Source organism: Pituophis catenifer, unplaced genomic scaffold (genome assembly GCF_029215685.1).
Source record: "Pituophis catenifer annectens isolate HBS135680 unplaced genomic scaffold, rPitCat1.0.hap2 SCAF_7, whole genome shotgun sequence".
Classification (NCBI taxonomy): Eukaryota; Metazoa; Chordata; class Lepidosauria; order Squamata; family Colubridae; genus Pituophis; species Pituophis catenifer.
In genome coordinates this window covers 62,708,628-62,769,575 of record NW_027256887.1, presented here as the reverse complement: position 1 = coordinate 62,769,575, position 60,948 = coordinate 62,708,628, and the positions used below count along the sequence as shown (strand labels likewise).

Below are 60,948 nucleotides of genomic sequence, written 5' to 3'. Positions count from 1 at the left end.
CACCTGTCGTCTGAAAAAAATCATTGTCGTTGCAAAGAGATCCGTGTATGCGTCCCCCAATCTGACCATTCCTTCATTCTCTCATTTATTTCGTAACCGGTTCCCCCCCCGCCGCCCCCGTCGCAATGCCTTTCTAAAGCAGCCGATGGGGTCCTTAAAGGATGACGCCGAAATTAAACTCATTTTTTGTCGTAAAGCAACTGAGGAAGCGAACGGCATGTGCGTCCAGTATCCATCTCTGGCTATGGGAAACAAAGGAAAGGGGGGCTAGCCTCTTTTGGGCGATGCATGTAGTCTGTGCCGAAGAGGAAGCGTGTGTGACCACCCAGAAGCATTAAACAGTCGCCGTCAGAGACGAATTGCAGAGAGGAATAACATTCCTATTTCTTGGATCCTCCCAACGTTGCGCTATCAAGTAAGGGAGAAGCCTTCCTTCTCCGACTACATTTCCCACAAAGCATTGCTCTCACGTTGTACGGTGGCCTTTAGCCATACAAACCACTGATTCCTTTCGCTCGGTAAGAATTAATCAGCTGATTGCTGAGAGCTCTTCAAAGAAACTATTGCTATTGTCAACAGAGAACTGTCAACGCGCTTACATCCCATTGGGCTGTTTAATCGCTGGCCCTTATCGCAGTCCTTTAAAATTCTTTAGTAAATCATACACGGCTCATACAAAACTACTTTCCTGAGATCTTGGCTCGTAATAAACACTAAAGCAGCAGAATCCAACTTTATAATTTCAATAAATTAAACATTTCTTAACTTTCGGGGAAACATACTTTAGAATTTTGTGTAACATTTTTTTACTTTTTATATCATTTGTGAATCCTGTAAGTAACCTTCGATCGCACCGATTAGTTTTATACATCCTCCAGCCATTTACAGTCCTGGAATACGGGTAAATTGGAAATTTAATCTACTGGCGCAATCTGTTCCCCTATTACGTTCCTCGCAGTTTTTCGGTATGAGTCAAGGGAAAAGGCAGCCTTAAAAGAAAAATTTCACGAGTGTGTATCCCCCACACACACACCTCCCCCCCCCAATGTTCAAATTAAAAGTAGCCTGGATATTTAAAAAAAACAATATTTATTTTCAATAATGTGCATGATACTGAGATAGTGATAAAGGATAGAGATTAATGATCCTAGAGCCTAATCATTTGACAAAACAATAAGATTAGTAATCCCAATCTTTTTCCGCGATGTCGAAGTCAAAGCAATTAAATCGAGAGATACGGGCCGGGGGCTGGAGCCAAGGCCCTTCCCCACCCCTCTATAGCCATCAACTTATTTGGAAGTCGCCCAGCAACATCGGGAGTTAGAAAGAGTAGAAAAAGCTGCCTTGTGGTTTAACTCTATTTATCTGTCCTTAAACAACCCCCCCGTCCTCCCCCCATGCAACGGGGGTCTTTACTTTCTCCAAGTCGAAGAACGCCTGCTTCCCCCTTCTTTTTTGAAAGAACCTAAGGAAGCTTCCCAAGAGAAAAGACGCAGGCATCGCAAAGGTGCTGACGTTTTATTATTCGCATTCTACTGCTGCCATATAACTGCATCTCATGGTTTTATGCTTAAAACAAAACACAGACATATTGCTAACTCGGTTTTTGGAACTGAGAAGCGACGGGGTATTTTGGAAACGGGGAGAGGTGCGAATCTACCTGGACGTGTTTTTTGGGTGGTAGTCTCCATGTTGCTAGGATGCCAGTTCGATCTTATAATTCCCCCTTTTTTAAAAAGTATTCAGAGGCGCGCTTTTTTTTTTAACTTTTCCTCCCGAGTTTTTCCGATACCACAAACTGACACTTAGCAGCTCCGAGTCTTTCAGGTTGCAGCCACGACGCTTTTCATTAATTTCTTTATTAACAACAACAACAACAACACTCCTAAGAGGGGAGAAGGGGGAAAAAACAACCTCAGTTCTTCCAGCAAGATGGCGATTGCACGTACATGTAGTCTTCCAACAGTTAAGCCCTCCGCCAAGGCTGGCAAATTAGGGTTAATTCATTTAGGAAAATGGTTCTTCAAGCCCCTGTCGCCTTTTACCCCTTCGCTTCTCGGGAATTTATGTTGAGAAAGTGTTTTAAGTAAGAGGAGAGGCTCCACCTTGAAAAGCCCAAACAACAGCTCGTATAAATCTCCACTGTCTTTTAGTGGGGGACAAAACAAATCGGGGGGCCGGGGGCACGGAGGCAAGTTGAGCTGGGGAGTGATGAAGGTGTCTGAGATAAGTCGACAGTGGGGTACTTAGGCAATGGGGGTGTTGTGTCCCCCTCCCCTTTCCCTCTTATGTAGATACATACTTATTATTTTGATCCCATTGCAGGCAATGAAGTGCGTTTTGGGGTAACGGGGGGCGAGTGAAGAAAGACCCCACTCTGCCCCTCTTCGTCCGAAGTCAAAAGGAAGATCCAGATGCGTCCCCAAGCTAGGTGCCCCCCAACTCCAAGCAGGGGGCTGCCAGGTGGACCTTGGGGGAGGGGATGGCTGCAAACTTCCCATCTAACAAAAAGGAAAGTTTTCTCAGCGCTAGGACTTGGGGAGGGGGCGGCTGGAGGACGGGACCCACAGCATGGGGGGCGAGGGTCCCCCCAGAGACACCCCCAACCCGGGGGGAGCCGCTCCCCCCACCCTTCCTGGCCAGGTCTTAGCTGAGTCTCGGCTGGCTCGGGGCTCCCTGTGTTAGTTGGGGTCTGCTCCAGGGCTCCCCGCGCGGCTCTTGGGGCTCTTGGAGTGCCGGAACAGGGGTTTCCCATTGGCCCAGGGGTGCCTCTTGCTTGCCGCTTTCCCTCTTGGCTGGGCTCCCCTCGGCTGCTTCGCTAGGGGGGAGCAAAGGGGAAATGTCGAGGCGCCCCACTCGCACCCAGCGCCGTTTGGGGCGCCCTGAAGCGGCGGAGGACGGCTGCAGAGGGAGCCGGCCGCGGGGACCAAGAGCTGAAGGACCGGAGCAGCCGACGGCAGTGGTGCGGAATCCGAGACCCACGGGGAGAAGCAGGAAAAAGCCGCTTTAGGCGGCGGAAGAAACACAGATGTCGGCGGCGCGGCGCCATTCGGGGCCTGAACAGGCAGCCAGCAACCCTGTCCTCACCGCGGTCCGCGCCTGAGCGCTAAATACCCGGATGCGCCGGCTGCTGCCTAGAGAGCCAGACACAGAGCAAGAAGCGGAGGCAGGGCGCAGCAGAAGCTGTCAGAAGAGGTGGGGAATTGAGTCCCAGAGAGAGAGAAAAAAAGAAGGCAAGCAGGAGCTGGGCTTGGGCACAAAGCAGTCCCCAAGCCTGGGTGCGGATACCTGCTTTCTTGAAAAGACTGGTGAAGCAAAAAGGCCTTAGCCAGAGCTGCTTCTCAGGAAGGGGCATTTCTGAAGAAGACTGTCCTGACCACACCCTGCCACCAGCTGCCTGGAAAGACTGTCAGGAGGTGACATCCTCCTCGGACATTAAAAAAGAACTCCTGTTAGAGAAACTGTTGGCGAAAGTTCAGTACATCTCAGCAGGATCTTCTGTACCACGCAAGCTGCTGGGAAGAAGTCCCCACGTGTCTAAAGAAAGTTTAGGACCAGCCCCAAGACCGGTGGCTTGGACACCAGACCTGTCTTTCTGAAAGGAGACTGCGCAGCAGGATGACTGAAAACTCTACCACGGCACCTGCTGCCAAACCCAAGCGGGCCAAGGCAGTCAAGAAGTCCACGGACCACCCCAAGTACTCTGACATGATTGTGGCCGCCATCCAAGCTGAAAAGAGCCGGGCTGGTTCTTCACGCCAGTCTATCCAGAAATACATCAAGAGCCACTACAAGGTAGGGGAGAATGCAGATTCCCAAATCAAACTGTCCATCAAGCGGTTGGTCACAACAGGTGTCCTAAAGCAGACCAAGGGTGTCGGGGCTTCAGGTTCCTTCCGCCTGGCCAAGAGTGATGAACCCAAGAAGGCTCCAGTCAAGAAGGCCAAAAAGGAAGTCAAGAAGGCTACAACACCCAAGAAAGCCGCTAAGCCCAAGAAAGCTGCTGCCAAGTCACCGGCCAAAAAGCCTAAGCCTGCAGCAAAGAAAGCCAAAAAGAAGCCAGCACCTGCTCCAAAGAAAGCCAAGAAGCCAAAGACTGTCAAGGCCAAGCCGGTGAAGGCCTCCAAGCCTAAAAAAGCAAAAGCCTCCAAACCCAAAGCAAAGTCCAGTGCAAAGAAGTCAACCAAGAAAAAGTGAGGGGCAAGTTTGGGACTTCTTTCTTGGAACTTCTTCTTGACCTCTATTCTGTAAATAGATTTCTTCTTTATTCTCTACTCATTTCTATTGCAGCTTTATAAAGACTGAACAATTCTTGCCCTATACTTTAAAAAAAATATTCATATGGAAGCTACATTGGGGGTTTGGTTTTGTTTTTCTATTGTAATTTGAAAGATTTTTATGTCATTATTTTATTTCCCTTCTCTATTAAGGTATGCAATACATGTGTCTAAGCATGAGGGAAGATTAATGAGGGAAATCTTGGTGTTCTTATTTTTGGAGGAAGATTTGAGAAATATTTGATGGAGGGGATGTGTTATGGGTGGGCCTTCTTTAATTGGATCTCCTCAACTGAATATATCCACAACTGATCATTGTATCTGGCTATTAAGAAAAACAACTTTGTTTTATCATGATGAATAAGCTTCCAATTTAGCTAATATGGTGGATGATTGTTTCTAGACCTAGTGAAGGCTGGATTGGTTGAGGTTAATAAGCTTTCCACTGACTTCATTCTTTCAGAGGGGGACTGTGCTATTTACAGGGAAGATTGAAATGGGGTCAGTGAAAAATACTGCAAATATTTGAATTTCTCCCTCTTTAATATTTGTACATGTTGGCCACATTTCTGTTCCTCAAAAGAGAATAGAAATAATCAGGAGGGGGTGTGTACACAGACTCTGACCACCATCTGGTTCTGGCAATTTCAAGAGAAAGTGTTACAAAAGCGATCCATTACCTGCTATTGGAATTTGGATGCCTCCCAATTCTGCAGTGTCTGCCACCTAAAATTACAACTTTTATATAAGATTCCTCCCGACCTCACTTTTTAATGATGGTCTTTTGAAGGTAAGGGAGGAAGAACAAATGTTAGGGGATAATCGATAACACAAACGTAGCCAATATTGAATCTAGGAAGCTGTATACAATTATCGCTAAGGTTTGGAATGTTTTTCCCCAAGAGGGGAGTGGAAAACATAATTTTAAGTACTCCAGATTTTAAAAATTAAGTATGCTTATGTTTAAACAAAAGAAAATTCTTATAGGATTGATATCTGATTGTTCATTTTACTTTGTATGTGTAATTTTGTGCAAGGAAGATTTAGCTGTCTTTGTAATTTTAGGGTTTAAAATAAAATGTAAAACGAATTAACGTTTTAGTTATTCTTCATTTACATTATGTTGTGTACAAATCATTTTTATAACACTGCAGAATAAGTTATATATCTTCAACACTAGACAGATCAAGACCATTATTCTTGATCAAATATGTTAACTTGAAAAGGAGAAAAGAGACAGTTTTTTGGTAATGAAAACAAAGCAGTAAGGAAAAATATGTGCCCAAACCTAAGTTTCTCCATTCTGGTGTTCTCCAGATACTTCTTTCCCCTCTCCTGCATCAAACATATCTGGGAAGCATGAGTTTAAAAAAGCTTTATTATAATTCTATATAGACATAGCATTGGTGGGAAGTGAAGGAATTGGATATTTGAGAGGTTGAAAAGAAAAGAAGTTTTCATCACAGAAAAATCAATATAACTTGGCCACTAGATGTCAGCCCAACAAAACATAATCTCATTTTACTATGAAAATATGTTTTACAGTAAAAATATCCAATCTGCTATTTAGTTCTTTGTCTAAACCCTATGTGAACTATAGACAAAGTTGCATTTACATTACAAATGTGTGTGTCACGGTTATTTGCTACAATATTGAAAACTCTTACATAGTATCATAGATTGTAAACATTTGATATTAGAATCATCAGATGGTCTGGTTTGGAATTTGTAATAGAGATAGGAACAACGTGAATAGAATATTTGGAATTTATGGACTGCAAGAAAGTACTTTCAAGGAACAAATACATCTGTTCCTCCAAAATACCATGCAGATGTGGCTTTATAAAGTTAAACAATTAATTGACATTTGTCTGACATGTTTAAGATCAAAATTCCAAATGGAGAATTGTTGTTTGCTAAATCTTCACAATGGCTCCTGCATCTAGCCATAAGATTGAGATAAAATAAAGGGAAATAGAGAAGGGAAATTGAAAGGAGGCATGCATCTGGATCACTTTCCATATAGTGCGTGCAACACACATAGCTGAAAATATATGTTTGTCATTTGTCTTGTGATGCAGTTGGGAAAGGTGCATCCACAATCATTCTTTTAAGCCAGGATGCCTGCACTCATTCACCACACATTGCTGTAAATAGGTTTCTCTAAAGTCAGCCAAAGTCTCCAACTTGAACAAGTCTGTTACTGAAACACAAAGTAAACACAATAATTTGGGAAATAGGCCTTGTGCTTCAATATTATCTGGTTTTGAAAGTAGGCATGCAAACAAACAAAATCCTGGTGTTTCCAGTTTGAAAAAAACATGAAAAAAATCTGAAAAATAGAATAAGAACAACTAACATTCTTAACTGAAATATAAAAACTTGAGCAGGTTTGGGGTGTTTCCATCCTTGAAGAGGAAGAAATAAAGTAAAAAATAAAGTCCTGTAAACTAGTAATTGTAAACATAGATTATCAAAGAACAGTGAATATAAGAGCATATCCTCCTTCCAATTGTAGCACAATTTTGAAAAATCTCACTTTTCCCCAAATTTGAATTTTCACCCTCAAATCCAGCTAAATAAATTCACTTTAAACAATCCTAGTGAATGTTATTGTTAACATTAACAAGTTAATAAATGTATAATTTTAAATAAAACCTACACCATCTTTTTGGCTACTTTCCAGATTTTCTTCTCATATGCAAAGATTCTCCAAGCAGAATAAAAATATTCAACACATATAAGCAACATTAAATTATAACAGATCCAAAGGGTAGCATAAAACTATGTGTAAATATTACATGCAGGAGCAAAAAGATCTTGGCATGTTGATCAATTACTTCCAACCTTATTTGAGGATTGTGGGCGCTTTCCTGAGTTTCTTAACAACTGGGCTTTTCAGTTTCATTTTTTTTAATCTAACAGTGGGGAACCAGATGTTCATAGAACTTAAAATGTGTATTTTTCCTAATTTGTTCAAGTACATCTTTAGTATTCAAGGCAGGCAAGAGAATAATGTGCAGATTTTAAACAACATATAGGAGACCTACTTCACTGCCTGATTTATAATTTTGCTTTATTAATGCATTGCTATAGGCATTTATTTTGCATGATATGTTACTCCCCCTCTCTCATTTGTTCCTTACCTTTTCTGATCTCTGTAGGGGGCTTACAGTCAAGCCCAAAACACAAAGAAACAATTATGAAATAGAACAATGACAAACATAACAAAACAAAAATTAAATCTGGGTACAGAAACCTACAGCAGTTGAAAAGAATTTGGTCTCTATCAGGGAAGTTTGGATTTCACATACTATTGTAAATCTCAAATGCCACACAACTTTATACAGGAAAGGCAGTCTTTCAAATAATTAGATCCTAAACCACTAATTGTACAAATTGCAATCAGCATTTTGAGTAGTCCCAGCAACAAACCAGATATATACTAGACATTTCAACAATATGGGAGTGCTTCCTAAGGTAGTTCTGCCTGAGGCAAATACTTATTCCTAATCCATCTCATATTTCTTTTGCAGAAGGGTTTCAATGGACTCTTACTACAGTACTGGTAACAGGATAGCATTTTTCAGCATAAACGTCTATGGAGATTCTCAGTCATGCAGGTCATAGTTGTCCCAAAGGTGTATTTTCAAAAGGCAATTGGACTTTGTTTTTCTTTAAAGACGTTTCACTTCTTATCCAGCTTCTTGAAGTTTCTTGGATGAGAAGTGAAACATCTTCAAGAAAAAACAAAGCTCAGTTGCCTTTTGAAAAAGCACCTTTGGAACATTTTTCAGCATACAAACAAGATATTTAGATCAACAAGCTAGTTTAGGAAGTGTGGGTGAGCTATCCCTCTCTGAGATAAACTTTTTAAATTTGGAAATAGAGATTTCCTAGTCTGAAATCAGAGCAGGATAGACATATGGGAAGGGTCATTCTACAAGCCAAGAAGAGACGTTATTCTGCAGCAGACGTTCCCTCCAATTTCCAGCCATCTTATCTTACTCAACAGAACATCGCATTAAAATCCCTGGGTGTGGATCAGTCAATTCCAGATAATTTTTGGATCCCATGTGGGTTTGCATTAAAAGGAAAAGCACTGGCAATTTGAACTGATCCTATGTCCTGATTTCTATTGATAAGTTATATATGGTGAATTGATTGTAGCTATCAAACTGACTTCAAGGTAGTTACACAGGGGAAACTTGACAGTAATCTAACCATGAAACTAAGCAAAATATCTCTAAAGTTTCTATTTTGGAAAGTTTGCAATTGGCAGTGTAACTTTGATACCTATCTGGAGAGGTATTGAAACTCAGAGAAAAAGTTTAAGCACCTAAAACCCCAGTGCTTCTGAGTAGAAGAAAAAGGGATGACTAGTCTTAATATATACTATATACTATTTGATTTCCTTTGAGAAATAAATATTGTGAGCACAGGTAACAGGCAACCGGGTAGATTCATTATGCTATGTTCCATCTCCAGAAACATCCAGTAGCTTCAAGAGCCATTGCTTGTGTTCACTTAACAAGCCACATACAAGTAATCACATGTTGCTCTAGTCTGTTCTATTAACTCAGCAAAAATGAGCTTCTCTTTTTCACAGATTTCAGTTGCATTAACTTGGTGGAGGAGAGAAGAAAATACCCTGTATTGCACAACAATTCTTATTGTCCATATTAACATTTTCAAAAGTTTCCATTGTTTCTCTAGCCAGACATCTCCTTAAACCAGTATTTCTTAAAGTGTGGCCCTAGGACCCTCCAGAGATCTCCAAGACCCTCTCAGGAATGTATAAAATCAACGCCAGCCTATGTTGAAAAATAATACACTATTAAAATCAAATCAAATAATCATAAGAAGCAATAATGGCAGAAATTGCATCCACTTTAGTTTTTAATACAATAAATATCAATAAATATAACTAATACGAACAAAACTCTTTTGAGATCCTGCATAATTTTTAAAAGTGAAAAGGCATCCTAAGAGAAGCAACGTTTAAGAAACAAATGAAAAATAGCGGAGAAACCTGATCAGTTAATTCTAAGCAAGTTAATTTCAAATTAATTTAAGCAAGCTCTCAGGTTTCTTTACATTCTTTCCTGTTAGGCCTGCCTTACTTGTTCCAATAGCCCATCTGGCTATTTTTCATTCCGCTCCTTACCAATTTCAGTTCAATTTCTGCTCCGCTTTAGAGTGTCAGAATATCATTTTTTCCCCCTAACGTGTCCCTGTCTCTTTAAATAAATTCTGCTGCTTATTGGTGCGGCTGGAGGGAAGAAGCCTTTTCTTTTCGCCGATTGGCTGCTCTGATTGGCTGCTCAGTCCACGCCTCTTTTTAGAGTGAAGCGCTCGCCAGCCAGATCTTGCCTTCTCACTTTGTCTGTGTGGCGCTTTCCTTCGGAGCCATGTGGTGCAGCCAGTTCTTACGGCCCCCGTTTGTCCTGGGGCAACGTAGCCCTTCGCGGGCGCAGTCTGCTTTGGCCCAGCTCAAGCGCCTGCTGGAGGGTGAGCTGGAGGGTATCCGAGGGGCCGGAACCTGGAAGAACGAGAGGGTGATAACATCAAAGCAAGGCCCGCATATTAACGTGGAAGGCAGCCGAGGAGGTAAGCCGTTGGGAAGGAGAAACGAAAGGGAAACGAAGCTTTGGGAAGGGGGATACAGAAAACTTATTTGGCAATAGTTTCAGGGAATCATGTTCCTCTTTCTTATTGAACTGACATATTTGGTAAGCAGAAACCAGACTTATCATCTGATGTATGTTAATGGTGCTGGTAACAGTAACAGAGTTGGAAGGGACCTTGGAGGTCATCTAATCCAACCCCCTGCTCTCTCAGGAGACCTATACTATTTCTGATAAATGGCTGTCCAGTCCAGGGGTCTGCAACCTTAAACACTCAAAAGAGCCATTTGGACCCGTTTCCCACAGAAAAGAAAACACCGGGAGCCACAAAACCCTTCCTGTGCCTGACTATTTCTTGAGCGGCCACAAAACTAGCATATGCCGTTAAATGAAATGTTCTGTTTTATTCTGAAACTTTTCTTTTCTTGGATTTATCCATGGGTGGCCTACCAAGAATTGAAAAGCTTAATAATCGTGTGCCGACGGGTGTCACACATTGGCAGTTGTGACGCATATTTTGAGTGTCAGGGAGCTGCAGCAGAGGGGCGAAAGAGCCACATGCGGCAAAAGAGCCGCAGGTTGCTGACCCCTGGTCCAGTCTCTTTTTAAAAGCCTCCAGTGATGGGGCACTTACAACTTCCCAGGGTAATTTGTTCCACTGGTTAATTATTTTCAGTTAGGAATTTTCTCCTTAGTTTTAGGTTGGTTCTCTCTTAGGTTAGTTTCCATCAGTGGTGGGTTTCAAATTTTTTTACTGCCGGTTCTGTGGGTGTGGCTTGGTGGATGTGACATCACTTGGTGGGTGTGGCTTGGTGGGTGTGGCAGGGGAAGGATACTGTAAAATCTCCATTTCCACTCCACTCCAGGGAAAGGATACTGCAAAATCCCCATTTCCTCCTGATTAGCTGGGACTTGGGAGGCAGAGAATAGATGGGGTTGGGGCCAGTCAGAATTTTTACTACCAGTTCTCCGAAGTACTCAAAATTTCCGCTACTGGTTCTTCAGAACTGGTCAGAACCTGCTGCAACCCACCTCTGGTTTCCATCCATTTTTTTTTTATCCTGCCTTTAGGTGCTTTGGTAAATAAGTTGGGCCCTCTTCCTTGTGGAAGCTTCTAAGTATTGGAAGACTGCTATCCTGTCACCCCCTGGTCCTTCTTGGACAGTGGCTGCAGAGGAATCGGGAAGGACTCAGTTCCAGCCAGTCGCCCTGACTCTATATAGGGAGTTTGTTTTAGATTACTTTTCTCTTGCATGGGACAACTCCTACTGACTTTGCAGAAAGAGCCATGTCTTTTTCTTGGGAACTATGCATCCATGATCTTCCTAACTTAGAAAGGTTCAAACCCAATCTTTCTTATATGTCCCTTTGGGTGTCTAGTGGTCTTGAAAAATAATGCTTTGTTGAATAAAATTCATCTTAAGGTCAAGTAATACTGTTTTGACATTCTTTTAAAACCCGTTGATTTGCTAAAACAAAATCTTCTAACTTCTTATTGGAAGCGATCTGCAAATTACCCATATTTTTCAGTGCCATTTTTCAGTTGTAAATAAAAATTAGCTCTAGGAATAAAGCTTTTTCTAACAATATGAAAGTTAAGAATCTTCAGATGCAGCTCAATCATGCTCAAACCATACTACCAAATGAGAATATATTTTCATCAAATGTATGATGAGAAATTTCATATAGTCAGAATTGTTTTCACAAAACATCAAAAGCTGCTCTAAAATGTTAATTCCTATTTCTGCCCCAGGAATTCTAGAAAAATTATTTGTGCCCAAGTTTAAGGATTAGATTGTCCCATAGGCATAATTCCGCCTGCTTATTTCAAACCACATTTATTATTTTACTCCCTACTCCTTCCATTTAGAAGCAGCATTTTAACTCTTTAGTATTTCTTTTTGTTTGGTCATCTAAATAATTTGACCTGCACTGTGTCATTTGAGAATATATTAAAAAGGGATTGGTACTTGGAATTTTGCTGAACTGGGAACCAGTGCACAGGTTACAGGCTTCTGAGTGAATCTGGTGTATAAATGTTCATATCACCTCCATGGCCAATTTCTTCCCCATAACACACACATTAACATTTTGTGATAGTTGAGTGGAGAAAGTTGGAATAGGTGGGGAAAGTGAAAACAGGGGCAGACTTTTAAGGGTTGGGATCAACTTTTTTGAACAAGGCCATATTATATTTAGACAAGATTGGGTTTTTGGTAACTATGGGGATTCATGTTTTTTTTAACATTGATATCTTTTGTAGGGCTTTATACTTTAGTTTTCATCTATTTCCCAGATTTATTCATAGCACAGGCTCTTAAGATTTCTTTAAACCCATCAGTGCCAAAGGTGATTCCAAGCTAACAAGAAAGGGATTCAAGTATGCATATTTGGGACCTCAACTTACCCACCTCTGGAGTAGATTAATATTATAATTTAGCTTTGATCTTGCTATTCCCATGATTAATCTTTGCATTTATATCCATAACTCTGACTCTGCATTACAATCCAAACAAAGGTTCATTCTCCCATATTTGCTAGTGTCGAGCCCTTGTCATGGTCAGATCACTCGCTCCTTCGCCTTGACCTTCGAACCGCGGCACCCCGCTGCAGATAAGATGGTACCACCCTAGGCGCCTGATGGAACCTGATAGGTTCCAGATGGAGCTTGGGCCAATCCCGGAGGTTCTGGCTCACGCCTCGTCTGGAGACCTAGTGGCCGCCTGGGATAGGGCAGCTGCTGGAGCCCTGGACCGAGTCGTGCCTTTGCGGCCTCTGACCCGGCACCGATCTCGCCTGGCTCCTTGGTTTACCGAGGAGCTGAGGGAGATGAAGCGCCGGAAAAGACGCCTAGAGAGCCATTGGAGGGCTAGTCTTTCTGAATCCGACCGAACACTGGTAAGATCTCATATTAGGAGTTACCTAGTGGTGATAAAAGCAGCAAAGTGTACTCACTTTGCTGCTCTTATTGCATCATCAGATAATCACCCGGCCGCCCTGTTTAGAGTGACCTGCTCCCTGCTCCACCAGGAAGACCCCTTGGAGGGAAGAGCCGAGGATTTTGTTCAGTATCTGCATGACAAAATCACTCAGATTCGGACAGGTCTGGATTCTGACTGGATAGATCCAGCGAGGGTGACGGAGGCAGGTCTTGAGACTGTTATCTGGGATGAGTTTGATCCTGTGACCCCAGATGACGTGGACAGGATTCTGGGTAGATTGAACGCGACCACAAGTTTGCTGGACCCGTGCCCCTCCTGGTTAGTGCTGGCTTCCCGGGAGGTGATGCGAGGCTGGCTCCAGGGGATTATAAATGCTTCGTTGGGTGAGGGTGTCTTCCCCGCCGCCCTGAAAGAGGCGGTGGTAAGGCCCCTCCTCAAGAAGCCTTCCCTGGACCCGGCAGTATTGGCTAATTATCGTCCTGTCTCCAACCTTTGCTTCGTTGCGAAGGTTGTTGAGAGTGTGGTTGCGCGACAGCTTCCCCAGTACCTGGATGAAGCGTCATATCTGGATCCGTTCCAGTCGGGCTTCAGGCCTGGGTACAGTACGGAAACGGCATTGGTCGCGTTGGTGGATGATCTCTGGAGGGCTCAGGACAGGGGTTGTTCCTCTGTCCTGGTCCTGTTAAATCTCTCAGCGGCTTTTGATACCATCGACCATGGTATCATGCTGCACCGGCTGGAAGGGTTGGGGGTGGGAGGCACCGTTTTATGGTGGTTCTCCTCCTTTCTCTCTGACCGGTCGCAGTCTGTGTTGACGGGGACAGAGATCGACCCCGAGGCCCCTTATATGTGGGGTGCCGCAGGGATCGGTTCTCTCGCCCCTTTTGTTCAACATTTATGTAAAGCCGCTGGGCGAGATCATCCGTGGTTTCGGGGTGAAGTACCATCTGTACACTGACGACATCCAGCTGTACATCTCCACCCCGGACCACCCCAACGATGCCCTTGAAGTGATGTCCCAGTGCCTGGAGGCCGTACGGATCTGGATGGGGAGAAACGGGCTCAGGCTCAACCCATCCAAGACCGAGTGGCTGTGGTTTCCGACGTCCCGATTTATTTATTTATTTATTTATTTATTTATTTATTTATTTATTTATTAATTATATTTCTATACCGCCTTTCTCCCGTAGGACTCAAGGCTCAAGATATAGTCAGCTGGCGCCATCACTGGCTATTGGGGGCGAATCATTGGCCCCCACGGAAAGGGCTCGTAACTTGGGCGTCCTCCTGGATTCACGGCTGTCTTTAGAAGAGCACTTGACGGCCGTGACCGGGAGGATTTTTCATCAGGTTCACCTGATTCGCCAGTTGCGTCCCTTTCTAGATCGGGACTCGTTACGCACAGTCACTCATGCCCTCGTCACCTCTCGTCTGGACTATTGTAACGCTCTCTACATGGGGCTCCCCTTGAGGTGCACCCGGAGGCTCCAACTGGCGCAGAGTGCGGCCGCGCGGGTGGTTATGGGAGCGGCATGGAGCTTCCATGTAACACCTCTCCTGCGCGAGCTGCACTGGCTCCCGGTGGTCTTCCGGGTGCGCTTCAAGGTTCTGGTTACCACCTTTAAAGCGCTCCATGGCTTAGGACCTGGTTACTTACGGGACCGCCTACTACCATCAATAGCCTCCCACCGACCAGTACGCTCCCACAGAGAGGGGCTCCTCCAGGTGCCGTCGGCCAAACAATGTTGGCTGTCGGCCCCTAGGGGTAGAGCCTTCTCTGTGGGGGCACCGACGATCTGGAACGAGCTCCCCCCAGAGATACGGAGGAATTCCGGATCTGCGCACCTTCCGCCGTGAGCTGAAGACTCTGTTATTTCATCAAGCTGGCCTCGCCTAAATCTTCTCCCTTTTAAGTGCAAATTTTAAATTTTAATGTATTTATAATATGGGTATTTTAAATTATGGGTATTAATTCAGCCAAATTTATTTAATTCATTTTATTTGATTTTAAATTTTGTATATGTATGTGTTTTATTTTATGGCTGTTCACCGCCCTGAGTCCTTCGGGAGTAGGGCGGTATAGAAAGTCAATAAAATAAATAAATAAATAAATAAATAAATAAATAAATAAATAAATAAATAAATAAATAAATAATGTAAAGAAAGGGTATTTTTTAATAACCCAGTAGGCCTGGACCTGCATATACTCTATGTGCAGTTTTTTTTAAAAAAAAATAGTATCGAAACCTGCAATTATTGAGAAAGATCTGTACAGTAATGTTATTCTTAAGGGTCTATTTTCAAATATCCAAATCTCAGACAAGAGACAAAATGATGTCTGCTAGAAGTCCTGACAAGCAGAAGCTGAACAGAATAAGTGGACAAAACCACCTCATGACATAAAGTAAAACCATCTACAATGAAATTGCATGTGGCTGGATTGCCCAGTTCATTTCCTCTTCTTACTACATGTCATTTTTTTGCAGATATCCTGAATTTCTGTGCCAACAATTACCTTGGACTTTCTAGTCATCCAGAAGTCATCCGTGCTGGACATGATGCTCTGGAGAAGTATGGAGCTGGCCTCAGTTCTGTCCGCTTCATCTGTGGAACACAAGTAGGAAGGCATAGGAATGCGGTCCTGTGTAAAAGCTATCATTTTATAATTCAATTAATAATGCCTTATAGCACTATATTTGCAGAGCAAGCATTTGAAAATTTGATTTTCCTTAGTAGTTGCTCTGGGGACAATTTTTAAGAGTTAAAAATTTTCACAAGCAAGACAAAGTTTGGTTGTATTATTTCTTAGGACTGTTTAGCACTTCAATTTGGAGGCCAAAAATGCTTCAGAACATATGGGGTGCTCCCATAGCAGTATCTGCAACTTTTCTGAAGGAGCTGCATCTTGCAGGATCCAATCTGGGTCAGTCACTGGGACCAGAGGTTTTGTCTTCTGAGCTTTCGGATTTGTGCTTGAACCCATATTCAGGGAACTTCTCTCTAGCTAGCTTTCTCTAGAACGGAAGACAAAACCTTGGGTCCCAGTGATGGACCCAGATTGGATCCTGCAACATTATCCCGGGACACTTATATTTGCCTTCATTCGTGTGCTGCATATTGAATTGAATTGAATTGAATACTTTATTTTGCCAAGTGTGATTAGACACACAAGGAATTTGTCTCTGGTGCAGAAGCTCTCAGTGTACATGCAAAGCAACAGAATAATAATAATCAAAATAATAATACCAATAAGAGGGGGTAGTAAAGAAGATAATAAGAAGGATAAATAATTATACTACAGACATACTACATGGGTAAATACACATAGACATTAGAGAGCGCTGTGAGAATTAGTGTTCAGCAGAGTGATGGCATGAGGGGGGAAAACTGCCCCTGTGTCTAGTTGTTTTGGCCTGCAATGCCCTATAGCACTGTCCTGAGGAATTGAAACAGTTTTATGTCCAGGATGTTGGGGTCTGTATATATCATCTCAGTCCTCCTTCTGACCCAAGTGATATACAGGTTTTCTATGGAAGGCAGGTTGATTGCAATTCTATAGTTACAATTTCAAATCTCCCAGGACTTTTCCCCAGAACAGCACAAGGAATTGCAGGCAAATGTCATATAATATAATGCTGCTTATGACTCTTTATCTACTTTGTGCAACCAAATGAGATGGAAACAAACCATGACTAATCAATGTATGCATGCCCTGTGGTTTTGTATCGTCAAAAATATGGATGTAGATTGTTCAACCTGCACGGGTAATAGTGATAACTGTGGCCATTTATGTTGGAATTTTTTCCCCTCTATTTTTCAAATTTTTTAGAATATACATAAGGATCTGGAGGAGAAGATTGCTCGTTTCCATCAAAGAGAAGATGCCATTCTCTACATCAGCTGCTTTGATGCCAATGCTGGGATCTTTGAGGTTGTTAATTTTGTGTAAATAGGAGATTGATGCGAGAAGGGATGGATTTCCCATTGTAATTGTAAAGCAATTGTAAAGCAACCGTATTTGCAGTAATTTCTGAATGATTCACTGTAGTAGTGCTAAATAACAAAAATTGTTCTGATCCTTTCACAATGATATTATGGCAGAGTGATTAGACTCATATGATTTATGATATAATATGATTTGATCTGGATTAGTGTATTGTATGAACCCAGCCAAATGTAGCTTATTTTTTTTAATGATTTTATTAACATACATAAATCATAATATATAATATATAACAATATACACAATACAAACAATCAACAAGTGCTCCCCCACCCCTCGGGATCATCCCTGCTTCCAAAATCTTAAAGCTTTTTCTGGTGGTGGTATCCTCCTTCCTCCCGAAAACACATATATTAGGAACTGTTTCCAGATTCCATTGAATTCATTTACTTTCATTATGCCCCTCCTTACTTTAATATTACAAGTCAGTTTATCATTTATGGCAATATCCCATACTTCCTTATACCATTCTTCCAAATAATAATCACCTCGTGTCTTCCAGTTCCTTGCGGTCAACAAATTTGTTATCAACTCTTTAGTCTCTTTTTTACACTTTATATCTTCCAATAGTGAGAGTAATGCTACCTTTGGTGCCTCTTCTATCTTTATTCCTACAATTTCTTTAATCTCCTTAAACACTATCTTCCACAATTTTTGCACAAATTTACAATCCCACCACATATGTAAATATGTTCCTTTTTCCCCACAACCTCTCCAACAGTTATCTGAATAGTTCTGATTCATATTGCTTAATCTAACCGGAGTCAAGTACCACCTCCATACCGTTTTATAATAATTCTCTTTTATTCTTACTGACATATTTCTCAACACTCTTTGTTGCCAAATTCTTTCCCAACTCTGTTGCCCTATTTGTATCTTCAAATCAGTTTCCCATACCATCTTTCCTAAATTTTCCCTCTCCTCTTCCTCCAACAATATTTTATAAATTCCACTCATTAAGCCTTTTATCCCTTTATTTTCTTCCTTTACAGTTTCATTTTTTTCAGTTAATTCCTCGAACCTCGTTAACTCTCTACACTCTCCATTTTCTCTTATCCAGTTTTTAGTCCATTGTTCCACTTGGCTGTAATTTAACCAAGACAACCGTTTTCCTCCTAGAACCTCTTCCAATTCCCCATGTGTCCTCATTCCTCCTAACCATTCCCTTAGTTTCATTTTATTTTTCTCTTTTAAAATTTTATTCACTTTATTCTTCAAATTCCCTGGGAACTTTTCCAAGATTACTACCGGGGATAATGGAGAGTTCTTCAGAAGCAGCCTCCCTTTATATTTACTCCAAATTTCCCAATGAAACTTCAGGAGAGGATTGCTTATGCTTTCAGCCCATTTCTTTCCACCTTCCATAAAAAATATATTTTCCAGCTTCCATTCTAATTTGGTTTTAATTTTAGATTTATCTTCCAACCATTCCAATTCTCCTATTCCTAAAATTGCCTCTATAACATGTCTAAGCCTATTAGCGACATCATATAATTTAATATTTGGGAGTCCTAAACCCCCTTTTTTTGGCTTAGATACCACTTATTTTTATTTATCCTCGCTTTCTTATTCCCATTACAATAGTTATTCAATATATTCTGCCAACTCTTTAACTCTAAATCTGATATTATTATTGGTAGCATCCTAAAAGCAAAATTAATCTTTGCTAAAATCTTCATTTTTACTAAAGCAATTCTTCCAAACCATGATAAATTCAACCTTTTATATTTATTCAAACTTTCCAAAATCTCCTTCTTTAAGCTGCCTAGATTTTCCTGTAGCTTATTTAATCATGGTTAAACCATGGTTTAGTGTGGCATAAGTATCTATACAATATTCCAGAAATTTGTATATGGAAATAGATGTAGGAGTATGGAGCAAAACATGTAAACAGATGCCAAAGGAAAATAAATGTTTAAGTAAAACCATTTTATAATTTGTTATAACCTGTGTATAACCTGTTGTAATTTATATGTATACACAATAATACAATACAAAATAAACATACAAACATTCCAAACAGCAACAATAAATACCTTAGCAATGTTAGAATTCCCATTTGTGATGGGATTCTTTTTTATAACTATTCTATTTGTTTTCTGGTATTTACAGGCACTTCTGACGCCCGAAGATGCAATACTGTCAGATGAACTGAACCATGCCTCTATAATTGATGGAATCCGTCTTTGTAAAGCCAATAAGTATCGTTACAAACATATGGATATGCAAGATCTGGAAGTCAAACTGCAGGAGGCACAGGTTAGTAGCTGGGTGACTCCTAGATTGTTCAGTGGTACAGATCTGCCAAAAACCAAAGCAAAACAAAATTCTCAGAATCTTTAACTAGCCAGAATCCCTCATCTATACTCTTGTCATCCACTGTTCTGCACAGAAATGTCGTCTGCGGATGGTGGCTACAGATGGTGCTTTTTCCATGGATGGAGATATTGCCCCGTTAAAGGAAATATGTAGCCTTGCTCAGAAATACAACGCCTTTGTTTTTATCGATGAATGTCATGCCACTGGATTTCTTGGGCCTAATGGCAGGTAGGCATTAGGCATTACTTTTTTCTGATGGAAAGGATGTTAGAAAAGCAGCTATATAGTGACTGTATTTGTTGAGAATAGCAAAATAAAATTTGTTTCTGTGCTGCTTTTTGTCAAAAAATCCATTTTAGAACATATACAGCAGTGTACTTCTCACATCAAATTATCCTTGATTTCTTAAATAAACCATGATGTCCAAAGCACACTGCAAAGCAATTGCAACAGCACATAGACCTGTATACTGCTTCACAGTGCTTTACAGCACACTCTAAGCGGTTTTACAGAGTCAGCATATTGCCCCCAACCATATGGGTCCTCATTTTACCCACCTCGGAAGGATAGAAGGCTGAGTCAACCTTGAGACTGGTAAGATTTGAACTACCAAATTGCAGGCAGCCGGCAGTCACCAGAAGTAGCCTGCAGTAATGCACTCTAACCACTGCATCACCACAGCTCTTATTGATATGAATTCTTGTCCACAACGGTTGGGTTCACACACAAGCTAAGTCAAGATCAAATAAAACACAGTATGATTTAGCATAATATAGGTAGTTCTTGGTTAATGACTGTCTTGTTTAGTAAGCATTTGAATGCCCAGTGGCACTGAAAAAATAGGTTTGTGACCAATCATCAAAGTTACATGAGTTGCAGCATCCCCATAGCAATAGGTTTGCAATTTAAGAGCTTGGCAAGTGTGATTTACAACAGTTGCAGCATATCACAGTCACACGATTAGCATGTGCAATCTTCATAGCCAGTTTCTAACAAGTAAAGTTAATGGAGAAGCTGGCGGGAGGTTGTAAGTCGTGGTTTAAAAGCTGTGAGTGATTAACTTCACAACAGCAGTCAACTGATAAATGTTGGATGTGGTCATGTGATGTGTTATTTAATGACTATGTCCCTTAGCAATGGAGTCGGTCCCAATTGTGGTGGTTAAGTAACGAGAGTCTGTATATTATCCCTCTCAGCAGTATATAATAAAAACTTAATAACAAGAATCACTGAGTAGAATGAAAGTTAAGTCATCATAAAAAGTTTGATGGAATAGGGATCTGCTTAAAGCAATGTTTCTCAACCTTGGTAGCTTGAAGATGGGTAGACTTCAACTCCCAGAATCCTCAGCCAGCAGCACTGGCTGGGGGATTCTGGGAGTTGAAGTCCCCCCATCTTCAAGTTTCCAAGGTTGAGAAACACTGGCTTAAAGGATGATGATAACAACAATGTGTTTGCCATTCTGCTTGTAAAATGACAAGTACAATGCATTCTGTGCTGTATTTACATTTCTGTGAAATTCTGTATATAAAGGGAAGTATTAGCCTTTTATTTGTGCTTTTACTACCCCTTGTACATAGATCAATTTTTTCTCAGACTGTTTCTGGGCATTCTTTTGAGAATTGATCATGAGTGGTAGATAAGCATTACTAAAACTATATTAATCTTCTACAATGCAAGTGCTGTTGGGAATAAGCACCTTTAGATTATATATTCACATTGAGGTGTATACTATTTAGATCCAAAGTGGGCAAGGGTTCTTCAAACCCAACATGAGTGCCTTCTTTCTACGCCTTTAAAAAACACCTGACAAGTAGAGAAGGAGCTCCTATGCTGGATCTGAAGCATGTTTGTTCATTTTGGATCTGAATATACTGTATGCTGCTTGCCATCAGATTTTGTTTCAAATAGATTCTTTTGAATACACCTCCCAATTCTTTCTGATACATAAGAGCCATTTTATTAGCAAGAAGGACAACATGCTTGTTTGAAGAGTTCTCTGCAGTTAGGACATCAAATTTATTCTGAAGTGGCTTCTTATGGTGTGTATACAGAGACAATTATGGAAGACAATTCTAGATTGGTTTGGGGCAAAGTCTTTTTAAGAGAGACTTAAACAGCAAGAACATACAAAAATGTGTGTGCTGTAGAATAGTCTTCCCTAATTTATGTCCTCCAGGTGTATTGAACTGTAACCCTCCAGCATCCAAGTTCTGTTGCTGAGTTGGACAAGACTATAATAATGGCTTGTATTCTATTGGAATTTACAGGTTTTCCCTTTCAGACTAGATAGTTGTTTGTATCCTTACCTTCTGAAAAATGACAATGAAAGGGCAAGGCTACAGCAAGTGTAAGCATGCTAATTTTGGATTGCTGTTACTTCGACTTGAACTGCCTTAGACTATTAAGGTTCTTTTCTCCCTGCAGGGGCACCGATGAGCTTTTGGGAGTGATGGATCAAGTAACTATAATCAACTCAACACTCGGAAAAGCCCTTGGGGGAGCAGCAGGTGCCAGTTTCAGCTAATGGTTTTAACATATAGTTTCTAAATCTTGAAAGCTTTGAGGAAAGACAGGGCAATTTATTTTCTATTTTAGCTTACTAATGTATGCCTTGCTTTACATCAGAAGCAGTTTTGGAGATCTTTCTGCTCCTTTAGTTGTGCTACAACTAAAGACACCATTTTTGTCTATTCCAATCTGGTGCTTTCCAGATGTGTTGGATACCAATTTCCATTATTCCTTGCCAAGATTATAGGCTTCATTTTGGGGGAAACTGCAAGACAGAAGTTTGCATAAGAAAAGGCAATTTAAGAGAATGATTGAGCTGTCCGGTCATAGTACTATTTCTGTCCATTTCTTGGTCACCTGTAGTTCCTGGGAACGTATCACGCCAAACTAATTGATCCACCAACACCACACAAACTTTTTTCTGAAAGGGGGAAGCATTTTGGATATATTTTATCTTCCCATATCTACGTTCCTTCACATTGTTTTTCTCCATTCTAACTATGGAGAGGTCAAACTCTTTCCCTGAACCCTTTTGAAATGAAATCCAAGCCAAGCCTCCAACCATATATAACTCTCTACTACTTCTGGCAATATCTATATGATCATTCATTAAAACTGGGTTGGCTGCAGGCCACATTCAGTCAACCGGGCCCATTTTTTGACATTGTTGGAGTCCCTCAACATTGCCCTTATGAAATTTAGCAGCAAACCACCAAATAATATCAACATAATTTTCTTCAGGTTGGGGCTAAATGAGAAGTAACAAATGTATTAATCCACTGATAGGAACAACAGCCCTATTTTAAGCGATAGAAAAAAATGGAAATTCAAGCTTCACCCCATCCTATGCTGTCTTTAGCTCTTTGCACCTCTAGCCCCTAGCCATTCAAAAGTATAGTTGCTGACCACAAAAATATTCTTTTACCTCTCCTTAAGGAAAACAAAACAGTTTGTCTGTATTTGCCATTCACTTATTCTTCCTGCATCTAATCTGGGTTCCTTTCAAAAGTGAAATAAAGAACTTGGGTACTCTTTTGACTGAATACTGCACTTTTTTGCACAAGTCTATGAATTTTCAAGAGCAGCACAGACTGCCAGTTATGCATTGGGAAGATTCCATTGGGATCTTTGATCTTAACTGTCTGGATTATAAAAAGAGCAAAAATTATAGTGTAATTATAATTATCAGCTTTTTGGAAGACTCATTGGGGATTACTGGTTGGTGAAACGCAAGCCTTGGTGCCTGTAGTAGAAACTTTTCTATTACAATTTAATAGAACTTTTTCTCTTTGTAGGTGGCTACACAACTGGTCCTAAAGCACTCGTGGATCTTCTGCGCCAACGTTCTCGTCCCTACCTCTTTTCTAACAGCTTGCCTCCTGCTGTTGTGGGCTGTGCCTCCAAAGCTCTGGACCTCCTCATGGAGAGCAATGCCATTGCGCAGTCCATGGCTGCCAAGACTTCACAGTAAGGGAGAATATATTGTGGCCTTCACTCTAATAATCTATCTAATAATAGATTGCTCTACAGAGAAAGAGGGTTTGGTTTACCTATTGAACTAATGTATGGGTTCTTAACTGTTCGAATAAACCTATATTTGCATTGCATGCTAAATGATAACCATGGTTAAACCTTAAACATAGAATGCCAAGCCAAAACTAAGCAAAGTTGTATAATGCCTTAGCATGATGCAGGAATTGAGAAACATGCTCTAGTCTAGAGTGTAACAAATCAGCAGTCCTTACTCTGCATGGATTCCCTTCAGCGATGCATTTTTTAGCAATTGAACCTAGGCATGTTGTGTGACACAAATGGAAAAAAGAGGCTTACCAGCTTGGACGGATAAGTTTATATTTTCATCCTATTTTACCCAGTTCCAATAAGTATATTTTTCAAATGGGACCTGAGAAATGAACTGAACTCTCTCTGCCTCAGACAAATGTACTCCCTCTGAATTCTGTGGAAATACTTATAATTCCATATATAGTCTGTCTCTTAAAAGATGTATTAAGAATTACTACACCGTTGAGACTGATCTAATTTCCACAATTTTGGAATCCACAAGGATTGCTTTTCTTCCTGTTGCCTCCTCTTTTGATTTGCTTTTTCTATATTCTCATCCCAATCCTTGCCGAATACTTAACATTTCAGGCAAAGGCAAGGAAATATCTTGTACTGCTGTGCCAATTAGGTGAAATAATGACATTTCCTCAGCTTGTACAAAAGGTAGAACTTCTATCAAAATGCGGTAACATGGTTCTCTGATTCTAGCCAGCCAGTGTAGCTCTCCTCCAGGATGTTCCCTTTCATTTTCTCATATTTCCCCAGCATTCTGTGGATACTGGCAGAGTTTTTATGCAGCTGCTTTGGTCTGTTTAATGAGAACTATTTTTTTCTGTTCTTCCTTGGCCTTTTCTTAAAGGTGTCATAATCTGTTGAATTTACACATCCAATACTGACAGCACAAGTGCAGCTTCTTCTGGAACTCTTCCTAATGATTTGAGATCAGCAACATGGAATTTGGAATAATTGTGCCTTCATTGCAAATGAGCTTTGAGTCCTCTTATAGTTAATTATGAGATGGGGAAAGCACTTCAGTCAGTCTTCTGCGTGTGAGGATGGAGGAAGAGAGAACAGGAACCATCTTGACTCCTTAATGAGTTGCCTATGTGCATACTTCACCAAAGTATTTTAGTTTCTTTTGCAATCAATGGTGAGAAGGAGAAGAAGAGAAACTAACTGGTTGCAGGAGCCAGTTGTTGCCTAACTAAATAATTAAGTATGCTTAGATCTTATTCTATTTTCAGAGGAAGAACTTGTCCCCTTATACCAGGGGTCGGCAACCTTAAACATTCAAAGAGCCACAAAGGTCCTAACCGAAAGCCTCACGTTCAATTCTGGAGCCGACTGGAAGTCCAGTTCTCCCACCATAGAGTCTCCCCCTAGTGTGGCGTCCTTTTTCCTTTACCTGTTCTAACTGAAAGCCCTATCAATTGTGGAGCCAACTGGAAAATCCACCGCTTGCCATAGAGTCTCCTCCTGACGCTCCTCCCCACAACCGGAAGCTCCTCCCAAAATTGCACTAACTGGCAACGGGGAGTCACAGCAGAGGAATGAAAGAGCTACGGGTTGCCGACCCCTGCCTTATACCACACATATTCTAAATGGTTCTCACTTTGTATAACTATTGGCACCTATCATCTGAATTCTCTTAGGAAGTTATTATTTCTAAGGATTGAATTGCTGAGATGCCAGACATATGCATTTAGCTTAAAATAGATCAAATGATTATTTTCTTTTGCTCTACAGGTTCCGAAGTAAGATGGCAGCAGCTGGATTTACAATTTCAGGCAATAATCATCCTATTTGCCCTGTGATGTTGGGTGATGCCCGGTTAGCTTCAGTGATGGCTGATGATATACTAAAAAGAGGTAAATGTTCTGGAGAAGTGGAGGCTCATATCGTACAATCTGACATTTTTTTGCCCTCAGAAATTGGTTTCAGTGTCAATTAAACCACAGGAAGGCTTAAAGTTATTACTCTATACCCGGTATCCTTTAAACATTCTGTCATATGGGCAGTAATAATTCATAACTTCTAAAGCAGGGGTCTCCAACCTTGGCAACTTTAAGCCTGGTGGACTTCAACTCAGTCAGCTTTGCTGGCTGGGGAATTCTGGGAGTTGAAGTCCGCCAGGCTTAAAATTGCTAAGGTTGGAGACCTCTGTTCTAGAGGGCATTTGTAACAGCCTGCTTAAAATCTTAGCACTCAGAGAGAAAAAAATCGCTTACAACCTTCTGCATTGAAGGCCATCAGAGTCGGAACCAGTGCTTTCCTGTCCCACTCAATTTATTCTTTACCAGAACAGGTAAATGAGGATAACTTCCTGGCAATTTTTAATTACAAATAGTTGAGCTACAATCATTTGTTCAGTGACTGTTTGAAGTTATTATGGCACTGAATCAAGGGAATTGCGATTACTCAAAGTTTCAGTTATTGCTGTGCCTTCCTCACTCCCAACGGTCGTGTGAATAGAAATTGGGCACTTGGCATCCACCTCATACTTATGAACAGAGAGAAGGGCTGTCCAACCTTGGCAACTTTAAGACTTGTGGACGTCATCTCCCACAATTCCCCAGCCAACATTGCCAAAGTTGGACACCCCCGAATTAGAGGGGTGCCCCCACTGCCCCCACTGCTTTTCTTCACTGGTTCACATGCATTGTGCCCTCCTTCCCTCTTAGCTTGGCTAGCTTAGCTCCCTCTTAACCCTTCTTCTGTGGGCCTTCCAGGCATGCATCCACCATCCAGAGATGGGCGTCGCATAATGTAACAACTGGTTCGGCCAGAACCGAAAATGTGAGCACACACACTTCAAACACACAGCAATTATATAGGATGGGATAGCGCCAGGGCGGGTGGGCAGGCCCAGCCACTGGTCGAAATTACTGGTTCACCTGAACTGGTCCAGCAGCAGCCCACCTCTGCCACCATCCCTCTTCTTCCCTAGCCATCTTGTGCTTGCACATAGGCACCCCTCCACTTCTTACTTAGGACTTCGTCTAATCCCTATGTAATAAGCCATGTGTTTTAGGCTTGCTACAACAACTGGGACTGTTTGGATTGCCATCACTAAGCAACGCATCACACTTTACGATCACATCGCTTAGCAACAGCAATCCTGGTCCCAATTGCCATCATAATTCAACATCTGCCTGTAGAAGAAACATCTGAACTAATTGCTGCTTCTGAGAATTCTTCTATTTTCATGAATGAAATAGAAATTCCTTTGGGGAATTCATAGAATTACAGAACTATCAAACTGAAAGATTATCTCAGAGGTTATCTACTTCAGGGAACTAGATCCAGGAAAACTAATTAAGTCATCCTCGAGAAGGGTCCTTCTTAAAAGTCTTCTCGGATGAAGAACCTACAACCTTCCTAGGTAGATTGTTCCACTCTTGTACTGATCTTACTATTGAGTAGTTTTGCTTATGTTTAAGTGAAATCTAGGTAACTTCAATTTATATTATTTCTGACCTTAGTATCTATGGAGTGGAAAGTAGTTCATGACCATCTTCCTTATGTCCTGGCAACTTCCTTAGTCATGGCAACATATCAACTGAAACTTTTAGCAATTTCCAAGTTCTCTTTTGTCTCAAAATGGTCCATAAAATGTGCCATCTACTTCCTAAGCCATCACTCTTCCAAGAGCATCTCCTTTCTCTGTTCATTCTCCTGCATTCTTTAGGACTTTGCTCCTTTTCATTAGATTAGGAAAGATTCTGGCCTGGAACCTGGAGTGCCAGTCGAAGCAGAGGATGCCAAGGAAGATTCAACCAGGGTCTGCTACAGAAGCTTCCTAGGACTGGACACACCACAATGTAGCAAATCTGTGCACAATGCTTTATTGCAGCACTCACCTTCCCAACAACAGGCGATTGTTCTGGGTCTTAAAATCATAGGGCTGGTCTTCTAATCCAACCCCTTGCTCAAGGCACAGCGATATCCTGTTGCTGTTGACATGTAAATCATCTTCAATACACAGTCCTTTGTGCTCAGTCTTTTAATATTCCATTCAAACAAAAGTCTCAAATTTTTAAAAATAGCACACAACCTTTTGCCTTTTTCCAAAAATTCTTGCACTTGGTTAGGATAATGTGCTGCCTCAGTGTGGTGGTTCCTACAATATTCTAGTTCAGAGGTCTTCAAACTTAGCAGCTTTAAGACTTATGGAGCTGGCTGGAGAATTCTGGGAGTTGAAGTCCACAAGTCTTAAAGCTGCCAAGTTTGAAGACCTGTTCTAGTTGCTATCAAGCTCCCAGCAAAGCTCCAGGCAGGACTGCTGCTCACCATAGCTAGTTGAATGACAGTCCTGTTGCCTAATTGTAATAGCTGCCAATCTCCAGGCATTGCCTCCACCCCTACTCCTCCTCCTTCATGCCCCTAGCTTATTTCCTTTCCTCCTCCACACCCACTCTGTTTTAGCGTTTGCTTTCGTAAGCTAAGAATCTGGGTGGGATGTGGCTGCCTCTGCAAAACAGCCTATCCTTGTAAATGCCGGATGTGACTCAATTATTACAGGCAGCTGAAAGACCAGCCCGGGTGCTTCTGAGTGGAGTGGTGAGTGAATGAATGTATGTGTGTATGAGGGAAATGGGAGTGGGAAGCATTTTTACCTAGCCACGGCTACCCTTCCCAAGTGCAGATAGCCAACCCAACTTCCCTCCCTCATATCAACCCAGAGCCAAACCAAGGTTGGACTAACAGCAGCACCATTCTTATCACCCAACAGGCATTTATGTCATCGGCTTCAGCTATCCTGTAGTGCCCAAAGGTAAAGCCCGTATCCGAGTTCAGATCTCAGCTGTTCACAGCGAAGAGGATATTGATCGATGTGTGGAGGCCTTTATTGAAGTGGGGCGTAAACATGGAGCCTTGCCTTAAACGGCTGCAGGAAATGAACCGTGCCTTTCTACAATTGGAACCAAATGCTGCCAAATAACTCTTTAGCTTTGCCAATGACAAAGACTGTGGAAATTACAGTTCCAAATTCCCCAGTTTGCCTGCTCTTTTTATAAGGGTTAGTTTGCAATAGTTCCAATGATGCAATGTTAATTGAAGGTCTATGTTCTTCTAAGAACTACAATCCACTACTATGGTAGAAGATAAATAACGATTGTCTCTCCCGTGGTCAAAGGCAACCAGACTTATAACATGGGTGTCAAACTCAAGGCCCGGGGGCCGGATCTGGCCTGCAGGGTGTTTAGATTTGGCCCTTGTGGCCGCCCTGAAAACAGCAAAGGACTGGCCCTCAGTGCTTCTGCCAGAGAAAATGGAGTTTGGGAGGGCCACATGTGGCCCCCAGAGGCTCCATTTTCGGCTGTGATGGCCTCCTGCAGTCCTCTGCCAGTGAAAATGGAGGTTGGGGGGGCTGCACGGGCTCTGTTTTTGCTGGCAAAGGGCTGCAGGAGGCCCTCGTGACTGAAAACGGAGCCTGGGCTGGCCATGCGCAGCTTCCCTGAGCTCCATTTTCACTGGCAGAGGGCTGCAGGTGGCTGTTGTGGCCAAAAACAGAGCCCAGGCGGGCCAAGTGACATCAAGCTGGCCACTCCCCCCTGGCCACTCTCCCCCCCCCAGCCCCCCAAAGTCAAACAAACCTGATGTGGCCCTCAATGAAATTGAGTTTGACATCCCTGTTAGAACACAAGGGAAAAGGTTGCATAAAATACCCCATTCTGATTTGTGTCTTATGGTCAGGCCATTGTGGCTCCATTTTACCCCTTTCTTGCAGAAATCAAGTTGGAGGAAGGAGAGGGAAAGATGACTTTTTTCCCCTCTCATCCTTGCACAAATTTCTCTTTATGGAAGCAGTTTCTTCAGATTGATCACTAGAGGGCGTATTTGTAACTCTAGCCTCAGGGACCCCAAGGCAGCAGAACATACATAAATTGCAGTAGTTTATTGCTTTTCATTATGCAATCTCCTCATTGTTGTATATTCCTTACAATATACTAAAAGCATTAACAAACAATTAATGGTTCTCTCTATTTTAATAGTCTCCTTTGTGTGTGTGTGTGTGTGTGTGTGTGTGTGTATTTATTCCTTTTAATTCATAGGTATAAACAACATAAAATGTCTGACAGGCCTGAAAGTGATGATTGGAGATTTCATCCCACCATGGCCAATTAACATCTTTTATCAACATAGGAAAAACCCTGATTACAAAAATATCACACACACACACACACACACACACACACACACACAATTAGAAGTGAGAAAAGGGAGGGAATAGGATGTGTTCTAAATGGGACAAAGGAGCCAAAGTACAAGCATGTTTGTGATGGGGTAAAGCCAAATTTGATTTTGCAATTCTACCATGTACATGAGATTACCATATCTGGCCTTAAAGAGCTGGACAGCACTACACGGCAACAAGGAAATATAACGCACCAGTCTAGTGACTCTATTTGTGTAGCCTGCATGTGGAAGCCCTACTAGCACAACCACTGTTAAGATTAAGAAAGAGGTCAGGTTCCCTTCTGTAAAATCAAACTGGCATAACTATAAGATATAATGTATATCTTTATAGGATATAAGAATATATCTTAAAGCATTCCCATGTTTCTTTTTTAAAAAGCAGTATTGAGTGTTCATTAAATTAGCATAAACCCAACTTTTTTCTGTCTGAGGCGAAAGTAAAATCTCAGCCCATCTCACATTATATACAGGGGTGGTGGCAACCAGTGAGCCAGTTATAATGGCTAGAAACATACATTCTCTGCTATCAATGAATTACATGAGGTATCTTTGGGAAACACATAGAAAAACCGGATATATGTGCCTTTCCTATTTCTCACTAATCTCCTGCAATAATGACTAATCTTACTCAAGACATTTTGCACTGATATCTCTTCGACTTTGTTGTCCTGAGCAACAGCAAACTGAATAGGAAAGAAACAAGTATCAAAGTGTTTTTTCTTAATCCATTCCATTATTGCAGTGGGGGAGATCAAGGGTAGAGGAAATGAACACTTTAAAAGCATGACAAAGTAGGATATTCACATACATTTTGCCAATGTTCATAGGATATACGGTAATTGCAAAATTAGAATTTGTATGTATTCCTTTGAAGCAGCCTTGATGCCTGGCAACTGACTTCCTTCAATTTTCTTGATAAGATTTCAGAAATGGTTTGTCATTGCCTGCTTCCTAGGGCTGAGAGAAAGTGACTGGCCTGTGGTCACCCAGCTGGCTTGTGCCTAAGGCAGGACTAGAACTAATGGTATCCTGATTTCTAGTCTGATGCCTGTAAGCACTGTATCAGACTGGCTTCTAGAATGGATTATTGGCATATAAGTAGATTTCATGATAAAAAGAATAATTGTAATAATATGATCTGTTCTGCCTGTTTGAACTGTTCTCTCAATTGCTGGAAAACTTCTGAACTTCTGTGCTCGCCTCTTATGATCGTTACGTTATGAGAGCCTTTGACTCAGCAAACCTTTAGGCAATCAACGATTACAAAACCAGACACAGGAACATCTCTTGAAAGAGCCACTCAGCTTTAAGAATTAATAATAGACTTGGCAGAAATTCCCACCTCACACTAGTTATGGATGCTAATGTTCTGGAATGTTTATTGTGGAACTGTGGTGGTGCAGTGGTTAAAATGCAGTACTGCAGGCTAATTCTGCCAACTGCCAGCAGTTCGGGTCTCATCAGCTCAAGGTTGATTCAGCCTTCTGAGGTTGGTAAAATGAGGATCCAGATTATTGGGGGTAATATGCTGACTATAACCGCTTAGAGAGGGCTGTAAAACACTGTAAAGCGGTATATAAGTTTAATTGCTATTGCTATATTCTTAAGTACTGAGACATTTTTTAGGCAAGGTAGGAAGGTTCAAAATATAACTCAAATAATTTGCAGTGCTTCTGTTTTATGAACCCAGAGCTGTCTTGCAATGTTGGGTTTCTATTACACTTGTAGGAAACGATTTAGGAGGAAATGCATTTTGGCAGATCTGTTGCCTTATGAAATCAACACTGATTCCTGATAAGGTCCTTATTGTCGAATTTTTCATAAATCAAGATGAATAAGGAGTTCCTCTGGCCAGGGCTTTTCCTCAAAGCAGTATTAATGTGTTTTCTCCTGGCAAGGAAATAGCACAAAAGTATTCTGGCATACCTTCACTGCATATCATATTCTGCCTTCGTAGTGAGGTCCCTGATACCATCTACTGGCAGGAAAAACAGACATCAGTCATTCTTTCAAGCTATGATACTGTTCTGCTTTATGAGGCAAAAGCCAAGGAATTCCCACCCTGCACAGATCAAATACTGCATAACATCTGCTTGAGCTTAATGGTCTACATTGTCCTTGTTTTCAGTCCTGGTGTCAAATACATTGAGCAATACGCACACAGAATAAAATAATATCAGAGCATTTCAGCCTCCCAGGACGCTGTCTTGCAGACCTCAAGATGACCATTTTAGAAGAACAAGACTTACTCTAAGCAATACTGAGCAAGAGATTGCTAAATTCATCAAAACATCTCATCACAAATGATTTTTAATACATTACAATTAATTGATAACATACTGGCAGTCTATGTCACGTGTAACAAGCCATTCAACCACAAAGATTTCTACCTGTAAATTAAATTGCATCAAAATATCACCCGGCTTTATAAAATTGGCCAGATTGGTTCCATACAAGCCAGAGAACACTGTTTTGAGATGCTGGAAGGTTGGATGATTTAGTAATGCACATGTCATTTCAGACATATGCCATCAAGTATGTAACTTTCTTGAAGATTGTGAAATTATTATTATGATATCATCCTACCCAAGTCTAATTAGAAGTCTCAGGGAAACATGTATATAGTATTACAGTTGTACTGCACTTTGTTGAATAGCCTATCCCAATTCCCAGATGCATCATTTATGTTCCCAGACTTGATATATTTGGAAGGAATACATAGAAACCAGGCCAAAGGAGGTTTTAGCAAAGTAGGAATCTTCCATTTACTTAAATATTTGCTAGGGATTTGTATAGATAAAAGTAAACTGAATAGCAGTTCTTTAATTTCAAAGACCTAGATTAAAACCACAGAACTTAATTTTTTTAAAAAACTTTTTAATAGAATCCACAATGAAAAATGTCAAAGTTTGGCTCCATGTACCCTATATAGAAGGCTTACTAAATTATGCATAACCAAGACTACAAACATCTATAGTAACATAATGGTAATAATATGCTGAGACTTGTTAACCCAAATTCTAATTAAGACCTTTTATTTCTTTACCCCATTTATTTTTTGACCTCATGCATCATCTCCAATTAAAGAAATCTATTACTAAATTTCCAGAGTTCCAAAACTCTTGATTAAAACATATAGTTTCTGCTATTATTTCATCACTGCACATTTGAGAAAGATGCTGGTGTTTCTGTTTTGCATTTGGCTAGCATTCTTTGGATATGACAAAGAACTTTAATACCTGGTCTTGTTTTGTTTTTACATAGCTGTGAAGATTCCTCCAAGCACAGGTTTTCAGATGTTCATGAAGGACTTCTCTCATTTTCATTACAATTATTGCTCTTAAGATTTGAACCTCAAGTTTATGTCATCTTGAGGACCAGTTTTCATCTAATAGGGAAATGACAACAAAATCCTCACAAAGTCCAATGCTGCAGTCTAAAATTCACTTCATCTGTATCACGAGCAGCCACACTTACATGCAGTTACAACAGGATAAGGAATTTGTCTCCAGACACATTCCTTACGAGACTTTCTACGATTCAGAGACTGGGTTCCATTTATCCAACAGTGCCATGCTAGGAGTTTGATGTGGGTAGTTTGGGCTGGCTGGCAAGTCATTCCTGGAGGCCAAGAGCATCCAGCTTGCATCAGGTCACAGTATGTATGGCGTATCCAGCGTGGCCAGAAGATAGATCCCATGTCTTTCCAGGAAGAGGTTAAAGAACAGGTTGCGCTATTCACTAGCCATCGACGTAGACGATAAATGAAGGACTGGCTCAAATTACGAGCGATCCCATCCTCAAAAGGCAACAATGGCTGCAACTTGGGAAGCTCTAATCTGCTTGTCTCCTGCAGGAGCTTCTTCCTAAATCGGATGGTATGTTTAGCCAGCTCTCGGTTTTGTGTGCTCAGTTCTTCAGTGCTTGGGTTCCGACCTCGGGGATCCTCAGGAGACATCCAGAAAGCATCATAGGAAGATCCCAGAAGTTTCATCAGCTTGGAAGTACGCAAATGCTTTGGCTTGGGCACAGAGTAGTGGTAGTCCTCAGGAGAGAGGGAGAGGCTGTAAGGCTTTGCTTGAGTCGGCAGCTTACTCCAAGTAAGATGTATGTCAGGATTGGACTGCTCCAGTGCCCTGATGTTATTTGATGGTCCGGGAACTCCACTTAAGGAAAAGCCTCCTTTTTGAGAAACAAAAATTGCTCCAATGTAGTGGAACCCCTGGCTCCATTGCTCCACAAGCAGCATACAGGCCAACCATGCTTTAACATCCATGTTTCTTCCAAGACTTGAATGTGTCTCAATTGCTGCAAGCTAACTCTTATGAGGCTTTCTTTCTCTCCACCTCTTTTATTATCAGCCTTTGACCCAGAGTTTAGCAGCTCCCCTCTACCCTACTTGCAGGCTTTGATAACAAACAGCACTGTGGCTCCCATTGACATAAACAGAGGGGGGGGAGAATAGCCCTTGTTTAAGCCATTTGAACATTTTTTTTAGTAACCTAGGGTTTTAATGATATGCTACCATCAGCATTATTAGTTCAACAACTCTGAGTTCAGCAATTTTTAAAAAATGCTAGGGCTTGGATTCACCATCCTAGGACTTGAATTCAATTGTCAAATTGTGACTTAGTTGTAGATTTTTAGTCTATGTCAGCATTCCCCAACCTAATGCCCTCCAGATGGGTCAGATCACAAATCCATCATTCCTGGCTATCTCAGATTTTCACTAAATCCCTCCCTGCTCCTATGATAGACCATTAATTTGGTATGTATGCAAATTATTGTAACAGTAAAGCGGTTTCTGGATTATTGCATATCAAGCTTTTGTTCGATTGCTTGCATTGCATTTGGATAATTTGCATGTTCTGCGGAACTGTTGTGGTTCTGGAATTGGTGAGTTGTTTTGGAATCTGAACATAGACCTTGTAACCATTCAAAAATTTGATTCCATCTCCAGCAATGAGATATGAAAAACTGGGAATGGTTCTTTTTATCTCTATACCTTTACTAGAAATCCTCCAATAAGACAAACGTTTAATTGCCAGGCATAATAGATGACACATGCCTCATCTTCTCTGGAAAATTGAAAATTCTTCAGTTAATCCTATCGATTAGCCAAGTTTATAGATCTTTTCGTGACCTGGGACCCATTCTGACATTAGACTGAAGCAGTAGAACAGGTTGAGGAATCATATTCTGTTGCATAGATGGTAAATCAGTATTTATTTTTATTTTATTTTATTGGTTCGATTTATATGCTGCCTTTCTCCGGAGACTCAGGGCAGCTTACAATGCGTTAAGCAATAGCCTTCATACTTTTGTTTATACCTGCTTAGTAGGGCTTTTGGGCCCCCCCCATAAGCGGTGTTCTTTTTATACAAAGTCAGCTTATTGCCCCCACAATCCAAGTCCTCATTTTACCTACCTCGGAAGTACAGAGAAAACTCATAATAAACTATATGCTTCATCAGGAAATAGATCAGTCATGAGAAAAATAATTACATCAGAACAATAATTACCTAGTGCAAAAGCAAGAGATTATTCAAACATACCTCTAGCATTAGCTCTTGGAAATGGAAAGTTTTTAAGCTAAAAACTTCACTATTATACCCAGATGTCAGATGTTACAACAACCAGTCTCTATTAACTTGAGTTATTTCCTCATAAGTGCTCCACCTTAAAACTCCTATACTGACAAGACATCCTGTTTTACAGCTGGAGTATCTTTATGCATCTGAATTTCCACCCGCCTGCATTTTGGGAATCTGAACAGTGTTATTCATATTCTCCAAGGCAACTCTGGCAGTTATACAGACACAAACACAAAACAGCTATTTCTAAGAAACTCATAACTCGCCTCCCTCCAAATTCAATATTAAAAAAAAAATGTGTTGTTTTCAAGACACATGTGATTGAGAAAACGAAACTAAGCCATTCTTCTGTCTAGTCTGTTGCTTTCCTGTTCACTGGAAGACACTGTCCTGTTTTGACCATTTTAAATGATATTCAATAGCCGCTCCATTCAGCTTTTCTGATGGAAGTGCTTGATAACCTGTATCTCAGCACCACATTATCAAAGTATGCCCTAATGCTAGGTTCCCAGTGTGATACCTTGTGATGCCAGGCGCTCATGGATACCTTATTTGTTTTTAAATTGTTATTTGTATTTAATACAAGACTAATAAAAGACAAAAAACCATCAAAATGTAAAATGTTATGTTTCTAACACAATGCAATTTTAAAACAAATTAAACTGTGATCATGTAAATTACTGTCTTTCCTTTCCACAGATAATCAATTCAAAAATTGGGAGGGCACACATGCCAGTATTTTTTCTAAAACCAAAATAATGATATAAAGTTCTTCATAAATACAGACATCTTAACACTCTTCCTAAAACCTGGTTCACATTCACATTACTGCGTCAAAATCTGCAGAATCTCTTGGTCCTGATGCAGGGACAATCCATTAAATGTTCCAGAAGACTGCCTGCATACAACTGCCTTTATTTTATCATCCATCTGTAGCTGAGTCAATCAAGGATATGCTTAGGCATGGCTGTTCTGTAAGGATTTCCCCCCCCCCCTTACTCCATTCCCAGTTGCTGCATATTGGCCAGGTAGAATGCATTATTGCTCATGGAGGAGGTAGACTGATATTACATATTCTGCATCAGCCAATTTGTGGCTCTGACAGGTTCTGCTGGTTCTCTATGGGTCTTGCCCTCTTCTTTTTGGTCTCTGACTTGTTCTCTTGCCCCTCAGTCCTCTTTTCAATGTAAGAAGGACTGGAGCTTCCTTTTGCAGGCAATTTGTGTTTTTTCCCTCTGACAAAATTTTATTAAATGTCAAAAACATATACATTCCAAAAGAACCAAGAGAAAAGTTAGAAAGCGGAAAAGAGTGAGTGGGGAATTAAACAAAATAGGGGGATGCAGACAATTTATAGAAAAAGCTATAAAAAAGTTAACTTCCAACTTTTTCCGTACAGTTATACAAGCATGAAATACAATGTTCCTTTGAAATGGAATAAACATTAGCACACAGTACTTCTTTACTCATTAGCAGTTCTGATAATCAAATCCCAAGGGTAAAACTTGTTTTCTTTTAATGTCCAGCAAAAAGTCCAAAAGTGGTTTCCAAGTAAAAACAAAGCTGGATAAAGTCTTTTCTTTAATCAAAGCAGCCAATTTTCCCATCTCCTCCAAATCTATTACCTTCACAATCATATTCTTCCATTGTTGGTATTTGTGAATCCTTCCATGTCTGCACATAATGCTCTTGTTATTGTATAAGAACACAGTGTTATTTTTTTAAAAAAATAGGTTGATCTTGACTGTCAGAGTTAGAGAGTGTGAAACCTTGGAGTAAACTAGTTTGTCCTTGGCTTAATGTATGCAAAGAGAAGTGTGATTGGAAAGACCCTGCTCTTGTTGGAGCATAACTACATAATGGGCAAGGAGAGTCAGGAACACTTTATTTACAATGCCTACTGCCAAGGCCACGTATCTCCAGATGTACCCATTGCCATGGCAACAAAACATTTGCATTCAGGAAGAAGTTATCTCCCCCTTTCTTCTGTTTAATGCTTAACCGTATATTTCTAAGAGAAACTATTCAACGTGAAAAGATAATTATAAATAATATTATGCAGTCCTTTATATAAAGTTTGTGAGATAACCATAGCTCAGTACAGATGTCCTTCAAAGTCCCCTTCCGTAGTATCCGTTCAATTTCATTTCAACAGGTTTCCTATCCTTTTACCCCATCTGCTCAGAAGTCTCCTACAGCACCAGGACTCTTCAAATAATCCTGTCTCTTTAGATTATGCCAAATTGCCATACTCAAAAGAGTATGGCAATTTGCAGTGCCATACTCTTCAAGCCATCTGAATCTGGGTTGGGGAACGATGGAACCCATATGACCTGTGGTCTTCGAATCCCAGAATTCCTGAGCCAGAATTCTGGGAGTCAATGTCCACAGGTCATAAAGGGTCCATCATTCCCCACCCCTGATCTAAATCAATGTGATTTTTTTCCTCAAATTTGGCAACTTTAAGATGTGTGGCCTAACACCTAGAATTCCTCAGTGAGCATGCTGCCTAAATCATTTTCTCTGATTCTCACAAAGTTCTCTTCACCAAGATCTGTTGAAATGAAGAAGGGCAGGAGGACAAGAATTTCAATAAGTGAACGATTTCCAATTTATCAACAAAATATCTCCATGTATCTTAAGGAAAAAACTTTCTGGTTCTCTTGTTTATAACATCTGAAAGGAGAGATTAAATGAATGAGACCAAGGAAAGTAGCATTGCACCGTTGGATGCAAATCTTTTCTATGTACATCAACATGTTACATGTATGTCCCAAATAGGTGGAGCTTGAGGTGTGCTGCTGTAATATTGCTTAAAAAGCAGCAAGTTCTTGAAGATATCATAACGAAGAAAGTGAGTCTCTTAATTGATAATGCTAATTTTTATAGCTAGTTGTTTACATAAGTTACCTAAATCTATAAATTAGATTTATTTGCTGCCCATCTCGTTTCAAAGTGACTCTGGACAGCCTACAGCCGTGATGGCAAACCTATGGCACGCAGCACCCTCTCTGATGGCACATGAGCTGTTGCCCCAGTTCAGCTCCGCTGCGCATGTGTGCGTGCCTCCCGACGGCCAGCTACTCTTCGGGTCTCTGCTGCGCATGCACGAGGGATGGGGGGCTGTGCAGGGGAGCCATGTGTGCATGGGGGGGGAGTGTGCATTTTGGGGGTTCGGGTGTGCTTTGGGCACTCAGTCCGGAAAAGGTTAGCCATCACTGGCCTGCAGTATTAAAAGCATTAAAACCAAAAAGGATAAATAATATCTGTTTGACGGAGGTGAAAGCTATGCATAAATAAATCTTTCCAAGTAAAGAAACCTCAAAATTATAGAATCATCAAGTTCAACCTCTTGCTTAATTCAAGAATCCAAATTAAAGGTTTCTGGATGAATGTCTGCCTAGTCTCCATTTGAACACAACCCATGAAGGAAACCCACCATTCTCTGAGTAATTGTTTTTACTATACATGGAAAAGGGTAAGAAACAGTCCAGTGAGAACCAAGCCTGATAGAGGGCAGAGGTTGCAGGCTAATTTGGGGCTGAAAGAACAAAAACATCGGCTGAAGAGGGAAAAAAAATAGAGTAGGCTATCCTAAAGAAAATCCATGGCTTCTTACTGCTCTCAATAGCTGATAAATGGCTGGCAAGAGAAAATTCTTTAGATATTAGCTCATATTTGAATTCTGGATCTTCTGTTATATTTTTTTAATAATTATGTTTTACTCACAAATTTGTAGAAAATGTTACCTCCTATAAGTGACATAATTGTGACTTATAAAAACATCACTGGTTTTCAAACTCAATAGTGAGTCAAACACTGTAGAATGTTTATTTGCTAGTGCTAGATTTTGCTCAGACTGATTAATATAAAAAAGTTAAGATTATCTGCCTGTGTGATATAATTCAATCTAAAACCAATAGTTGGCTCACCGTTATTTTAAATGACAGGACACTAACTAGATCTAAACCCACCATAACAACTTTATTTTTATTTAATATCGGATAAATATGTAGTATTTGCTTAATAAGTTTGTTTTGAAGAATTCTGCTATCTGGTTTCATACAAAATCACTATATAACAACCAAATAGATTATGTAGCACATGTAATTTCTTTTTCTGACTGGCTGTTTTTTCAGACCTTCTGAGGCAGCCTGAATGTTTTGATGCATGTATGTTTAGCTGCATCACTTTCAATTGTGTTGCCTTTTTATTCCAAAATGGCTACTTTGATATCTGTAATGGAATAACCCAGGAAGTTTAAAAGTTCTGCTATTACTTTGTCCTTGTTTTGAGCCCTGATGTCAAATTTGTGCCCATTAATTCTTTCGTGTGCAATGTGTCACATTATCTTATGCAGAATCCAGATGGGCATTGAAGGGATATGCTGACATATATTGCATTAAAAGAAGAGAATGTGGAGGCTGTCAGACCTTTTACGTTTGGGCCTTCAGGCCTGCCACTTCTTCTTCTGTAGGAAAATGGGAGGGGGGATTGCATAGAGTGTAGATGATATGTAGTCAAAATAACATTCCTTTCTCAGAGAGTTAAGGACGTATTGCCCTGGCACTTGGAGTCAGATGACTGGGGAGTATCCTCAGTTTGGATGATGGATGATTGGACCATGTAATGGACATGAGGGTGCTGGGCAGGGACTTGAACTTTCAGTTGGGTGGGGAAAACCTGGAAACTTTCAGATTCGGATTTTCCCAGATGTGCCAACATGACATCTCTAATAAAATGCAACTTTGAGGAAATTCAAACATCAGAGTTTTCTTTTGTTGGGGGTGTTTCTTGGATCCCTGACAGAGGCATCTGTAGCCCAATAATTTCCAGACATGTTCTGATTTTTGGCTACCACAGCCTTATGAGGGTCTCCTTCTGCAATGTTCCCTCGCAGTGTAATCAATCCTAGCTAAAATTGAGTGGATTGGGATAAAATGTGACTCCCTAGCTACCATTACAGAAAGCATACTCCATTTGGATTTGTGCTCAACTGGCTCTTCCTCCATAAGCCAGTCAAATGTTCAGCTAAGAAATCTTAGTGCAACAAACCTTCAATTCTAATTTACATCCAAGAATGATTAGGTTCACACAATGTGCTATGCCAAACACTGTGTCTTAACAAAATGTGTGCATCCTGTTACTCAGTTCTGTGGAAAAAAAACAAATCTAGAAAAAAAATATTTCCCTCATTGGAATTAGGATACTGGGATGCAATATAATCAGCATTTGAGGGGCACATCCCACTGTTATTACTAGTATTGCAGAAAATTTATTTGTATATCATTTATGTCAGAACAAACAAAATTATGAAAATAAAATCAAATAAAAAGATAAACAGGACCAATCAAGACATGGTATAAAATAAATATGCATGTCTGAAATAATATTTCCAAGCACTGTCCTGAACAACTCTCTAGAAACAACTGTAAATCTAATTGTAGCCCCAAGAACAGAGCTTCGGTAGAAAACATAAGTAGAAGAAAATTATTTTATTATGATTCTGACAAATCTATTTTGTGCTGCATAATATATGACAGGATGTTTTCCTGGAACCTTGCAGAAATAAGACAATAAAGCAAATAGCGAGAAGATCCCCAACCATATTTGTTCAGTACTGTATGGACAAAGGCATGAATTATAGAGAATAATTCATAACTTGCCTTCAGGCACTGGCGATGTCATCAGCCACATTCATAACTGATCCAAAGCCCTTCTTGTTGGAAAATTCCAAATTGATAGCAAGTTCTATAACAATAGGAGTTTTAATGGAAGGAAAGCAAAATCAAGCCCTATTACTTGCTAAGGCAGAATTTTAACAGAATAACAGTTGGAAGGGACTTTGGAGAGCTTCTAGAATTCACGGGTGTCAAACTCGCAGCGTCACGTTGCTGTCAGGTACCATTTTGTGATGTTTTTTTCCCTTCGCGGAGCTGGGATGGGTGTGGTTACGCATGACGCATCCAGCCCACGCCCACCAGTTTGACATCCCTAGATCTAGGCCAAAGCCCTGCTCAAGCAGGAGACCATATACCCTTTCAGACAAGTGGTTGTCCAATCACTTCTTTAAAACCTCCAGGTTTTGCTCATATACAACTTTTGAAGATAACCCATTCCATTGATTAATTGTTCTGTCATGGAATTTCTCCTTATTTCTAACTTTGTTCTCTTCTTGATTAGTTTCCAACCATTGCTTCTTGTCCTTCCCTTAGGTATGGAGAAAAGGTTGACCCCTTCTTCTTTGTGGAAGCCTCTTAGATATTGGAACACTGCTGTCATGTCACCCCTAGTGTTTCTTTTCATTAAACTAGACATGCCCAGTTCCTGCAACCGTTCTTCATATGTTTTAGCCTCCAGTTCCCTATTCATGTTTGTTGCTTTTCTCTAGTCTAATTTGACTGCATAGTCACAAACCTGGATCTTTATAATTTTATGATAAACACAGATCTTTAAATATGGATAATTTCCTCTACAGCAGAAGGGGAGAGATGGGGAAGATCCTCACTGGAGAGCGCCTAAGCTAGGAGCTGCTGATGAAGTGGTATTCAGCAGGATCTGACCAGTTCTGGAGAACCGGTAGTGGAAATTTTGAGTACTTCGGAGAACCGGTAAATACCACCTCTGACTGGCCCCGTCCCCACCTATTCTCTGTCTCCTGAGCCGCAACTGATCAGGAGGAAATGGGGATTTTGCAGTAACCTTCCCCTGGAGTGGGGTGGGAATGGAGATTTTACAGTATCCTTCCCCGCCACACCCACCAAGCCACGCCCACCAAGCCATGCCATGCCACGCCCACCAAGCCAGGTCCACAGAACCGGTAGTAAAAAAATTTGAATCCCACCACTGCAAACGGTAGTATTTATAACTTTCTGAGTATTATGGTATGAGTCTTTCTGGCATGAAAATAATATTGTACTTTAATCTAAATGGAGGGATGATTTATATGTCACAGACAGATTTGTAGTATGATCCTGCTTGACCCAAAATGACAGGCTTTAAAATGGTATTGTTATTGAGTTATTTATTCAAAAATGTGCAAACTGTTCTTTTGTATAAACCTTAAACTTGTCTTTATTTGTAGGGCAGATATGAGAACAAAAGAGTCTAGGAATATCCTACATTTTACAAAAGAAAAATGACACCTTCATGAGATGTGTCAGTTTAATCTCTGGCAGATGAAAATAATGTGACTAGTTCGATAGTGACAGGAAATATAGGTAAAGGTAAAATTACCCAATGATAAGGGCTCGTAATTATGATAACAGTTTTCAGGACATAAAGCATGATCTCAGATATGCTTAGGTTTCCATTAAATAAAGGATGTGCTTCACTCTACCTCTTGCAACTGAACAGACTTCAGAGTAATAATGTTTGGCTGACCCAAGCCTAGCAGTCTGCAGAATATTAAATGGATAATTATTAACTTTTTTGTCTAAAGCTTACTAGCATTTTTTCTCAGTATAATTCATCTGCTCTGGAGACTTTTTTTTGCCAATATGCAAACTGTAATTATGAAAATAATATTTTTTCACCTTTGTTCTGTTATTTGATGTGTGAACGTACTGCATGTAAAGTGTGTATTCTACTATTCCTATATATAAACTAAAGCATGGTACCAGATTTTGAAACTGTTTTTTCATATACAAGGCTTCTATGAACCCGAAGGAAACTAATCGCTGGAATGAAACCTACACCACTATATAAGGCAAATTCTGCCTGTGAAATACATCTTTGAAAAAACCCATTTGGATTGTGATGCTAAACCATAGTAAATGGATGATTCTTTTGGCCCCGGGGAAAGGAAAAGAAGGGAAACTTCTCAATATATTCTGGAATCCTCTCTATGCCAGCAGATATATAGCATTAGTTGGTTATGGTCTGGGGTGTCATTGTTTGCATGGTCATTCAGAAGACACTACTCAGCTGCAGCAACAGGCATTATTGTGTTTAGGGAAGAGGCTAGTAAGGATAGATGGATGGACAGATGGATTACATTGGATAAGCAGTTCTGGCTATTGGAGGGTTAACACAAAAGCACAGCAAAAACGAGGGGAGAGCAAAGACAGATTATAGGAGGAGAAGAAGAAAGAGGAAAGCAGGGAAAGGGATAGATGTACTGGATAGATGTACTGAAAGTAGATTACAGGGAGGGGAGATGAATCACAGGCCAAATCTGTCATCACAACTTCAGAAATTCTACTCAGTCTGTTTTTTCGGGCTCTGGAGTGAAGGGAATGAGGACTTCTTCATGTTTCTTCAAGTCTGCTTCTTCAAGTCCAGGAGGACCCCATCTCTTGTCTAATAAAAGTGAGTACATGCGATTTACAAGGAGGAAGACAGCTTGTTACAAGGTGGCTTTTCCAGAGCTCTGCAGGTTACACAGAGACAGAAGGAGGGAGTAAATGTTCCTGGAGTGGCCAGATTCAGGAGGCAAGCTCTGCCTACTTTTAGTCGGGAGAATTTCAGCAGGTGTGTTTTCTTCCGTGACAGTTTTATGTTCAGGCGAGGCAAAGAAGAAATAACTTGAGGAAGAAAATGATGCAGAGAGCTGCATACCATCTCCAAATAGGGCATGTGGTAGTGGACAATGACTGGATGGGCGAAGCTCAGAACCAGTCCAGCTGGAGGGCCACAGACAAATAAAACTGTATATTCCATTACTTGTCAAAGGGGGTGAATAACGGATAGCAGTTCAGTGCTTTTTGAAGGTGTTTTCTTTAGGTAAGTGACGCATGGCTGCAGATATGTCAGCATTTGTTTTATGCTTTATTAATTCTGTTGGTATTATAACGCTCATTGTCTTTGACAGTTTTCTTTGTTTGAATGTGCAATTTTTGTTTGATGAATAAAATAAATAAATAATAATTTTAATAATAATGTTTGTTTGCTGAATAAAATAAATCATAATAGATTTGGTACCTCTTTCTGCCGATGATAACGCTGCAGGTCTTTGTGTGACCCTCAAAGCACTCCAGAAGCAAATAGTAGAAAGAGTGTATTTCAAAGAGGCTTTATGATTCTGGAAAATTTTCTGACCTTCAGGAAAGCTTAACTATGCTAACTAACCTACGTTCTTTCCTCGGTGGCTCTGAGTAATCTTTCCCAAGTCATACAAACTTTCATTTTATATTTGTATTGCCAGCATAATGGACATATTAGTCAAAGGCCAAAGTGTCATTTAAAAAGTCCTGGGGAATTTATTTTAAATAGTCATACACGAATGAAGGCACATATATGTGTGTCCCAGGATAATGTTGCAGGATCCCATCTGAGTCGGTCACTGGGATCCGAAGTGTTGTCTTCTGAGTTTTTGGACTTGGGCTGGAACTCCTCATCAGGGAACTTCTTTCTAGTAGAGTCCGAAAGCTTGGAAGACAAAACCTCTGGTCCTGGTGATCAACCCAGATTGGATCCTGCAATAATCATACCAATGTTGTGCTTTCCCATTAATCTTACTTTAGAATATATTATTATCACACAGATTTTTAAAAAAATAAAAATATTTATTTATTATTTATTTATTAGTCCAATTTATATGCTGCCCTTCTCCATAGACTCAGGGCAGCTTACAATGCATTATAGCAATACTCTGCATACTTTTTTGTATATAGCTGCTTATTAGGTCTTTCGGCTCCCCCTAAGTGGTGTTGTTCTATACAAAGTTGGCTTATTGCCCCCACAATCTGGGTCCTCAATTTACCTACCTCGAAAGGATGGAAGGCTGAGTCAACCTTGAGCCTAGTGAGATTTGAACTTGCACTAATTGCAGGCAGCTGGCAGCTAAGTGCTAGCACTTAACAGCACTTTAGTCCACTGCACCACCGAGGCTCTAAATATTAAATCAAACCTGGTGTATTTTTCCCCCCCAACTTGCAATCTCCAGGTTCTTGTCCCTGGCAGAATTTATTTCTGTTGGTGAAACAAACAAAAACAGCTATGGGAATGTACTCATAATAGCTTCATTGAGGGTCTATGGAGGTCCCTTGTATAAGGCACCAAGGTTGTCTCTCTTTTTTTTTTTTACAACCAATTTTTGGAACAGTGCATATTGTAAACAAGCTAAGTGCGGCATAATCAGGAGCTGCAAATTGTCGCTATTGCTTATTCTGTGCAAATCAGAATTATTCACTTAACATGAACAGTGGAAAGGAGGATGCAGAAATACAAAAAAGGCTGTCAAATGCAAAAACCTCAATTGTATGCACCAGAAACAAGCCTAAAGGCTGAACCCAGTTAAATCAAGTTAAAAACTAGAGAAAGACAGTAATTTTATTCAATCATTTCACATGCTCAGCTCTAATATGAATTGTTATGAAAAACCTACAAAATCTATTTCTCCAGAAGGACCAAAGAATGTGAGTAGACATTGATTGTCCCTTGCAGATACTGTACCTATTACTTCTTAAAATCATATACTGTGTTCATTCATTGTAGTAAGCCATAATGTTATATAATTGGTTTTGGTTTAGTATGATGTATGAACCTAAAGTCATATGTGAATCAAATTATTATGACTAATTAAACTTTTTTTTTGTTTTCATCCATACGTTATCTGCCAGGGCTCCTATAATTTCCATGATTGAGAGGAATCCAAGGTTCAGTTTTTCAGGACCTGTATTTTCAGGAATACAGAACCTGCTTCAAAACCTGGCAATTTGTACATGATCGCAAAGAAAGAAAAAGAAAGATTTAATAGCTATGAGAAAAATGGCTGGATAAAAGAGAGACGCCAGAAGTTTTTATCTTGACACTCATAAAAAGAAAGAAGTTTTGAACTCACACCCTGAGTAACGGAGTAGAAGGAGCTTTATAGCTCAATATCATCACTAAACTAGCATATTTAGTGTAGGCATCTAAAAGATATTGGTTCAATACATGAAATATACTAAGCGGTGATTTATTTTAATGATGATTTATTGAATAAACCACAGTGGCTAGATTCAGACATGACACTGCAACCAAACCATATCTTACAAACAGTGGCTGGATTCCCACAGTATACAAAGCCCAACCATGCAAACTCATGATGCAGGAGAAGGATACAGTGACTTTCAAAAACAAATCCCAGGGCCAGCTGACCAAGAAGTCCAATTCAACCCCCAGAGCCCAACATATCACCATCCAATGCTGTAGATGGGTGCCAAAATTCCAGCCCGTGCCATTCAGATTTATAGGTTTGCATGTTGATCGAAGTGCTGTGTTTAGTTTTTGTAGATCCTATTGTCGTAATTTCTATTCTTCTGCTGCTCCTGTGTTTAAACATTGACACACATAAATACATGTCAACCAAAGATTATTTTCTCCCTATACGTTGATTTAATAAAATCTTAACCTGTTGAATGCATGTGTCAGATTTCTGCAATGACAAAGCAGGAAAGCAACAGTGTAGAGAAACAGTTGCCTCTGTAGTTGGCTTTTCATTCACGGGTGGTGTCCTGGGTACAGAATACTTTCCTCAAGACAGTATGAGTGGTACCCATTTTGTCTTTTAGGCACTAAGTAAATTCTAGCCATTACATAAATTCTTGCTTTGTTTACCAAGATAGATCTGCATCTATTACTAGTTTTGTATTTTACACACTTGAATTTTATTTGTGCCTTTCTTAATGCATCCATTTTCTCGGTACAGTATTTTTGCTTTGAGAAAAGCAGGCATTTGATGCACTTAAATTGAAACTAAAAAGCATTTGGGATTTATGTGTGTGTGTTTATATTTATATCTATATACACATATATATTTATATTTATATACACATATATATTTATATTTATACACACATATATATTTATATTTATACAAACACACACACACACACACACACACACATATAATGTTAGTGAACATGATTGCATGCAAACAGAGGCATGATAAAGCAAAAAGCTTCTCTGATTTTGATATTAAGATAGGAACTTCTTGACACACATTTGCATTTTGCCTGTGGTTGCTTCCTGCTCAGATCTCACCAGCTTTTTTCATGATAAGCAACATACAGAGTCATCAAATACTAAAAAAAAAAAAAGTGTAATGTTTGTAATTGTTTTATTTCATTCTAATTCTGTTCGTTGCACGGAGTCACTTGTTGAGATGGGCAGCTATATACAGATAGTCCTCCGCTTACAATCATTTATTTAGTGATCATTCAAAGTTACAACAACACTGAAAAAAGTGATTTATCATTGTTTTTCAAATTTACATTTGTTGCAGCATCCATATGGACACATGTTCAGAATTTGGATGCTTGGCAACTTTCATGTATTTATGATGGCTGCAATGTCCCGGGGCCAACTTTTGTGACCTTCTGACAAGCAAAGTTAATAGGGAAGCCAGATTCACTTAACAACCATGTTACCTACTTAACAATTGCAGAAATTTGCTTAAGAATTGTGGCAAGAAAGGTCATAAAATAGGGCAAAATTCACTTAACTCTCTCACTTAGCAACAGAAATTTGGGTCTCAATTATGGTTATAAGTTGTTGTTGTTGTTGTTGTTGTTATTATTATTATTATTATTATTATTATTATTATTATTATTATTATTTTATTTATTTGATTTATATACCGCCCTACTCCCAAAGGACTCAGGGCAGTGAACAGCCAAACAGTAAAATACATAGATACAAAATTTAAAAAACAAAGCATAATTGAATTAAACAATTTGGCCCAGACAAATTAAAACACCCCAATCATTTAAAAACCAATTAAAATTTGCATAATTAAAAAGAGGGGAAAGATTAGGCCAGGCCCGTTGAGGATTACTTGTCAATTGAATAAAGAAATAAAATAATATGCCAGTCCTGAACAGATTCCCATTTGTTTTGTATAGTTCAGGAGTGTGGAATTGTTTCTGTTTGCTGTTTCAGGTTGCAAACATTTTTGCCCTGCTTATTTGAAACTATGGTTGCTGTGTATAGATTTACCTTTGAAAACATTAAACGCAAACATGCATCTATAGATATGAATTTAGAACAAATATATACCACTAATCCTTGGCCCAAGGAGCTTATAATGTAAAGTTTAACACAAATGTTAAACCAAGTCATAGCTAACTTGGGCAGGATGTGCCTATAGCAGTGATGGCTAACCTTTTTGCCATCACATGCCAAAAGCGGGGGGAGCACTGGGGGGTCGCACACACGTGTGCCCACACCCATAATTCAATGTGTCCCCTGCCCCCTGTGCATGTGCGTGCAATCGCCCCGTGCTCCCCCCGTGTTTGGCACTTGATGGCACAGTGGGCCTGGTAGGCCTGTTTTTCGCTCTCCCCAGGCTCCAGAGGCTTTCTAGGAGCCTGGGGAGGGTGAAAACAGCCTCCCCCCCCCGGAGGCTGGAAACAGCCCGTTTCCCGACTTCCGGTTGGCCAAGAAGGCCTGAAAATCAGCTGGCTGGTGCGCTGGGGCTGAGCTAGGGCAATGCTTGCGTGCCCACAGATATGGCTCCACGTGCCACCTGTGGCACGCATGCCATAGGTTCGCTATCACGGGCCTATAGTATATTCAGTTCTCTAGGTCGTAGATGCTACGGGACAAAGTCTGGCAGGGATAGACAAGTTTTGGCTCACTGTAGAGCTGAAGGAGATTGCCTTGGAGAAGCAAGATAAAGGTTGAAAAAACAAAAGTGTGCTTTAACAGAGACACAGACACAGACAAAGCGTGAGTAAGAGGATGAGATTCACCCCTCCTTGATTCCTCAGAACAGTGATTCCCTAGCCAGAACTCCCTAGCCAGCAATTCCTTCTGGGAATTGCAGTCCACACATTTTCCAATGGCCAAAGTTATGAAATATAGCACTGTAACATAAAAGGCAGGGAGGGAAAAACTCAGGCCAGGCTTCCAAGATTCTGTTACTATAATTTAGCTTAATAAAGTATAATTCCAGCTAGACTTGTTGAGTCTGCTTCTTTTTCTGGTCTACCTCGAAGGGCTGACAGCCATTCAGAGCCAGTCCAGCATCACTTTTGCAATTCTTAGAGCCCGGGGGTGGGTTCTACTTACCTTTAGTACTGGTTCGCAGCGGGGCCGCAAGCGCAGAAGCAGGGTTTTGATGACATCGGGGTTGGTGGGCGGAGCCTCCTGCCAGTTTTACTACCGGTTCTATCGGGCAACCCACCACTGTTAGAGACCCCATGAATCAGGAGGAGTCTTCTAGCACCTTTTCTAACTAATTTTATTAAATGTGTTATTTAGAAAAGGTGCTGTCAGACTCAACCACAGACTAACACCAGGGGTGGGTTCTACTTACCTTTACTACCGGTTTGCAATGGGAGCACACGTGCGCAGAAGCTTCTGCGCATGCGTAGATAGTCAATTATGGAGTCCAGGCCTCCCACTGCTTTTACTACCTGTTCTAAAGAAATGGACAGAACTGGGAGCAACCCACCACTGACTAACACAATTTTCCTCCTACAATATCAACAGACAGCAACACTGAAAAGAGTGGGAGGACACAATATTTTTGACTTTGAAGCCTTGCATATTATTTGTTTTGCCCACTTTAATCTTAAACGTACCCCCTCCATTCTTTTACTCGTGTAATTTAAATGTGGCACTTCTTCCTCTTGCCTTCCCACAACGTGCTCTGCCAACTCTTGACTGCCAACTTAATTCCCATATATTGGGCTTGAGTGGTAGGTTGCTTAGAATGGGAGAATTGGAGAAGTAAGATGGTGCCCCAGATCACCGATGCTGAGTGCTGTCAAGAGTTAGTAGCAGCAATGAATACCTTATCCTGTGCCCCCTATATTGGCTTTCAGCCCTCAGGTGTGGTCAAATGAAATAAGATGTAACTGTCAGTCCAGTTGGGTTCTTTAGATGGAATGGTAGGGAAGAAGAGTCATGTTATCCTTCATCTCAGGTTGAAAAATGCTGGGAGAGAAAATGAAAGTGGCAGTTTTTGGAGGTAAAAAGAGCATATGCTGAACCCAGGAGTGAAAGCCATTCTTAAGGAGAGGTCATCATTTACTTCTCTTTCTATTTCTGCCAGGTCTCTTATCTCTGATGGAGAGATGCCAGACAGCTGGAATATATCTTCAGACAGCCTAGAAGCAAGAGCTATAAGCATTATTGTGCCTGTAGTCTTTTCCCTCATCTTCCTTGTAGGCACAGTTGGGAATAGCCTGGTGTTGGCTGTGCTGCTACACAATGGAGAGGTGAAATATAACACTACAAACCTGTTCATCCTCAACCTGGCAGTGGCAGATCTCTTCTTCATTGTCTTCTGTGTCCCATTCCAGGCCACCATCTATGCTCTGGATGGATGGCTCTTTGGTGCCGTTGCCTGCAAAGCTGTGCATTTCTTCATCTACCTTACCTTGTATGCCAGCAGTTTTACTCTGGCAGCTGTTTCGGTGGACAGGTAAATATAAATGCTCTCTTTCCTCCAAAAGACAGCACTTCTTGTCTCCTCCTATAACAAAACATTGCTTGTGTAGTTGCTCTGACATTGCACTAATGTGGCTTGGGTGATTCTGGCAAAGTATACTGTGTGTATTCAGGCACTGAGACAATTTTTTAAAAGTAAAGTAACAGAAGAAACCATTGCTTAATATGATATGTGAAATCAGTCTATTTATTTATAAGCAGAAGTAGGAGAATCTTTAATCCTTTATCCAAAATCTTAAATTACCTGACAGGTGACCTATTAGAAGATAATATTTGTAACTCAGGGTTGAAATGAGGGATCCTGGTGCTCTCTGAGCTATGTAGATGTGTGTAATATGTAAATGAATGGTATGTAGATCTTCTGACAAAGCAGCCATCAACAGCATGTAGACATAAACAACATTTACATGCCATTCAAGAGACAATCCACAAGCCAAAAAGGAAACCAAAAGACCAAAACTTTCACCAGCAATCAACACTCAAATGAGCAGAGATTAACACCAAGGTTAACATTAGACTAACAATCAAGAAGCAAACAATATCCTAGTCAAGGAACTGACAAACCAGCCTACAGTAAACGGCCCACCAAAGAATTATCAAGACCACTCCCATCAACACTGACAGGGGTGTCAAACTCGCAGCATCATGTTGTCGTCACGTGACGTATCATGACTTTTTCCCCCTTCGCTAAACCGGGGTGGGCGTGACCAGTGTGTGACACATCCTGCCTGCGGGCCGCGAGTTTGATACCCCTGCACTAGAGTATAAAATGAAAGCAAACTCCACTCCCTACCAGCACTAATGATGTTACCTAATTTCGGTAATGTGCAAGAAAACAACCAAGCTCAGAGAGCACCAAGGACTCCTCACGTGACCTATTTTTATTTAATTAAAACATGTACTTCCTATCTTCTCATAACTAAAGCATCCCGATTGATTTGTCTCTTTAGAAACGTCTTTATGTGGTTGAGGCTAGAAGTATCCCCAAGCGTGCCCGGGAGATGTAGAAATGTCTCAAGATAGATTAGATGGTTTTCAATCAGATTGAAGGATACATTTAAAATCAACCATGAACATTTGTATGTCAATAAAAATATGACACATCAGGAAAGTAGGATCTAGACAGCCTGCTCCACATTCTGCTAGCTTTCTACTTGCTAGCAAAAATCTTCCAGGCAACAGAGTTTACATGGATTGCTTACCTGCCATTCTTCCCTACCCAAACTTTCTCATCCCTTTCCACTGAGTGCAGAGTTGTGGCCTTAGGCCTGATCTCCTGATCTGCATCTTCATTCCCAACCTCTACCTATGTCACAGTCAATTAAAAAGAAAATGTCTTGCCTTCTCCACATAATTATTTCTATTTTTATCACTTTACCCTTTTCATGCTTTCCCTTTCCTTTCCCCTTAATAATTGTAGCATATACTTTACTACTCCTTTATGTTTCCTGTTAAAGGGTATATGAATAAATTATTTCAGGAAAATGTCATATCCAAACATAGACTGAATTTCTAGCATGGTTCAACTATTTGGATTCCAAAACTTTTCTACCTGTATTGGGGGAAAAAAGATCCATATTACATTTATGGGATTATGAAATTATGAACACCTACATCAATTTCAGTAGACTATCAAATAGCAGGTTTAAGTGGCACTTTAAGTATCAAATTCATGCCAAAAAGGGCATGAAAAAGGCTTGTTACAAGCAGAGTCTGAATCTGGAAGAAAATGGGCCAATAAGAGCAACACATTTAAGCAATAAAGGTGAAAATAATGATAGATATATATTGAATTTATCAACATCTGTTTTGTTTCCAGATATTTGGCTATTTGCTACCCACTGAAATCTCGGAATCTCCGTACCACTTGCAATGCTGTCCTTGCTATTATCATGATTTGGACCCTCTCCCTGCTTTTTGCAGGACCCTATCTCAGCTATTACGAAACCATTAATTATCAGGAGACGTTCATCTGTGCCCCTGTTTGGGAGGACAAACACCGGAAGATCTTAGACATCCTCACTTTTGTGTTTAGTTACATCCTCCCAATCTCTGTTGTTAGCCTAGCTTATGCCAGAACCATCAAATTTTTGTGGACTGCTGTAGACCCTCTGGAAGGACTCTCAGAGTCCCGCAAAGCCAAACGGAGGGTCACCAAGATGATTATTGCAGTGACTATCCTCTTCTGCTTGTGTTGGTTACCCCACCATCTGGTAATCTTGTATTTCTGGTTTGGTTATTTCCGCTTTAACCAAACCACCTTTGCCTTACGCCTAGCTTCTCATTGCTGCTCATATGCCAATTCCTGCCTCAACCCAATTGTTTATGCTCTCATTTCCAAGCACTTCCGCAAGAAGTTCAAGCAAGTCTTCACTTGTGTTCTTGTCAAGACAAGAAGAAGTGAACTGACAATAAATCCAAATGGCCAATGCTGCTGATGGTTTCATCAACCAGACTGCAGGTTTCTTTGGTGGAAACACAAAAGTAGCATGGCTTAATGAGGAAAATATGAGCTGTTGCATGGACCTGTTGGTAAGAACATGGGAAGACATTCTCCCTGAGAAATGGCTCTAGCATTTACAAGACATTATCATATTTGAACAGAAATTACAAAAGGACCAAAAAAATTCTGGAACTATCAACAGTCACCTCATTGAGTGCAACATGGACAACAGTAATTTTTAAATATTAATGGCAGATGGCATCAATTATACCTTCTCAGCATGACTACCATATTTTCATTCAACTCAGGCTTGGGTCGGTGGAGGATAGATTGACTCAAATTACGGTAGTTTTCCTCAATGCAACCGAAGTATCCCAATTCCTTAGAGAACAGCTTGATATTACTTTAGACCAGGGGTGTCAAACTCGATTTCATTGAGGGCTGCATCAGGGTTGACCTCAAGGGGCTGGGGTGGGTGTGGCCAGGGTGGGCGTGGCCAGCTCGACATCATTTGTGTTGGGGGCGCCTATGGTGGCCTGAACACTTTGCCAGCGAAAATGGGCTCCCAAGCTCCATTTTTGGCTGCCACAGCCTCCTGCAACCCTCTACCAGTGAAAACAGAGCTCGGGAGCCCATTTTCGCTGAGAGAAGCATCGCGGGCTAGTCCTTTGCTGTTTCCAGGGCAGCTCCGTGGGCCAGATCTAAGTACCCTGCGGGCCGGATCTGGCCCCCAGGCCTTGAGTTTGACACCTCTGCTTTAGGCCATCTTCACAGTTGGCTGAGGATGAGACCAAGACAATGTCACGAAGACATGTCACTTGAAAACGGTTCACAAGGCTCCTTGTGCCACAGTTAGAGGGATGGGAAGATGAGCCTGGAAGTTCATATTAATACTTCTGATTTACTTTTCCAGGAGTGGTTACAGAAAGCATAAATGAAAGCTTCGAAGTTCTTGGGTTGCTATAGGAATTAGAGTTTTGAAGGTATACCTATAAACAAAGGGATTGTTGCTTTTGTTTTGTTTTTTAGCCTCTGGATCCAGATTGATAAATGTAAGTGCATGGACTTTTTCTCCCCTTCCTTTCATTTTGTAATTAAGACATGTTATGTTTGGATTTCTTTGTCCTTTGATTTTGAATTTGTTTTTGCTTTTTTTAAAAAAAGAAGAAGAATATTTTACATTATTTTAAAGCACTTAAGCATTGTTCTGAGAGAGAAGAAAGGAGAACTGAAGAAGCTTCTTGGATGAGAAGCAAAATGTATTCAAAGAAAAACCAGAAAGTCCAGTTGCCTCTTGAAAAAGCACCTTTGGGACCACCATGACTTGGATGACTGAGAATCTCTATAGACACTTGTGGTTTTGATTGTCACAAGGTTAAGCTAATAGAGCTGTGTTGGTTGATGTCAGGGCAATGTGAGCTAAAGTTCAGAGATGACTCTGATTCAAGACTTTTTAGAATTCTGGAAGTCCTAAGGATAAATTTCCCACTGAACCTCTCCTTTTCTTCTTGTTGCTTCCAATATCAATATAGCTCCCCTCCCAACATTATCTTTGTTATTTACAATTAGTAAACAGGTGTGTAAGAGGAAATACTGAATTATAAAATCATTTTGGAGGTGAATTTAGTGTATGGTTAAATTTGAAGATTACAAATGCTGAAACATTTTTGGAATGGAAGTCCCTCTGTATTTGGGGCTTGTAGCTCCTGAACCTTTTGCACTCCCAAAAGACCCTGTTTACCATCTCAAAGCTGAAGAGATATAACTTGTGATTGAATTCACATATCCATATTCAACCATAATATCAGTGGTGGGATTCTGCCGATTCTAGGGGGTTCGGCCGAACCGTTTGTTAAATTGCTGGCTCGCCCCGCCCCTTGCCCCGCCCCTCCGCACCACTAGTTATTGCCAATAAATAGTGGTGGGCGAGGGGCGGGCGACCCAGCAATTTAACAAATGGTTCGGTGTTTTTTTGTAATTTTATTGGCCCGCAGAGCTTCAGCATAGGCTAATTAGCCCTTGATTAGATCGGTTCCTGACTCTCAGCTGATTTGCTCTCAGCTGTTTTGCTCAGGGCTCTGCTGCTTGCTGGAGCAGATATTTTTCCCCTAGCTATGCTGAAAAATGAAACTGAAAGTAAAGCAGGCTGTTGGCTTTGCTGTTGCTGCAACGTTGGAAAATTAGGCAGGCAGATTTCTTTTCTTTTTCCTCACCAAAAAAGGTAGGTGCAAACAATGGGAAATTTAGGGAAAAAGAGGAGAGTTCAAGATTTTAAAACACAAAAGAAAAAAAGCTCTATTTAACTAGGGAATTGTAATAATTGAGATACTATTAATTGTATATTGTGTTGAAAGCAGAAATGGCTAAGTTGTGGTTTGGAGGAATATATGGGGGAAATTATTTGGTTTATTATTATTGGTAAATATAATTAATTGATTTGTAAGAAATTGGATTGCATGGAAATAATTGGAATATTCATGTTCATATTGATTAATATACAAAAAAGGTAGTTATATAACTAATTGATTTATATTAAAATGTTGAATTTATATTAAACAACTGTAATATTACATAATTAACCAATGTGAGGATGGATATAAAAATAGATGACAATGGGAAGGGGTATAATATAGAATAGAAGGGAAAAATTGAATTTGATTAAGATTAGAGATGAGGATGAAGGGTAATATTGGTTTTTTACAAAAATAGATGAGGAATAAATATGGCAAAAAGGAAATATAGAAATTGTAAATTTAATTGAAATGACTAAACACTGTTTAAATTTGTGAACCGGCCAAATACTCTGTTCAAAGAAAATACATTGTATGTTTGTATGTGTGTTTCTAATTATTGTTATTTATTCATATTTGTTCTCTTTTCTTCTTTAAAGTTTAACAATTCATTCTTTATCTTAATAGCTTTATATTTGTTTGGGGTTGGCTTTCTTCCCTTTCATCTTTTTTATTGTACAGCAATCTTTCTCCTCAAACCTACCACCTCTCTCTTTTCTTTCCTTCTTACTTTCTCTTCCTCCCCCTCTTCTTCTCCTCCCTACTTCCTCTTCCTTTCTCCTTCTCCTCCTCTCTTCCTCCCTCTCTTATCCTCACTCCTACTCTAATTTCCCTTCCCTTCCTTCATCCCTCTCTATTGCTGTATCCTTTTATGCATATGGACTACTCAGAGGGCTGAAAAAGTTATTTCTGACTGGTCCTCGCACTTTTGACCAGTCCTCGAACTTACGACTGTCCTCACATTTTACGTTTTTGCCCTAGCTTGTCACCATGGTGAAGAGAAGCAGTTGTGAAATGAGTGACACGGTTGTTAAGAATGTCGCAACAGACATAAATGTGAGGATGGTCATAAGTGCGATGACCGGTCAAAAGTGCGAGGACCAGTCAGAAATGACTTTTTTCAGCCCTCTGTAGTTCCTATGCAGATAGCCACGTCCACCGGTCACATGACCAGCTAGCCACGCCCACCCAGTCACATGACCAGCTAGCCACGCCCACCCAGTCACATGACCACCAAGCCATACCCCCCAACTAAGCCACGCCCACAGAACCGGTTGTTAAAAAAATTGAATCCCACCACTGCATAATATGATTGTTTGGTTTTAGCTGAGCCTATTAGATGAAATTAATCCCCATAGTTAGATTGAGAAATAAAAATATGACAAGTGAACGCAAGTAATTGTCTATTTATTTTGGGATTGAGCAGGTGTTTTAGAGATTAGAGAAGCCTTTTTTATTTGCCTGTTTATTGCAATTTTCTCTGCCTTGAGCAGTTTAGTTAATTTGAATTCAGCAGTAACCTAGAAACAAAGTGCTACATTACTGATGTCAGTGAACATGTATTTCTCCCAATGTCCTTAAGTTTAAAACTCTTGTTGTTTACACACTTATTTCGAATGCCAATTCTACTGATTTAATGGGACTGACTTCTGAATAAGCATGAATACCAGTGAGAATCATCAGCATAATAGGCTCTGTGCTCTTTTGTTAACAAACAAAAGGAATTAGCAGAATACATTTTTGAATAAGTAATGATAAACTAGTATTTTCCCCACTAATATCAGTGAGACTGACTCCCCCAAAGGTCTGATCAAGCTTTAACTTTAATTATTTCACATTCATAAATATGCATTGCAGCACCTCTGTTTCTGTTGCTGGATTCTGAAAATTAGAGCTGGCCCAGCAGTATTTAGTTAATTAATCCTCTCTGCCTCCTAGTTTCAAGGCTTTGTATCAGGACAAAACACAGTTTTCAATCTTGCACCTTAAACCCAACAGCAAAGAAAGCTGACAGCTCATATTATTTCAGTTTGCCTTCAGCTATGAGAATATATGACAAGCTTGCTTCAATTACAGTCCGTTATTATCTTTCCACTTTTCCATGAATTGCAGAATCACGGGATGGGAGCTATTATGAGGTTGATTTTTCTGCCAGACAACTTTCCATCCAGGATGAGTTTTCTAGAGCCATGTTCATCAAAGCCTCACATGAGTTTTTAAGGCAGTGGAAAGTGGCACAACTTTTGCTTATATGTTCATTTTTTAAATGTTTGCAATCATTCAAATAGGCTTTGCTGGTTTTTAATCAATGCACAACTTATTTATCAAAGCAGCACTTATTTATCAAAGCAGCACTTATTTATCAAAGCAGCACTTATTTACTAGAGGAAGATGGACTTCTTTCAAATCACCTTCAGTTTGTTGGAAATATAAAATGTCACTCCCCACCCCCATAGGTCTTTACAAGCCCAATTGGCCCATCAGTTACATGATCTTTCTTATACTTAGCCCAGTGGTGGGATTCAAATAATTTAACAACCGGTTCTCTACCCTAATGATTTCTTCCAACAACCAGTTCACCAAACTGCTCAGAAAGTTAACAACCGGTTCTCCCGAAGTGGTGCGAATTGGCTGAATCCCACCACTGACTTAGCCCCATTTCAGGGCTGTGTGTGTGTGTGTTTGATCAGTCATCGGTGGATTCCTAGGGAGGTACCTGCATGTGAAAAAGACAAGTCATAGCCATTCACTAGCCACTCTCAAAATGTCTTTTTCCATGAAGATAATATCTGCTGTTAGCCACTGAGCACAGAACATAAATGGGGACAGCATATTATTTCCCCATCAAGCTATTATTCTGACACTCTAAAGGCTGGGTAAAATAGTGGCCTATTTAGGTCTCTTGCCTATTCCTTCCCCAAGTCTATCCTACTGTAAGAATCCATTACGACACTAGTGATGCTTTTCTTTCACAGATACAGACTATGGCAAAGTAGTATATATGAAAAGAAAATCAAGATAGTCTTTATCATATTACTACTGAAACCTCCATAAAACTATTCAACTTTTGGACACATTCCTCATTACATGTATTGATCCAGACCAATTTCTCTGTGCAGGAAAGGTATTGATTGGGAGAAAAAAAACCTTCTACAGTACTTCTGTCCTGGAAACAGGTCATCGCCTCCCTCAGTGTTGCATCGCATAAAGCATTTAAGCTAAGGCTGTTCCCTAGAAGAAACTTTAAGAATTGTAATTGTGCTTTTTAAAAAGACCCTACTAAATGTCATGTTGTTTTCTGTTGAACTGCAGCTGAGCATAAAGTAAACCAGATCAGTTCTAAGTAGAAATTGTGTTGTGGGATTGCACAGGTGTGGAACCAGTCTGGGTGTGTCACAAACATTGTGTATGGATATGCCACATACGTTGCTTACTTTTCTTTCTATAATGAACACTTTCTTCTAGACCATCCTAGAATTACAGCAAATATTTTAATATACGATTGGCAATAAAGCCATACAGCACTCCTAATGTTTGCATGGAAATAAGTCCTACCACAGGAATTTACAAGGCATTGTGGACTTGGGTCCAAATGTATGGTGTTTTAGCACCAGGCTAAAAACCAGGAGACTGTGAGTTCTAGTCCCTCCTTAGGCATGAAAGCCAACTTTGGGCCAGTCATTTTCTCTCAGCCCAACGCTCCTCACAGGGTTGTTGTTGTTGTGGGGAAAATAGGAGGAGGAATGAGTTTTAGGTACATTTACCCATGAGTTATTTATGAAAATAATAAAGGCAGAATATAAATAAACAAAATAATAAGAGACTGATGAAGTTAAGTAAAGGGAGGTATTCAGATCCAAAATGTTATTAGGTGACTTCTGTTGCGTGACATCTGCCATGCCGATAAAATTGAGGCATCAATCTATTTTATCTCTTCACCAGTTTATGCATATTTACTGTTTACAGCAGCGGTCTCCAACCTTGGCAACTTTAAGGCTTGTGGACTTCAACTCCCAGAAAAGCAAAGCTGGCTGAGGAAGTCCATAAGCCTTAAAGGTGCCACAATTGGAGACCCCTAGTTTACAGTACTATTTATCTGTCAAAGAAGGGGAAAGAGAAAAGGATTCAAGTATTGTGCTTGTTTTGACACAGAGGTAGTAAAATTGGATTCAAGTATGATTCTCTGAACAGACTCAGGCTGGGCAATGCAGTGAAATATGATCTTCCTTGTCTGAGACAAGAAGAAAAAGCCAAAGAAAGAATCAAGAAAGAACAGAAGCCAGAAATAAGGATTCTTCTAAGAAAAGTAGACCAAGAAGGTACTGCAATGTATGTTCAATAGCTATTGTAAATAAAATAAAGAAATGCTGTGTAATGGCCAGTTTGTAAGGAACAATCCATGCAAAACTGCCTTTGTGAGATACAGTTCTCAAAGAAACCTGCATGTCGGCTATTAACTCTTTTTTAAGATCTAATGAATGGAAGCTATTTTCTTCGTGTACACTCATTAAAACTTCTATTTGATGATACCAAGGAAACCTGAAACAAAACTATCAGATTCATATCTATGTTTTGATTCATGTTAATTGCCTGTAAATACACACACACACACACACACACACACACACACACAAACACAGCTTTTTAATTATCATAAAATGCCACTTTGGCTGAACTGAAGCAAAATGGACAATCCAAAACCTCACAGTTGCCAGGCTAAATTGATGCTCTGCTGCATTCCTATTGACAGTGACTTGTTCAAATGAGATCCTTGGGGAAATATTATTCAGAATGGCAAAACATCTACTTGTCATCATGGTGAAGCTTTCTAGATTGTGGGAAGCCACCCCTATCATAGAAGAATGAAATATTTTGAGGAATATTAAAAAGGCAGAATATTATATTTGCCTGGCTAAGAAAAGGAGAAACATTTTTTTAAAGGGAGAAAGCAGCCCCCACCTTTTCTTAATAGGCCATAGCAGATGTCAGCACTTAAGAGATAAAGAGATAGATAGCTCTATTCATAAACAAATACCCTTGCCCAAGATCCAACACAGGAAAATGCCATTAAGCCATAATAGGAACTGCCCAACACCCTTTCAGAACACAAGGCTCTTCATTACATCATCTCAGAGAATCCGAACTTCAATCAAACTTAGCTCAGACAACCTATAGAGCCAGCTATGACCCCTGCATAACCCCTACATGGCCCCAATTTTGTCTGACAACAGTCAATAGAATACATATTCTTGCATGGGAACAGGAAGCTCTAATACAAAGCCCAGAGAAGGTATAAAAGCCACCCACTGTCAACTCCATGTGATCAGCTGCCCAGAACCACAAACTGCTTCATCAATAAACCCTCTTTCCAATCAGCCTCCAGCTTCCAGCCTCCATTTTGTCTCCAGGTTGATTTATTTCTTTGTCCTGTTTGAATAATGTGCAATTTCTGAAAACTATAGAAAATCTCAGTAATTTAGAAAGATTATTTGAAGAAAACCATGTTATTCCCATGTTAAAATTTGAACCTAAGAGTAATCAGTGGGATTGTATTAAAGCATTCTCATTTTTACCCCAGCAATTGCACAGTATTCCTTGTCTCTTAAAAGCGCTCAGTTTCTTTTGAGTAATTTGGGGTTCTCTCCAAAGATGCCTATATTTTGTGTTTTGTACATATATGCACCTGTCTTTTGCAGGAAGAGAAGAATTTATGTGATATTTCTTTGGTAACATAACGAACCATACTTGGAAAACAAAATAAGGGAACCAGTCCTATATATATATAGAATATAGCTA

The 60,948-nt window shown here is 40.3% G+C and overlaps 4 protein-coding genes across 4 annotated transcripts; 3 read left to right on the top strand and 1 right to left on the bottom strand.

Annotated features, from left to right (window-relative positions):
• The first annotated feature begins 3,126 nt into the window (after nt 1-3,126).
• H1-0 (H1.0 linker histone) lies at nt 3,127-5,367 on the top strand. Its single transcript, XM_070947389.1, has one exon. It carries the CDS (start codon nt 3,619-3,621, stop codon nt 4,195-4,197), a length of 579 nt encoding a protein of 192 aa, XP_070803490.1. The 5' UTR covers nt 3,127-3,618; the 3' UTR covers nt 4,198-5,367.
• Nucleotides 5,368-9,681: 4,314 nt separating this feature from the next.
• Nucleotides 9,682-29,213, top strand: GCAT (glycine C-acetyltransferase). Its single transcript, XM_070946754.1, has 9 exons — nt 9,682-9,887; nt 15,333-15,463; nt 16,676-16,777; nt 18,962-19,108; nt 19,242-19,396; nt 21,596-21,678; nt 22,975-23,146; nt 24,989-25,110; nt 27,975-29,213. Exons 1-9 carry the CDS (start codon nt 9,689-9,691, stop codon nt 28,124-28,126), a joined length of 1,263 nt encoding a protein of 420 aa, XP_070802855.1. The 5' UTR covers nt 9,682-9,688; the 3' UTR covers nt 28,127-29,213.
• Nucleotides 29,214-32,900: 3,687 nt separating this feature from the next.
• Nucleotides 32,901-33,719, bottom strand: LOC139319734 (noggin-1-like). Its single transcript, XM_070947726.1, has one exon. The coding sequence runs from the start codon at nt 33,717-33,719 to the stop codon at nt 32,901-32,903; it is 819 nt and encodes a 272-aa protein (XP_070803827.1).
• Nucleotides 33,720-49,949: 16,230 nt separating this feature from the next.
• GALR3 (galanin receptor 3) lies at nt 49,950-52,992 on the top strand. Its single transcript, XM_070947892.1, is given in 3 exon segments — nt 49,950-50,392; nt 52,238-52,832; nt 52,834-52,992. Coding segments are annotated over 3 exon segments (1,197 nt in total).
• Nucleotides 52,993-60,948: the final 7,956 nt, after the last annotated feature.

What these genes read in the sequence shown, in the direction of transcription:
- H1-0 (XM_070947389.1), top strand. Translation starts at nt 3,619, where the DNA reads ATGACTGAAAACTCTACCACGGCACCTGCTGCCAAACCCAAGCGGGCC.
- GCAT (XM_070946754.1), top strand. Translation starts at nt 9,689, where the DNA reads ATGTGGTGCAGCCAGTTCTTACGGCCCCCGTTTGTCCTGGGGCAACGT. An exon ending in TCAAACTGCAGGAGGCACAG is followed by an intron (nt 19,109 to 19,241) that starts GTTAGTAGCTGG and finishes TGTTCTGCACAG; the next exon opens with AAATGTCGTCTGCGGATGGT. An exon ending in ATGGCTGCCAAGACTTCACA is followed by an intron (nt 23,147 to 24,988) that starts GTAAGGGAGAAT and finishes TTTGCTCTACAG; the next exon opens with GTTCCGAAGTAAGATGGCAG.
- LOC139319734 (XM_070947726.1), bottom strand. Translation starts at nt 33,719, where the DNA reads ATGGATGTTAAAGCATGGTTGGCCTGTATGCTGCTTGTGGAGCAATGG.